Source organism: Salmo salar, chromosome ssa01, assembly GCF_905237065.1.
Source record: "Salmo salar chromosome ssa01, Ssal_v3.1, whole genome shotgun sequence".
NCBI classification, from domain to species: domain Eukaryota; kingdom Metazoa; phylum Chordata; class Actinopteri; order Salmoniformes; family Salmonidae; genus Salmo; species Salmo salar.
In genome coordinates, this window is record NC_059442.1 from 165,145,929 (window position 1) to 165,218,017 (window position 72,089).

The following is a 72,089-nucleotide window of genomic DNA, read 5'->3' on the forward strand; positions in this document are numbered from 1 at the left end:
GGTCTCTTCCGCTCTGTTTGATTGGCTGTTGGATGTGACAATGAGTCAGGCTGAATAAATCTTAGTGTAGTAGGCATACCCTTGTTCCACTCTTTCCGTTGGGTGTAAACTTCCAGGTATTTTAGCTTGTCTGCAGGAGTGTGTCTTACGATGCACGGTCTGCCCCATGGCAAGAGTCCGAACCCCCTCCAAACCTTGTTTCTCCCTCGCTCCTTGCCCTTCGTCCCTTTGAGATTTTTCGTGCCTCCTGCACTTCCACCTCCTTATGTCCACCTCACATGACCACACACTTGCCCTTGAGCTTCTCAGCGCGTTTCTGCTGCTTCGATTTCCCGTCGATCTGGAGGCTGACAGTCCTGCGTTTCTCTAGGTTGAGCAGTTCCTGGAAGAGCTCCTTGACGTTGTGGTTGGTCTTGGCCGACGTCTCCATGAAGGCGCACTTCCACTTCTTGGACGTGGCGTCGCCATCCGTGGTCTCCACCTCGCGCGCCGACGTCTCGTCGCACTTGTTGCCCACCAGCATGATGGGACACGTCTCCACTTCGCCCTTGATCTGACACACCTGCTCGTAGATGGGCTTGAGCTCCTCCAGAGACTGACGGCTGGTGACAGAGTAGACCAGGATGAAGGCGTGGCCCTTGGAGATGGACAGACGCTGCATGGCGGGGAACTGGTGGCTGCCTGTGGTGTCTGTGATCTGGAGCGTGCAGATGCTCTTGTCGCAGCTAATCACCTGTCTGTATGTGTCCTCCACGGTGGGGATGTAGCTGTCACGGAAGGTCCCCTTGACGAAGCGGAGAACCAGGGAGCTCTTCCCCACACCTCCGGCGCCGAACACCACCACGCGATAGTCGTTGCTCTGCTCCGGCATGATGACTGTTTATCTGGGGATCTGTATGGGAGCAGGCAGGGAGACAACAATTGGCAACCTCTTGTTTAAAAAAAACTATACTCTCTTGATTGATTCGAAAATATTTGCATTTCTTACAGTGCTTGGTATTAGTTGTACACAATTAATTCCTCCTTTTAGAATTGAAAAAGTGATTTAGTACGATGCGCCTGAATGGGCATTATTTTTAACAATGCACCAGAGATAGGCTGGTACACCATCTAAAGCAGCAAAATAGGGCCAGTTTGTTGCAGTATTTTTTTTGGGGGGGGGTTTACATCATGATAGGGTCTCTTGGACATTTTTGTAAACCTTACTCCAAGACCTCAAACCCTCTTAGAAAAAAACGGTGCTATCTAGAACTTAAAAGGGTTCTTTGGCTGTCACCATAGGAGAACCCTTTGGAAAAAAAAACTTTGGTTCCAGGTAGAACCCTTTTGGGTTCCACGTAACCCTGTCCAAGGAGAGGTCTATACACAAACCCAAAAGGGTTCCACTTGGAAGCAAAAACTGTTCTCCAATTTTTTTCTAAGAGTGTACAGACTACTGCACAAATTCAATTCAGGAAGGATAATCAAGATGGTCCTGTGAGAAAATATGTAGACAGGCATGTGCCGACCCGCAGGTGTTCGATTTTTGAGCCCATCAATTCCACCCATAACCGTAACGGTTTTAGATTCCCAGCAAAAATTACCCAAGTGTTATATGCTAACTCAGCATTCTCATTGGATCAAAGACAGGGAAGTCAATGACTATGCAAGACCACCACAAGAAGGAAAAACTGAAAACATTACTGTCATTATAGTCTCAAAAGCCTTTGGCTTTAATTTATTTCACTATATAAACGTGTTTGTGGCGTCAATGAGCGTAATATCTGTTCATTTCGTTCTTTATAGCCTACAAAAATCATAAGGTCAGGAATAGTCCATGTCAGTGACTGGTTGACATAGCATCTACATCTTGAATCATACCAGTGCTTAAGGTGAGTGTTATGGTGTTCCTTTTAATATCTGAATAAATAACTAGATACTACTTTTGAGCGGACTATTTTAATCTGCATGGCTTTTAACGAGAACTGCTTGGTTCAGAGTAGACGTCTATAAATTCCATCCTTTTCGCGTTCAACTGAGAAGGCAAGGAGCCGCTGACGTGCCTAAGATGCAGGCTGGATGCAGGCAATTAGATGCGGTCAAAAACTACCGCATAGTGGGAACAATGGGCTAAACGCCGCCTACCATCCGTATCCCCTCTTTTGTAACAATGTTATTTTATCGAAAATAATTACATTAAGACAGGAAAAACAATAGATAGCCTATAGACTCGCGGGTGTCAATGTGTGCGTGCATAAAGATTACATACTAATTTGGCACAGAATACTCACGTATCAACACAAACGATGAAAAGATGAAACTTTAGACTGTTGATCTCATGTTGTATCGAACGGATTGAAATATCAGATAGTGCATGTCGTTCCGTCCGCATTGAGGTCTGCCTCTAAAAATCTATCTGTGTGGACTCGGGTATTTAATGCGCAGCTTGCAGGAGAGGAGATTTGAGTCTCTGTAGATTTTGCTTCTCGTGACGTAGGGTGGAACATCGCTGCTTTGCTGCTCCCCCTGCTGCAACAGACAAACCCCTCCAAGAAAACCCGCAGCGTGGGCAGCCTTGTAAATCATGGATCGATAACATCAACACCTATTTCATACAGAACACGTGTTTTTAAACGCATTTATTACTGAACTGTTGATCATCCACAAATTGGCTGCTCAGCCTAGGTTGGTCTATATGTGTCTGGACAGTAGGACATTACTACAGTATATTGTAAAATGTGTTATTAAAAAATATAAATTGAGTCATTGAATCTTCGGATTAAATATGGCAAACTAGGCTGTTGTATAATTAACATATAACTTTAATCCACTCAATTATACATTAATGTTCTTAATTTCTATGGAGAAGACAATTCTTATTGAAAACAGGTGGTACACAACATGATATGCCGACTGCTTGTATTGCTACCTGCACATAATAGGCCACTTAATCGTTTTTTAAAAATGTGTTTTTCAGCCTTGCTCTGTATCAGTGTACATTGTCTACAGGGCCAGGCAAAAGCAACATAAGCAGTCGCTTAGGGTACCCTGCCACTAGCGGGCCATCAAGATTTGTTGGGGAACTCAGTCGGCATCTCAACTTGCTATTGAGAGTAAGAATATTACAATACACCAGTTGCAATTTCGAAATGTGGTTGTGCATCAGCAACTTTCCTCTTCTAATGTCAGTCACTCAATTAGCTGGTTAGACTAACTACCAATCAAAAAATGTACATGGCTAATTGTCAGCTATCTAAACTTGTAGTAATCATAGCCGAATACCGACCGGTCACGCACGGCACGTGCCCAGGGTCCCTGACCTCAATGGGGCCCACATTGATTTTGTTAGTCATTCTCACTCAGCTATCATATTAACATGGCAAAAGTCATGGCAAAATGTGTTGAATTGTAGGAATTTTGTTTTAAAGGCGGAATTTCTCGTTTAGGTTCCACCTCCGAAGAATGACATAGGCTGCTAATACATATTCACGAAATGTGGGTGGGAAGGTTGTGGGTATTTCCACGTGGAGTGGAGAAATAACAACTAGTAGGGCACTAACAGCTGTCAGTGTAGCTAGCTACGTAGCATGCTAACCCTCCCTAGCTAGCTAATGTTATATGTTGTTGCTAGACAGTATTCAAAACATTAGCCTACCGATTAGGCTACTGAATGGCTGGTTCTGGAGCTATATTTGTCACAAGTATTTATGGAAAACTTTGCCACAGATGGATAGGGGAAACCAGTATATTTGACTTTGACATCTATTGTTATCTCCCAAATTTGTGTCATGTTCCATGGGGCTCCTGAGTGTCGCAAGGGGCACCACTAAAGTCCCTGGTTCAAATCCAGGCTATATCACATCCGGCCTTGAATGGGAGTCCCATATGGCGGCGCACAATTGGCCCAGTGTCATCCAGGATAGGCTGTCATTGTAAATAAGAATGTGTTCTTAACTGACTTGCCTAGTTAAATAAAGGTTAAACAATACATTTCAGCTGTGAAACTACCATAGGAAGAACAAGGGGAACCTCTGGTAATATGGATTACTGAACGGTTTGAACAAGATTCTACATTGTAATGGACACTACAGCAATGCCAAGTCAGCCTGTGCTCATGTCATGGTTCTCACAGCCAGGGGAAGTGAAATGAAAGGCTACAATGACTTTGCTCATGATGCACGCCGGATGCACGCCGCAAATGATATGTAACAACACCCATCAGACACAAAACTAAACATCAATACAAATATAGCAACAGCACAAAATAGTATGTGGAATTTTATTTTGTGGGTGCCTTTTCATTATAGGATAGACACTTATGATTTCTAGTTGCACCAATCAAAGCAGTGGATCATGGTCAAAACGATTCATCTTGGGGCGATGGGGGGAGCGGGGTTCCAAAATGCAATCATATTACACGCAATTTTACAATTTTTATTTTATTTTATATAAACTAGCTACAAAATAATTGAAACTTGACAGTGATAATATGCTGGTAATCATTTTTCTTTTAAAACGTAAGTTTGCACCCCCTATTTTAACGTGGCACCCCCATGGCTCAGCCGGTTACGTGCAGGTTACAGCGAAAAGCTGTTTGGTTTACCCACAGATAATCTATTATGTTGCTCAACTCAGTGGCGATTTAGGAAAATGTTGCTGATTAACAAACAATGCCATGCTGGTGGGTGGTAACATTCAAATAAAACCCAGCCCTGAAAAGAAACGTAGACTGAAAAGTATTAAGACATCGGTATCATAGAGGAAACACACGGCATTGGCACGGAGAAAAGTGACCACTTCGGATTTCCCACTTCAAGCCCAAATAATATTATTAAATCATACTTTGACTAAAACGATGACTTACTGACCAGAAATCGTTTTGCAACTGAGAAAGCTGCAGCTGAAAAAAAGTGAATTTCTGCTCTTGTGGGTGTTTAAAACTGCAAAAAATCCTCTCCACCCCATGGAAAAATTGGTAAAATTGCAGGAAATAAGATGTAAAACGGCAAATGTTTTCTCTCTGCCTCATTGAAAAAGTAGTAGAATTTCATAAAATGTTTTATAAAATTGCTAAATGTATCTCTCTGCCCCATGGCAAAATGTGTAGAACCGCAGGATAACTTTTTATTTATTTCCGCTGTTGCAAATGTTTTGCCACGAGATGGGGAGCCCCCCCAACCCAACCAAAAGGCTAGGGCCGGCCCTGATTGTTTACACTGTAGTGCTGGAGAGTGGTTGCCAGGTGTTTGCATATATAATGAGAGGAAGTGAAATAACAGGGGGACTGACATAGACTTGCATCCCAAATGGCACCCTATTCCCTATTTAGTGCACTAGTTTGGCACCCTATTCCCTATTTAGTGCACTAGTTTTGACCAGAGCCCTATGGGAATAGGGTGCCATTTGCCATTTGGGACATTGCCATAAAAATGCCAACATTGAAAAACTGTTTTGACTCTTGTACACTCTTAGAAAAAAAGGGTTCCAAAGGGTTATTCGGCTGTCCCCATAGGAGAACAATTTTTGCTTCCAGATAAACCCTTTTTGGTTCCAGGTAGAACTCTTTTGGGTTCCATGTAGATCCCTCTGTGTAAAGTGTTCTACATGGAACTCAAAAGGGTTCTACTTGGAACTGAAAAGGATTCTTCAAAGGGTTTTCCTATGGGCACGGCTGAAGAACCCTTTTATGTTCTAGATAGCACCTTTTTTTCTAAGAGTGCACTTTTGTTGACACCTTGACTCATGTTTTATTCAGTACTTCATCCACAACTTCTACATTTTCTAATCAGGGGAGGTAAGCTTGTTGTGTTGTCAGGGGGTTATGAGAGTATGCATCACCATGGTTTGGATATTTATACGGCTATTTATTTTGGGCTGAAAATACATGCAGTACAGTTTCAATTCCCTTTTTGTAGATTGATACACCCTATGAGATTCCTTTTGTATCTGCAATTTCAAGGAATATTTTGATACAAAAAACAGAATTCAGACAAGGTTTTTCTAAGTACTCTCTCTCTCTGGAATTGGCAAATATGTGAGTAGAATATGAAGTGGTATAATGCATGCACATATACTATAATATATGAAGTTGTTGTTATATCATTATGCATTGTTACAATAGGAGTTCAGTTGTTTGAATCCATAGTAAAATGACAAAGCAGAGCAAATAAAACCAAGTGAAACACTCACATATTTATCCATATCCACCTGTGTCAGCTTTAGCTCATCCAATCTAAACCCCAAAAACCTGTAAGCCCTTGAAACCTATTTTAATTATTGTAGAATGCATGGAAGGTTTGTTCAAGATTAGAAACGATATTGTTAACACTGATAAAGGCACGCAGTGCAACATAGTGTCATATCCCACAGATCTATTAATTGTTTTACAAACACATATCAAACTACACACTGTAGGTGCGCCAATTCTCAGGGCATGTTCATTAGGCATCAAACAGAAGAAAACAGACCAAAACAGGGAGGGACTAGCAGACGTTTAGAAAATAAGAAACTCAACATGTTTTTTTCTGTTGCACATTTTGTTTTTGGTGGGGGGTGTTTTCCGTTGTGTACCCTAATGAAAACAAACCACCTCTCATCTGGAACAATGACCCATCCTCTGCTGCTTCGCTGGCATTGGAGCCTGTATTGGGTTGTGTTAGTCTGTCCCGTTGGTTATAGGAGTTAAAGGACGAAGAAATAAACATAGTGTTGAGATGGGGCTTAGGTAGAAGTTTCTCTCAATGTTACATAACAAATGCTTTGTTTCTGGGAGGTGCTCCTGAGTCAAAAACGGTCCCCCCTTATAACCTTTACATACATTTAATCCAGAAATTACAGCATTTACAGCACACCTCCCCACGCCCATGAGCAAAAGCTTATTGCAAAGGTTTGTCAGCCTAAAATAATGGATTGTGTGGTTAAATGAGGTAATATCTGGAGTAAGATGATATCAGATTGTATATAAACCATACAGTTCAAATTTAAGCCAAATCTGAGGTAAAACAATTAGCAACTAAACTTCCATAGTGTGCCTTTAACCACTGATACGAGGTCAGATTGTTTTCATCCTCCTGCTAGTAAGGATTAGGTTAGCAAGTATAGTAATCTGATCCTAGATCTGTGTTTAAGTGCATTCTATACCTAGCTTCAGATACATTAGCAATGAGAGGAAGAAATGTGCTTCGTGCACATGTTCGAGTGACATCACTTCTGGAATATGGAACCTAAAAAAAAATACTTGGTCAGTGCTCTCCTAAAATAGCTTTCAATAGCTTGCAGATGTGATAGTGTATGAGATGACACTGCCAATGCAATCTTAACCTGAAACAAAGATTTCCACTCTATGCCTTGAAAACGTTTTGAGAACATTCTGTGGTAAATCTCACCATGCTAGGCTGTAATGTCAAAAAGGTTGTGTAATATTTCGACATGTTCATGTGCTCTTGTTTTTAGGTCTTTCTGTTTAAGTTCACCTCTCTCCCACATTTCACCACATAAAAGTAATGCATTTTGAAATTAAGCTGAAATGTTTGTATTTTCTTACAGGTAAATCATGTTCAACATGTTACTGATAGTGCTGGACAAATGAAGACCAACAACCAGGTATAGGACAAAATGGAGTATGATATCCAAGTGCTCTCTGAATTGTCTTGAGAACCGATATATTACATTATGATAAAGAATGCATGTGACTCAGCTTTCCGATTCAGACCAAAAAACAGATGCTCTTGTCTCTACATCGCTGGTCTGCAAACACGGAACTGTGACACGTCACACCCTAACCAATCCTAAGATTAGATCGATGTACAGTATATTATTGTATCGCCCCCACAATACATATACCTTATGCATTGAATCAGTACGCTCCCTCCTCTGTCAATGCAATTTTCTTATTGTCATTATAATCTCAATGTGCGTTGACTGATCAACACAGGGTCAAGTTACTTTTTAATGTATTTCCGAAAACCTAAAGTCAACATCCAAGTAAAAAGTAGCACACCACCACGTCATTGCATGCTTGCGTCACCTTTGTGCGGTCAAAAGAAAATGCAATGCTTGCTAACTTTTCGACACAGTCACATTGTTTTAGACTATTATTATTTTTTACCAAGAGAAATAAACATTCAATCAGTACTGAGTGAATGAACAACAACAAAAGCTTCCTGTCATCACCAGACTCTCTATTTAAATAGAGTGTGAAGATAATGCATTCATGACAGGGTTTCTAGCGTAAGCGTTAATGTCACCGCCATGGAATCTGGCGGTGACATCTACTGCATGAAGTCCTCCTAGATAGCTAGCTAGCACACAGTATCCTTTGCTCCCACCTGCCGAACACCTGCGTTCACGGTTGTTAACAGAACTCAAATCAAATCAAATGTTATTTGTCACATGCGCAAAATACAACAGGTGTAGACAGTGAAATGCTGAATACAACAGCTTTTCAAAGCACTTCATGGCTACCGACGTGAGTGCTACGGTGCGGTAATCATTTAGACAGGTTACCTTCACTTTCTTGGGCCCAGGGTCTATGGTGGTCTGTTTGAAGCATGTAGCTATTACAGACTCGGCCAGGGAGAGGTTGAAAATAATCAGTGAAGACACTTGCCAGTTGGTCTGCGCATGCTCTGAGTACATGTCCTGGTAAACTGTCTGGCCCCGCGGCTTTGTGAATGTTGACCTGTTTAAAGGTCTTGCTCACATTGGCTACGGAGAGCATGATCGCACAGTCATCCGGAACAGCTGGTGCCCTCATCCATGCTTCAGTGTTGTTTGCCTCAAAGCGAGCATAAAAGGCATTTAGCTCATCTGGTACGCTTGCGTCACTGGGTAGCAGTTCGAGGTGAGTAATCGCTGTTCTGATGTCCAGAAGCTCTTTCCGGTCAGAAGAGACTGTAACAGCAACATTATGTACAAAATGAGTTACAAACAACAGCACAGTTGGTTAGGAGCCCATAAAACAGCAGCCATCCCCTCCTGCAGCATTATACAAACATCTGTGGGAAAGCAGTGTCTGACAGGTGGTGGCGAAGGACACTGTCTACTGGTGTCCTGGCTATCGTTAGCTAGCTAGCTACCTATCTCGCTGTGTACAGGAGTCCTAGTTAGCTAGCTAACTTGGTAGCGAGCACTCAGTGTCCTTCGCAAGCGCCTTCCAAACACCTGCCCTCGCCGTCGTTAACAGAACTGGGGAGTGCCCAACAGGCATGGGGCGAAATAAACTGTCTAGCGGTGTCCAAGTTAGCCACCCCTCCGCCTGCTGTGTACCGTAGTCTTGGTTAGCTAGCTAGATGGGAGCACTCCAGTACAGTGGGTGGTGCCTGCCGAACAACTGCCTTTCGCCGTTGTTAACAGAACTGCAGGCAAGGGTGAAGCACACTGTCAATCGTTGTTCTAGCTAGCTACAGTTGAAGTTGGAAGTTTACATACACCTTAGCCAAATACATTTCAACTCAGTTTTTCACAATTCCTGACATTTAATCCTAGTAAAAATCCCCTGTTTTAGGTCAGTTAGGATCACCACTTTATTTTAAGAATGTGAAATGTCAGAATAATAATAGAGAGAATGATTTATTTCAGCTTTTATTTCTATCATCACAATTCCTAGTGGGTCAGAAGTTTACATACACTCAATTAGTATTTGGTAGCATTGCCTTTAAATTGTTGAACTTGGGTCAAACGTTTCGGGTAGCCTTCCACAAGCTTCCCACAATAAGTTGGGTGAATTTTGGCCCATTCCTCCTGACAGAGCTGGTGTAACTGAGCCAGGTTTGTAGGCCTCCTTGCTCGCACACGCTTTTTCAGTTCTGCCCACAAATGTTCTATAGGATTGAGGTCAGGGCTTTGTGATGGCCACTCCAATACCTTGACTTTGGAAGTATGCTTGCGGTCATTGTCCATTTGGAAGCTCATTTGCAACCAAGCTTTAACTTCCTGACTGATGTCTTGAGATATTGCTTCAATATATCCACATAATTGTCCTCGCTCATGATGCCATCTATTTTGTGAAGTGCACCACTCCCTCCTGCAGCAAAGCACCCCTACAACATGATGCTGCCACCCCCGTGCTTCACGGTTGGGATGGTGTTCTTCGGCTTGCAAGCCTCCCCCTATTTCCTCCAAACATAATGATGGTCATTATGGCAAAACAGTTTTATTTTTGTTTCATCAGACCAGAGGACATTTCTCCAAAAAGTACAATCTTTGTCCCCATGTGCAGTTGCAAACCGTAGTCTGGCTTTTGTATGGCGGTTTTGGAGCAGTGGCTTCTTCCTTGCTGAGCGGCCTTTCAGGTTATGTCGATATGGGACTCGTTTTACTGTGGATATAGATACTTTTGTACCTGTTTCTTCCAGCATCTTCACAGGGTCCTATGCTGTTGTTCTTGGATTGATTTGCACTTTTCGCACCAAAGTACGCTCATCTCTAGGAGACAGAACGCGTCTCCTTCCTGAGCGGTATGACGGCTGTGTAGTCCCATGGTGTTTATACTTGCGTACTATTGTTTGTACAGATAAACGTGGTACCTTCAGGTGTTTGGAAATTGGTCCCAAGGATGAACCAGACTTGTGGAGGTCTACAATTGTTTTTCTGAGTTCTTGGCTGATTTCTTATGATTTTCCCATGATGTCAAGCAAAGAGGCACTGAGTTTGAAGGCAGGCCTTGAAATACATCCACAGGGACACCTCCAATTGACTCAAATGATGTCAATTAGCCTAGCAAAAGCTTCTAAAGCGATGACACCATTTTCTGGAATTTTCCAGGCTGTTTAAAGGCACAGTCAACTTAGTGTATGTAAACTTCTGACCCACTGGAATTGTGAATGATAAGTGAAATAATCTGTCTGTAAACAATTGTTGGAAAAATTACTTGTGTCATGCACAAAGTAGATGTCCTAACCGACTTGCCAAAACTATAGTTTGTTAACAAGAAATTTGTGGAGAGGTTGAAAAACGAGTTTTAATGACTCCAACCTAAGTGTATATAAACTTCCGACTTCAACTGTAGCTACCGGGGTGGTCGGTAACCTCTTCTGTGATGTTTAACGGCGGTTGGCATGCAATGTTGAGGTGTATTACCGCCACCCATTGTAGTGGAGTGCTCCCACCTGTTTACCTTAGTCCTAGCTTAAAAATGGACCAATAGAAGTGTAAAGAGGGGTTCCTGCAGATGCAGGAATGCCCACATGCAGGAACGCCCCAAATTCCTTGCCTTTTTGCACCCTTCTCAGTCTTGCTACTACGGAGGATAGAACTGTGGAGACTATAGAGACCAACTCTCAACTCTTAAGGAATACGTCATTGCATCTGTCAGATATACTCCATCCCTACGGTATATCCCAGGGACACACTGCTGGTGTATTTTCCAGGAGATTGCTCGATTGTCTTGTTAAAAGAGATCATAGACATTTTTTACAGTTTACTACATGTTGGCTTAAATGGGTTTCTATTTTTTCTCTTCCCTCTGGAAAATCAGCTGTTAATATTAAAATAAATACTAATAACTACATTATTTCTGTTGCCATTTGTCATTAACCAGGTCACAGTCTGACAGGTACAAGACGGCAGAGAGGCTCAGGGTCAGGGCAGAGAGGCTCAGGGTTGTGATCAGTCCACACTATGAATGGATGTTCCACCCCCTCTAACCAGTACCTCCACTCATCCAACGCCATCTTAGCGGGGTTAAGACGATGGGAAAGGAAAGTGCAGGGATGCAGCTTTTGGTCCTGGGCAAAACGCTGGGGATAGGATGGCCCCCATTCCGTCGTCCGAAGCGTCAACCTCCACCACGAACTGACGGGACGGGTCCGGATGGATTAAGATGGGAGATGTAGTGAACCAATGCTTGAGGTCCAAGAACGCCCGATCAATGAGCAGGAACTGCATAGACTCACTGTGATTACCTGACACTCTCAGGTTAATGGGAAACGTATTGTGTCAATAGAGCGCCCATCCAGCACTCTGACGTTCATGGGAATGGAGAGGGGTTGTGTGGGGATTCCCAGCTCCGACACCAGGGTAGCGTCCATAAAGCTCTCATCGGCCCCAGAGTCAATGATCACCCAGAGAGATTTGGACTGGTCACCCCATAACAGGATGGCATGGAGAGGGGTACGAGTTTTGGAAAATGGGAAACTCCCCATTTGGCCAACCAGCGTACTAGTACCTACTTGATGAGCCAGGTCTTTTAATGGACAGGTAGATATGTAATGTCCTGATGTTCCACAATACAGACAACTCTTGGTGCTCAGTCTGTGTAAGCATTCAGCAGGAGACAATCTGGCCCTGCCCAGTTGCATGGGCTCCAGAGGAAGCAAGTAGACATCCCTCTGTGATTCCCGAGGGGACTCAGGTGACATCGGCTTCTACCGGAGACTTCTGGGATTCCTCGGAGGCAAGGTGGGCGCCGTGGACGAGCGAGTGGGACCGGATCAGACCTGCCGTGAAAGCGTGGTCATGGCATTCCGCCAAGGTTTGGATTCTTTCCATACAATCTTGAAGTACTTCCTCGTGTCTACCAATGGCAACTCCTTGGACGGAGACAGCATTTGCAAAGCTGGTCCGAGTCTGCTGGGTCAGTCATGGCCAGTTCGTACTATCACGACTCAGGATATGACCCAGATGCACACACAGGATCGAGATGGTTCTGTTCTCAGACAATTTATTATAGGCAAAGGGCAGGTCGAGGACAGGCAGAAGTTCGTAACCACTTCAGAGTCCGACAGGTACAGGACGGCAGACAGACTTAGGGTCAGAGCAGGCAGAAGTTCACAAACCAGGTCAGAATCAGGTAGGTACAGAATGGCAGGCAGGCTCAGAGTCAGGGCAGGCAGAAAGGTCAGAACCGGAAAGGCTAGAAACAAAAACTAGAGAGCATGGGAAAAACAGGCAACACGCTGGGACGACCTTACAAAACAAGACGAACTGGCAACAGACCAACAGAAAACGCAGGTTTAAGTACACACGGGATAATGGAGGAAAATGGGAGACACCTGGTGGGTGATGGAGACAAGCACAAGACAGGTGAAACAGATCAGGGTGTGACATGTCAAACCCTCTCAAACAGCCTAATACATACTCTTCAGTAGAATAATGGACTTTACAGTGTCCGGCTATTAACATAATGTATACACAGTGTATACACTACCAGTCAAATGTTTGGACACACCTACTCATTCAAAGGTTTTTATTTATTTTTTACTATTTTCTACCTTGTAGAATAATAGTGAAGACATCGAAACTATGAAATAACACATATGAAATCATGTAGTAACAAAAAAGTGTTAAATAAATCAAAATATAATTTATTTGAGATTCATCAAAGTAGCCACCCTTTGCCTTGATGACAGCTTTGCACACTCTTGGCATTCTCTCAACCAGCTTCATGAGGTAGTCACCTGGAATGCATTTCAATTAACAGGTGTGCCTTCTTAAAAGTTACTTTGGAATTTCTTTCATTCTTAATGTGTTTGAGCCAATCAGTTATGTTGTGACAAGGTAGGTAAATGACCACGTCCATATTATGGCAAGAACAGCTCAAATAAACAAAGAGAAACGACAGTCCATCACTACTTTAAAGGGGAATGGAAACACTAGGAATTAAATCTAAGCAAAGAGATGTATTCAATCCACTAATACTAAACATGTGCATTTAACCTAAAAACATCTCTATATCTATCGTCGACAAGGTTTATTTGAGCTATGGTCAGCGCCATTTTAAATTGCTATATTAACAACTGATGCCAGTGCGTCACTGGCACGAATCAGCTTATTGTCTGTGGTATCGAAGAGAGTGAGGTTAGGTGCGGACAAGGAAGATGGCAACAACAAGTAGTAATTCAAACATGAACTGTATTATGCCAGGCTGTAGAAAGTGGTTCCAAAAAAATCCCTCGGTAAGCTACCATCGGCTGCCCAAGGACCCACAACTTTTGTGTGTCCTGAATGTCCTGATGAGGAAGGACGTGCCAGCTCGAGCTAGCAGGATCAGCAGCCAGCACTTTGCGGAGGAAGACTTCGAAATGAAGGGCACTTTCGATGCGGCAACCAGGAGTTTCCAAATGGAAGAGTCATAGGACTATGTTGAAGCACTTTGCTTGCCCCTCCATGTTTAAGGGTTATGGTGTAGGGGTTACCGACCGACCATCATCAACATCGCTGGCTTCAGAGTCTAGCAAAAGCCGGACTGAACGGAGGTAGCGACGGGAGTCAATGGAGCCTGAGGTAACGTTAACCGGTCATGAGTCATGACTGTTGTTGGACTAGGCTAGCATTAGACACTGGACAACTTTGTTGCAACTCTAGTTGAAGGTAACTAGCTAATTGCGTCTGAAGGGTTTTGTGTAACACCCCCAGCAACTAACGTTAGCAAGCAACTCAACAGCAACTAACGTTAGCAAGCAACTCAACAGCAACTAACGTTAGCAAGCAACTAAAATTGCAACACAGTTTCTCTGTGTAGCCCTATTATTAGGTAGTTACTGCTGTAGCTAGCTTCCACCTCAGATAGTCAAGTACTGTAATAGTTACTGTAGCTAGATTCCACCTCAGATAGTGAAGTACTGTAATAGTTACTGTAGCTAGATTCCACCTCAGATAGTCAAGTACTGTAATAGTTACTGTAGCTAGATTCCACCTCAGATAGTGAAGTACTGTAATAGTTACTGTAGCTAGATTCCACCTCAGATAGTCAAGTACTGTAATAGTTACTGTAGCTAGTTTCCACCTCAGGTAGACAAGTACTGTAATAGTTACTGTAGCTAGATTCCACCTCAGATAGTCAAGTACTGTAATAGTTACTGTAGCTAGATTCCACCTCAGATAGTCAAGTACTGTAATAGTTACTGTAGCTAGATTCCACCTCAGATAGTCAAGTACTGTAATAGTTACTGTAGCTAGATTCCACCTCAGGTAGACAAGTACTGTAATAGTTACTGTAGCTAGATTCCACCTCAGATAGTCAAGTACTGTAATAGTTACTGTAGCTAGATTCCACCTCAGATAGTGAAGTACTGTAATAGTTACTGTAGCTAGATTCCACCTCAGGTAGACAAGTACTGTAATAGTTACTGTAGCTAGATTCCACCTCAGGTAGACAAGTACTGTAATACATTTTGTTGACAGATTTGTTTTTGTAAGGTTTTGTTAGCTTCACCTCATTTAGCTAGACTGAAGTTGGCATAGCTAATGTTTGCTGAAAAATAAATGTCCCTGTATTTGCTGTGTGTGTGTGTGTGTGTGTGTGTGTGTGTGTGTGTGTGTGTGTGTGTGTGTGTGTGTGTGTGTGTGTGTGTGTGTGTGTGTGTGTGTGTGTTGACATAGCATACAAGACAGGTATCTTGTTAACACCAACTGATATATTTGGGTTCAGTTGTCTTAACAAAACATTTGTTTGTTTTCAGGATCACATCCGGCCATGATTGGAAGTCCCTTAGGGCGTTGCACAATTGGCCCAGCGTCGTTCGGGTTTGGCGGGGGTAGGCCGTCATTGTAAATAAGAATTTGTTCTTAACTGACTTGCCTAGTTAAATAAAGGTTAAGAAATGTAAAAAAAATCATCCCTGAAAAGGTTTTCATCCTGGAGGAGACTGTGCAGGGGGAGGTAAAGGAGGTACATGCTAATCCATGTTATTTCTAAGGCTGTTGTTTATTTTTCAAGACAGACTCTGTCATCCCTGAGGCCATTTTGGATATAAAATGATTCTTGATTATAACTATAGCCTAATAGATGCCTTAATTGTTTTCTACCAACGGGAAAGAACAGTTAGTACAGAATGCCAAACTGACCCCTGGGCGCCAGAGTGCTCCTGTGCTGTGGCGGAGAAGAGGTCCACCGGGACCATCACTAAAGAGTTCAGGGCCCAGCTAGACTGCGCTCACGGCCATCAGTATACAACCTTGTCCTGCCCCTATCTGCCAGAGATGGAGCTGACGGAGAGTGAGAATGAGATGAGTGAAGACCAGAGCTCACTGTATGAATTGATTGCTGTGCTGTGCTGTGCTGTGCTGTGCTGTGCTGTGTATTCACTAACTGTCTGAGTGATGTGACATTTTTATAGTATCTGTAACATATTTTGGTGTGTATTTAATCTGCAATTTAACTTCTTAAAGTGGCAATCAGCAGTATAAATAATAACAAAGTGTTCTCCCTGCTCCTCTTTCAGGTAAAATGCTTAGGGGTGGGGCTGGAGAAATGTAACCACTCTCAAATACATAGAGCGATAGATGCAAATACTGACCATCCATCCATTATAGTTTGAACCATGTTTTGAGACTGCATTGTGTTTGTTGATATCTTCTTTGGTTACAAACGTTGGAGTATAATGAACTTATATTTGGGGTATGACAGTTGATCTAAGCTCACTAGGAATTTCTAAGTTAGATTCTTCAAGAACCAATGGTTATATATCATTCATTTATAAGTGCAAAAAATGGATGTAGCTACTGCTGATTGCCCCTTTAAGGTATGCCACTGTTGTTTGTCTATTGATCTTGTGCATGAGGCAAAGACTTGCAATCACAAGCCTTTCATGTGAATCCTCTTTTGTTTCATTGAAACTTGTAAAAACACCTTAATAACCCTGTAATTTACTATGAATTTTTTGTAATCCTGTTTCTATGATCTGTTTCTACTACCATGTAGCCAGGTCGCTTTGGATAAAGGCGTCTGCTAAATGGTATATATTATTAAAGTCTCCTTTGACTCTGCCAACTAGCTAGCCAGTGTAGTTACCATTCCTTTCCAATAGATGGCAGCCAAAGCTAGTTGAAGTCACTACTCTAGCGACAGGGACAGGGGGTTAGTGCGTGTTGAAAGTAGTTTTATCTTCAAAGCAAGTTTATCTGGATTACGCTTGAACCTGTTGTTATAGGGGACAAGCTAACTAATACTATTTTTACATAAGGCGCAGGCATTAGGGCTATGTCTTGAAAAAAGTTACAGCAGGCTTGATTCACTAAATGAACTGGTTTTATTCAAACTCAAACCTTATGTAAATGCCACTTGCTTCTGGGTATGCTGCCTTATGGAAGAGACGACACACACAGGGATGACACGCCATACACCTCATCCAATTCCCCCTATGCCCATAGGGTGAACTGGCGATAAGCTGCCAGCCTGTATGCTCTGCAAACAAAATCATAAAAAAAGTTAGTCTGATAGCGAAACTAAATCACAATGTATTTATAACGAGCACGCCACATTATTGGTTAGAATGAGATTTCATTAATCATTCGGGGCGGCAGGTAGCCTGGTGGAGAAAGCGTTGGGCCAATAACCGAAAGGTTGCCAGATCGAATCCCCGAGCTGACAAGGTAAAAATCTGCCGTTCTGCCCCTGAACAAGGCAGTTAACCCACTGTTCCTCGGCCGTCATTGTAAATAAGAATTTGTTCTTAACTGACTTGCCTAGTTAAATTAGAAAAATATTTGAACTCTGGTTGTCTGATCAAAAGATGAATGCGTTACCATCGTGCCAAACAATGCTCGTGATAGACATTATCATAGGTTTAGCAATATGCTCAGCATATGTGGGACCTCCTTCAAGACTGTTGGAAAAGCATTCCTCATGAAGCTGGTTGAGAGAATGCCGAAAGTGTGCAAAGCTGTCATCAAGGTAAAGGCTAGCTACTTTAAAGAATCTAAAATAGATTTTGATTTGTTTAACACTTTTCTGGTTACTACATGATTCCATATGTGTTATTTCATAGTTTTGATGTCTTCAATATTATTCTACAGTGTAGAAAATAGTAAAAATAAAGAAAAACCCTTGAATGAGTAGGTGTGTCCAAACTTTTGACTGGTACTGTATATCATTAGCAGCGGTGTAAAGTACTTAAGTAAAAATACTTTAAAGTACTGCTTAAGTAGTATTTTTTGGGAATCTCTACTTTACTTTTTATATTTTTGCTAACTTTTGCTTTTACTTCACTACATTCCTAAAGAAAATCATATACGTTTTACTCCATACATTTTCCCTGACACCCAAAAGTACTCGTTACATTTTGACAGGAAAATGGTCCAATTAACACACTTATCAAGAGAACATCCCCGGTCATCTCTACTGCCTCTGATCTGGCGGACTACTGAACAAAAATGCTTCATTTGTAAATGATGTCTGAATGTTGGAGTGTGCCCCTGGCTATCCGTCAATAAAAAAAAAAGAAAATCTTGCCATCTGGTTTGCTTAATATAAGGAATTTGAAATGGTTTATACTTTTACCTTTACATTTGATACTTAAGTACAATTTAGCAATTCCATTTACTTTTGAAACTTAAGTATATTTAAAACAAAATACTTTTGGACTTTTACTCAAGTAGTATTTTACTGGATGACTTTCAATTTTACTTGAGTCATTTTCTGTTAAATAAAGTTAGTTAAATAAATATTAAATAAATAAAATAAAATCAAGTATGACAATTGAGTACTTCATCCACCACTGATCATTAGGCTGTAAGTATTTCTCGATATAGGCCTTTTGTAAATGTGTATTATTGTAGCGTCACCATCTTTACTGCAAAAAGGGGGGAAAAATGACGCACAACTTTAAGCTACATATTCATTTGACAGAGGTAATAAAGTGGCCATTGATCAGTACAGCATTTTGATAAAACAGGACCATGTTTTCAAAACAATATTGTACTGGTAACGGTTCCAGAAATCAGGAATGCAGACAGGCTCTATAGACCTCTATTTATGAGTGACTGTGTTCAACCCACCACCAAGCTAGTCACCACATTACTACAAGACAAAATAGCTCACTCAATCTCACATGATGGTCTTGTAAGTATAAAAGCAAAGCTTGTTTTCATATAATAACATGAAAGCTTTAAAGGCTAGTTCAATGGGATTAGTGTGGTGTGTGAAGAATATAATACGTTAACTTGTATGTGGTATAAATCACATTGTGGGAGAACAACCTCTAAGAGTATGAATGAGGCTGTGTGAGAAGGTTTGAATCCTAAGCAACCTGCCTACACATTGTTTGAAGTACAACAGACCAACATAGCTACTGTGGAGTAGGCATTGTGGTGCTCATGTGAATTTCCTTTCTTTTAAAGCTTCAGACCAATACCTACATATCACTTAAAATGTCATTTTTAGTTATTATATGTATTGTATGCACTGGTTCAGTTTTCACTTGTGATCACTTTGCAACAAATATTTCAACACTACATATTGGTTGGGTCTAAAATGGCACCCTATTCCCTATATTGTACACTAATTTTGACCAGAGCCCTTTGGGCCCATTGTTACAACCTGTTACATTTTTTGTCATTTAGCAGACGCTCTTATCCAGAGCGACTTACAGTAGTGAATGCATACATCTCATACATAGTTTTTTGTTTGTTTTTTGTACTGGCCCCCCGTGGGAATCAAACCCACAACCCTGGCGTTGCACACACCATGCTGGAATTGCAAACACCATGCTCTACCAACTGAGCCACAGTTGGTAGATGTGTTCCTGTTACATATCAAAATGACTTAGTGGGCAGATATTTACATGCACTTATTTATTTTCTTCCCCTCGTAAGATTCCATAGTATCTCTGATTGGCATACATGACTGGTTTTACACACACGCACACACACAGACACACGCACAAGCGCATGCAAGCATACAACACTTTCAGCTATTTTGTGACAACAACAGTAACAAGGTATTTTATTTAACTTTCTCCTCCTATATCTGTGTTAACTTGCAGTAGATTCCATAGTATCTCTGTGTTAAAGTGCAGTAGATTCCATAGTACCTCTGTGTTAACGTGCAGTAGATTCCATAGTATCTCTGTGTTAACGGGCAGTAGATTCCATAGTATCTCTGTGTTAATGGGCAGTAGATTCCATAGTATCTCTGTGTTAACGGGCTGTAGATTCCATAGTATCTCTGTGTTAACGGGCAGTAGATTCCATAGTATCTCTGTGTTAACGGGCAGTAGATTCCATAGTATCTCTGTGTTAACGTGCAGTAGATTCCATAGTATTTCTGTGTTAACGGGCAGTAGATTCCATAGTATTTCTGTGTTAACGGGCAGTAGATTCCATAGTATCTCTGTGTTAATGTGCAATAGATTCCATAGTATCTCTGTGTTAATGTGCAGTAGATTCCATAGTATCTCTGTGTTAAAACTTCTTCAGGATTGGTGGGTCCCCTACGGGATGGTTGAGCTAACGTAGGCTAATGCGATTAGCATGAGGTTGTAAGTAACAAGAACATTTCCCAGGACATAGACATATCTGATATTGGCAGAAAGCTTACATTTTTGTTAATCTAACTGCACTGTCAAATTTACAGTAGCTATTACAGTGAAAGAATACCATGCTATTGTTTGAGGAGAGTGCACAGTTTTGAACATGGAAAGTTATTAATAAACAAATTAGGCACATTTGACAGTCTTGATACAACATTCTTAACAGAAATGCAATGGTTCATTGGATCAGACTAAAACTTTGCACATACACTGCTGCCATCTAGTGGCCAATATCTAAATTGCACCTGGGTGGAATAAGGCAACATGGTCTTTCTCTTGCATTTCAAAGATGATGGTACAACAAAAATACAAAAAAACATTAGTTTTTTTCTTTGTATTATCTTTTACCAGATCTAATGTGTTATATTCTCCTACATTCCTTTCGCATTTCCACAAACTTCTAAGTGTTTCCTTTCAAATGGTACCAAGAAAATGCATATCCTTGCTTCAGGGCCTGAGCGACAGGCAGTTAGATTTGGGTATGTCATTTTATGCGAAAATTTAAAAAAAGGGTCCGATCCTTAGAGGCTAAAGTGCAGTAGATTACATAGTATCTCTGTGTTAACGTGCTGTAGATTCCATAGTATCTCTGTGTTAACGTGCAGTAGATTCCATAGTATCTCTGTGTTAATGTGCAGTAGATTCCATAGTATCTCTGTGTTAACGTGCAGTAGATTCCATAGTATCTCTGTGTTAACATGCAATAGATTACATAGTATCTCTGTGTTAATCTGCAATAGATTCCATAGTATCTCTGTGCTAACGGGCAGTATATTCCATAGTATCTCTGTGTTAATGTGCAGTTCATTCCATAGTATCTCTGTGTTAACGTGCAATAGATTCCATAGTATCTCTGTGTTAAAGTGCAGTAGATTCCATAGTATCTCTGTGTTAACGTGCAGTAGATTCCATAGTATCTCTGTGTTAACATGCAATAGATTCCATAGTATCTCTGTGTTAACATGCAATAGATTCCATAGTATCTCTGTGTTAAAGTGCAATAGATTCCATAGTATCTCTGTGTTCATTTACAGTTCATTCCATAGTATCTCTGTGTTAACGTGCAGTAGATTCCATTGTATCTCTGTGTTAAAGTGCAGTAGATTCCATGGTATTTCTGTTAACGTGCAGTAGATTCCATAGTATCTCTGTGTTAACGGGCAGTAGATTCCATGGTATTTCTGTTAACGTGCAGTAGACTCCATAGTATCTCTGTGTTAACGGGCAGTAGATTCCATAGTATCTCTGTGTTAACGGGCAGCAGATTCCATAGTATCTCTGTGTTAACGGGCAGTAGATTGTCTGTCATATGCTGTCATATGCTCATGCAAACTGTTATGAATGACAATGTGCAGTGCTTCTATGAGTGGGTAAGGCTTTACTTGTCAATGAGTTACAGTGCATACTCAATTAGTATATTCCCCATATAGTTAGCTTGGAATTCATGTAATGCCCACTGAACACCCTCAAAATATGTTAATACGAAAGTTCAGCAGATACATTTGTAAAAAACTGTCAACAATTACAAACATTATCACTTGCTTATATGTATAGCACCCCAGCTGTGACTTCCTAAGTTGTGCAGTCAATGTGGCTTGATTGGCATACATGACTGGTTACACACACACACACACACACACACACACACACACACACACACACACACACACACACACACACACACACACACACACACACACACACACACACACACACACACACACACACAACAGTTTAAGCTATTTTGTGACAACAACAGTAACAAGGTATGTTTGGTGGAAATATTAAAGACGTCTACTATAACTTTTGCAGCTGTCCGACTATCGAAGATTAAGTTACAGATAGTTCTTACATTTTTAACATTAAATTCCTTTCAATTACATTTTTTAATGAATTCGTTTTTTTTTTAACAACAATCAAGTACCTTCAGCATTTGACTGTCTATCACTGTGAATAAGTCTAGAACTACATAAGTATGGAGTATAAAGTGCTGTACATTAATGCATAGGTAGGGTATGACCAAAAACAAGACTGTCTTGAATCTGATTCATTTGTAAAACATATTTACCAATTGAAAAGAAAATGAAGCAACATATTGTAAAAAGCTTTTATCTAAATTGAGAGCAAATGCATTTAATTTCACTTGGCTTCAGCATCAATTCTTCACACTTTACTTTTCAACTGCTCCCATTATTGTTCACGTTAAGTCACTACATTAATAAGAAAATTCACTCTGGTCAGTGCTTCAGATTAAAAAAGGGAAGTAAAGTCATTTAGACAGGAAGTAGCAGCTAGCGATTTTTATAAAAATGAGGAAGCCTAAAAAAACACTCCCAATTCACAATATACTGTATATTATGTGCTTCACTGCAGTGTGAGAGGATATCATACATATGTATTAAAGTAGTAAACTGACTTATTATTGTGTTGTTGTAGTTGATATCTATGTATTGTGGTGTTTTGAAAAGTGTAGGCCCTCAGACGAAACGGTTTCTGGTGTTGCAACATTTGAAGTGACCTGCTCACATCCTGTTCAGCCCGCTAGCAGTCGAACATGGTCGCCTCAGCGCAGGATCACAGATAGAAGCAGTGGAGCAGAGGAGTTGTTGTTTCTTCCAAGGTAAAGTCCCATTCACCTAATACCGTACATAATGGTTTGGATAAGTTTTGATTCATATTGTGCTTGAGGTCAGAGATGGTAATACTGTAGTTGTTGTTTTTGTTAGGAAGGTCAATTGTTTAGGGTCAGGCAACAGGGTGAAGAGAGACTGGATGGATCAGCAGACTGGGCCTTGGAGTAGTCTGACGATGTACAGCACAGTAGCAGTCTTACCAAAGATTTATTAAATTCCCTCACTTTTTTTTTAACTTGAAGTAAATATGTGTGGGGGGTTTTGTCAGTGTTGTCTTGCTTTGTTGCTGCGTTCCTTTCAACACATTTTGAGGGAAAACTTCAACACATTTCAAGCCAACCATTTCGATGAGCTTGGTCACAGTGACAAAGTCTTGTGTTAACATTTCTTGAGTAAATTAAATGACAGTCTTTTAAAAAAAGATTTATAACAATAACAGTGGATAAGAATCATATGATTTGTAATATATTGAATTGTATGCTGGTGAAAAACATTTTATTTCATTTTTATCACTTTTTCCAGCACTTAATTTGAATGGGCGGTGTGATGATTTGTTTGTACTGACCTAAGATTCATCTCTGAATTGAGAATGATCTTTGTGGCAGATCTCACTTAGTAGGTATCACCCGAGAGGACTTTGGCGTTGAATTGTATTGGTCACATACACATATTTAGCAGATGTTATTGCGGGTGTAGCGAAAAGCTTGTGTTCCTAGTTCCAACAGTGCGGTAGTATCTAACAATTCACAACAATACACACACATCTAAAAGTAAAATAATGGAATTTAAGGGAACGTTAAAGTTAAGGCATTCAAGGGAAAGTTCAGTCTTGAACCTTTCCTTATTGAAATCAGTCCATGGTCAGAGTAGAACCCCCCCCCCCAGCCGCTTAGACTTTAAAGAATTAAATTGATATTTTCATATATTTCTTGATACACCGCAGCTTGTAGATGTATCATGTTGGTTCCTGGGTTTTGTTTTTATGTTTTACTCATAAAAGGCAATTGATAAGATCTTTGGTTTCACAGACTCAATGCTAGCCTTTGTTGCATTAGAAAGATACATTTTTCTAAAATAATTTCTACTTTGTGATGTACATTGGCAGACGATTGAACTTTCAAAGACTAATCAGCTTCAAAACCATTCTCATTTTGAACATGTGATGCCACTGTCTAATCTTTCATCTCTTCATTTCCACGTTTGGATACCTTTTCATAACATTTTTGGGGGTGAGATCTGATTGACTTCTTGTTGAATTCAGGTTATAAAGGAGGCCTACAATGAAATAACAAATCCATTCTCTTCTAATTCACATTGGTTTATAATTCATTTCTAGTGATAATTGTTCTATATTTATATTGTATTTTTTAATTTTTTGAATCCCAGGCCCCCGTCCCCCGCAGGAGGCCTTTTGCCTTTTGGTAGGCCGTCATTGTAAATAAGAATTTGTTCTTAACTGACTTGCCTAGTTAAATAAAGGTTAAATAAAATATAAATAAATACAGTATTAATAGATTGAGGTATTATGCAGTACAAGATACTCAGAAATCCACTCAAATATTGTTCTTAGTTGATGCACAACAGATTTTGAGTCCACCAATTCACAGTTAAATAAAACACTCCTGCTTTAATAATTGTCCCTTGTGGGATGAATGGAGTATTTGAATTGAATTCATTTTAAATATACTGTAGTGCAAATGTACAGCGTGGAAGCTGTGTTGGTACCTAGAAAACATTTCTTCATTTCAGTTACCTATTAATATATAAAAGGAACAACCAAAGAGAGATAATTGAATGGTCAAAAGTTTACAGATAAAAGCTAGACAGGAATTGAATTGATTGACTTCTTAGGTTTCCATTGACAATCAATACCCATGTAATTTCATGTGGTCCAACTTAGTTTTTTAAAGAAATGTAGAAAGAATAAATATTTGGGAGTTTAATAAAGCATAACTTGTTGCAGAAAGAGTGTTATTTTAACAGTCTGTGCTTCAATAAATTCTGCCCTTTGTATTTAGAATACAAAACGGGTAGTTCCAGTTTCACACTATTACAGTTGGTACGTTCTGGTTCTTAATTCACAGAATACAAGACATTTCTTAACTTCTTAAAAAATGGTACTCATTGGAAACAAGAAAGAGTTCCAAACTTTCTTATCATGAGATTATTGTGTAATGGCCTTTTACCATTTCTAAGTAAATACAAGGAAAAATAGCTGTAATAATTCAACTGTAAAATGCACATTAAGAAAATGTGCAACTCATTCTTTTTGTCTCCTTGTGCTGCTTTGGGGGGCATGGTTACCATAGCAATGACCTTTTTGTACCAAACAGTTGCACTGCTTTCTATTTGAATCTTTTTGTGGTACTGACTCCTTGTCCTATGTGAACACAGAGCAACTTATATATTCATCCTTCTCATTCTTCTTTTTTAGCACCTGAAGTTGTAATTTTTTTTCAGTAAAAGGCTAGTTCACACCTCTGCGTCCGTCTATCTGTCTTTGGTGGGCTGCTAGTTTTAGGCTACAACAGGATGTCTATCTTCCATTGTCTTCAGTTCATTGTAGAATGTTTGTAGAAACCCAGCAATGTTTAGTCTAAAATGTATGCATTACCAATTACAACTAAATTCGGTTAATGATTTGTAACCTCCGTTAATTCAACGTGTCTATGGTTAAGTTGGTTTAGTTATAATTGAGACCGTTTGTCAGCATTTTTTCTAGGTCACTTACAGTGCCTTAAGAAATTATTCATACCCCTTGACGTGTTCCACATTTTGTTTTGTTACAGCCTGAATTCAAAATGGATTAAAGAGATTTTTTCCCTCACCCATCTACACACAATACCTCATGATGACAAAGTGAAAACATGTTTTTAGACATTTTTGCAAATGTATTGAAAATGAAATACAGACATATCTAATTTGCATAAGTATTCACACCCCTGAGTCAATACTTTGTGGAAGGACCTTTGGCAGCGATTACAGCTGTGCATCTTTTTGGGTAAGTCTCTAAGAGCTTTCCACACTTGGATTGTGCAACATTTGCCCATTATTATAAAAATAATTCTTCAAGCTCTGTCAAATTGGTTGTTGATCATTGCTAGACAACCATTTTCAGGTCTTGCCACATTTGTTCAAGTAGATTTAAGTCAAAACTGTGACTCGGCCACTCAGGAATATTCACTGTCTTCTTGGCAAGCAACTCCAGTGTAGATTTGGCCTTCATCTCCCAGTGTCTGGTGGAAAGCAGACTGAACCTGGTTTTCCTCTAGAATTTTGCCTGTGCTTAGCGCCATTCCATTTATTTTTTATCCTGAAAAACTCCCCAGTCCTTGCCGATGACAAGCATACCCATAACATGATGTAGCCACCACTATGCTTGAAAACACGGAGAGTGGTACTTAGTAATATGTTGTATTGTATTTGCCCCAAACATAACACTTTGTATTCAGGACAAAAAGTGAATTGCTTTGACACATTTTTTGCAGTATTACTTTAGATGCCTTGTTGCAAACAGGATGCATGTTTTGATTTTTTTTTTAAATCTGTATAGGCTTCCTTATTTCCACAATTAGGATAGTATTGTGGAGTAACTACAATGTTGTTGATCCATCCTCCGTTTTCTCCTATTACAGCCATTAAACTCTGTAACTGTTTTAAAGCCACCATTGGCCTCATGATGAAATCCCTAAACAGTTTCCTATCTCTCCGGCAACTGAGTTAGGAAGGACGCCTGTATCTTTGTAGTGACTGGTTGGATTGATACACCATCCAAGTGTAATTCATAGCTTCACCATGCTCAAAAGGAAATTTCATGTCTGCTTTTTATTTTACCCATCTACCAATAGATGCCCTTCTTTGCAAGGCATTCGGAAACTTCCCTGGTCTTTGTGATTGAATCTGTGTTTGAAATTTGCTGCTTGACTGAGGGACCTTACAGATAATGAATTGTATGTGTGGGGTACAGAGATGAGGTAGTCATAAAAAAATTATGTTAAACATTATTATTGCACACAGAGTGAGTCCATGAAACTAATTATGTGACTCGTTAAGCACTTCTTTATTCCTGAACTTATTTAGGCTTAGGAGTTGAATACTTATTGACTAAAGACATTTCAAGTTTTCATTTTTTATTAATTTGTAAGCTTTTCAAATATCATAATTCCACTTTGACATTATGGGGTATTAAGTGTAGGCCAGTTTTAAACTATTTTAAATTCAGGCTGTAACACAACAAATGTGGAAAAAGTCAAGGGTTGTGAATACTTTCTGAAGGCACTGTACATGACGCAAATGTGTTATTGTGTCTGCAGTGAGTGACCACAATAAAAAGGAACTTGGGAGAGGAAAGAAATTGTTTATTGGATGGATGAGTGTCATGACTGACCATCTACTTACTGTAAATAGGACTCTCCTCTTAAGTTCCAATGAAACACCCACAGTACAGTAGTATTGAAAGTACACTTCACAGTCAGTAGGAAATGTAATGAATATAAGTAATACCTGTCTGTCCTCAGGCCAGGGCTACTACCTGTCTGTCCTCAGGCCAGGGCTACTACCTGTCTGTCCTCAGGTCAGGGCTACTACCTGTCTGTCCTCAGGTCAGGGCTACTACCTGTCTGTCCTCAGGCCAGGGCTACTACCTGTCTGTCCTCAGGCCAGGGCTACTACCTGTCTGTCCTCAGGCCAGGGTTAATACCTGTCTGTCCTCAGGCCAGGAATAATACCTGTCTGTCCTCAGGCAAGGAATAATACCTGTCTGTCCTCAGGCCAGGAATAATACCTGTCTGTCCTCAGGCCAGGAATAATACCTGTCTGTCCTCAGGCCAGGAATAATACCTGTCTATGCTCAGTCCAGGGTTAATACCTGTCTGTCCTCAGGCCAGGAATAATACCTGTCTGTCCTCAGGCCAGGGTTAATACCTGTCTGTCCTCAGGCCAGGGTTAATACCTGTCTGTCCTCAGGCCAGGGTTAATACCTGTCTGTCCTCAGGCCAGGGTTAATACCTGTCTGTCCTCAGGCCAGGGTTAATACCTGTCTGTCCTCAGGCCAGGGCTAATACCTGTCTGTCCTCAGGCCAGGGCTAATACCTGTCTATGCTCAGTCCAGGCTTACTACCTCAGACACTTTCCTCCGAAGAATTAGCATGACTCATCAGTTTCATTCCGTCACCAATTGCTAAGTTACCATTGAAAACGTTGTCAGAGATAGGAATCTAATTTGCTTCCCAGCAGTCCAATAAGTCAGAAGGCTTTTCAAGTTTTACTTGAAGATGAGAGGGAGACTGTTAAAGTTATTGTATCTTATTACTTTAAAAGCACAAACTGTAAGATTACCTGCTATTCAATGGCCATAACCAATTGATAGCAATACAAATAACTTATCATTGCCCAATTTTAGAACAACTGTCTAATCTTACCATTATCATAAATATGAACTGATCATGTTCATCTCATGGACTATCAGTCTTTGTATCCATAGATGAAAGACCTTCCCACTAAAGAGATGGCAACCAGAACAGGTTAAACACCTTCCCACTAACGAGATGGCAACCAGCACAGGTTAAACACCTTCCCACTAACGAGATGGCAACCAGCATAGGTTAAACACCTTCCCACTAACGAGATGGCAACCAGCACAGGTTAAACACCTTCCCACTAACGAGATGGCAACCAGCACAGGTTAAACACCTTCCCACTAACGAGATGGCAACCAGAACAGGTTAAACACCTTCCCACTAACGAGATGGCAACCAGCATAGGTTAAACACCTTCCCACTAACGAGATGGCAACCAGCATAGGTTAAACACCTTCCCACTAACAAGATGGCAACCAGAACAGGTTAAACACCTTCCCACTAACAAGATGGCAACCAGAACAGGTTAAACACCTTCCCACTAACGAGATGGCAACCAGCATAGGTTAAACACCTTCCCACTAACAAGATGGCAACCAGCACAGGTTAAACACCTTCCCACTAACAAGATGGCAACCAGAACAGGTTAAACACCTTCCCACTAACGAGATGGCAACCAGAACAGGTTAAACACCTTCCCACTAACGAGATGGCAACCAGCACAGGTTAAACACCTTCCCACTAACAAGATGGCAACCAGAACAGGTTAAACACCTTCCCACTAACAAGATGGCAACCAGAACAGGTTAAACACCTTCCCACTAACGAGATGGCAACCAGAACAGGTTAAACACCTTCCCACTAACGAGATGGCAACCAGAACAGGTTAAACACCTTCCCACTAACAAGATGGCAACCAGAACAGGTTAAACACCTTCCCACTAACAAGATGGCAACCAGAACAGGTTAAACACCTTCCCACTAACGAGATGGCAACCAGCATAGGTTAAACACCTTCCCACTAACAAGATGGCAACCAGCACAGGTTAAACACCTTCCCACTAACAAGATGGCAACCAGAACAGGTTAAACACCTTCCCACTAACGAGATGGCAACCAGAACAGGTTAAACACCTTCCCACTAACGAGATGGCAACCAGCACAGGTTAAACACCTTCCCACTAACAAGATGGCAACCAGAACAGGTTAAACACCTTCCCACTAACGAGATGGCAACCAGAACAGGTTAAACACCTTCCCACTAACGAGATGGCAACCAGAACAGGTTAAACACCTTCCCACTAACGAGATGGCAACCAGCACAGGTTAAACACCTTCCCACTAACGAGATGGCAACCAGAACAGGTTAAACACCTTCCCACTAACAAGATGGCAACCAGCACAGGTTAAACACCTTCCCACTAACAAGATGGCAACCAGCACAGGTTAAACACCTTCCCACTAACAAGATGGCAACCAGCACAGGTTAAACACCTTCCCACTAACAAGATGGCAACCAGCACAGGTTAAACACCTTCCCACTAACGAGATGGCAACCAGAACAGGTTAAACACCTTCCCACTAACAAGATGGCAACCAGCATAGGTTAAACACCTTCCCACTAACGAGATGGCAACCAGCATAGGTTAAACACCTTCCCACTAACGAGATGGCAACCAGCACAGGTTAAACACCTTCCCACTAACGAGATGGCAACCAGAACAGGTTAAACACCTTCCCACTAACAAGATGGCAACCAGCACAGGTTAAACACCTTCCCACTAACGAGATGGCAACCAGCACAGGTGTAACACCTTCCCACTAACGAGATGGCAACCAGCATAGGTGTAACACATACTGACTAAACGAGCTGACACCAATCGTAGCGCTCTACGTGTTAATGAGCTATAAGTGCTAAATTCCAACCTCAAAAAATAGGTGTGACCCTGGACAACACCCTGTCATTCTCTGCAAACATCAAAGCAGTGACGCGCTTCCGAAGGTTCATGCTCTACAACATCCATAGAGTACGACCTTTCCTCAAACAGGAAGCGGCGCCGGTCCTAATCCAGGCACTTGTCATCTTCCGTCTAGACTACTGCAACTTTCTGTTGGCTGGGCTAGCCGCATGTACCATCAAACCCCTGAAACGTATTCAGAATGCCACAGCCCGCCTGGTGTTCAACCTTCCTAAGTTCTCCCATGTCACCCCTCTCCTCCACTAACTTCCAGTCGAAGATCACATCATCTGCAAGACCCTAGTGCTTGCCTACGGAGCAGCAAGGGGAACTGCCCCTCCTTAACTTCAGGCTATACTCAAACCCTACCTCCTTACCCAAGTACTCCATTCTGCCACCTCTGGTCTTATCTGTCATGGAACCTCAATGGTGGAACAAGATTCCCCCTAAAGTCAGGACAACGGAGTCCTTGCCGATCTTCTGAAAATGTCTGAAACACCTACCTCTTTGAAGAGTATCTTAAAAACGCACTTATTTAAGAAACGTGTCTTTTCCCACTAGTATTGCCTTTGCAGATAAATACTTTGAGAGGAAAATGTACTTGATATGATTGTGATATGTTGTTGTCTCACCTCAACTTAAGATGACTGTACTAATTGTAAGTCGCTCTGTATAAGAGCGTCTGCCAAATAACTAGACTCTATGGTTGTGTTATCTGATTGTCATACTGTGTATGAACACGGCTCACTGAATCCTGCTCAGAGATGCAGTGAAGTGTTGCGGGTGTGTTTCACACTACATCTGTCACATAGGCCTTTACTGTAGAGTTACTGTGTGATGAGGCTGTCCTGTCTTTTGGAACTTCCTGGTATCAGTCATGTAGCACAGTAGCAATATTGATGTAGGGTTTGAAATATATTCACCTTTTATTCAACATATCGAATTAGCCATAGTCAATATGTTGATGTAAGTTCTGTCTATGGAATGAACGGTCCCTTATTGCCGCCCCATTGAACAGTAGTTACATGGCTGGCACTTGTCAGGTTCAGTGTAATAACAGTGTTGGTACAATTTGTTACATAGTACTAGCTTGTACACAATATCTGTCATCAGTAAATGCAAGTATTAGTAAAATAGGTTTTACAAAAGCTTTGAGTGGGGTTAGATGTGTGTGTGTAGTCAAACGATGGTTAGGTACTACATTCTCACAAGTCGGATACCAACAGGTGTCATGCACATTTCACTGTATCGTGATCTTTTGAATCCGTTCCCTCTCGTAGGTCTCCATTGAGAGAGTCATAGCAAAGCTTCTTTCGGGCATTTCCAGTGCAGCCAAGAACCAGCAGACAAAATGGCCGACAATGTAAATGCCTTGCCCTTCTTCTACGGCAACATCACCCGGGAGGACGCGGAGGACTACCTGCGACAGGGGGGCATGGGCGACGGCATGTACCTGCTACGGCAGAGCCGGAGCTACTTAGGAGGCTACGCCCTGTCAGTGGCCTACAGACGGGAGTGCTACCACTATACCATAGAGAGGGAGCTCAACGAGACGTATGCCATCGTTGGGGGGAAAAGCCACCGAACCCCCGTGGATGTGATTGACTACCACTCCCAGAAGTGCGAAGGGCTGGTGTGTCTGCTGAAGATGCCCTACAACAGGCCCAAGGGCATGCAGCCCAAGGTGGGGCCTTTTGAGGACCTCAAGGAGAAGCTGATCAGAGAGTATGTGAAAAAGACCTGGAACCTGCAGGTTAGTAGAAATACTTGGGTTGACTGATTCATTGGGTAGTTGGTTGGTTGGTTCATTCATTTATTCATTGGTTCATTGATTTATTCCTTCATTAATGTATTTATTTTACACCTGACTTTACCTGAAGTGAACCTTAATGCCATGTTGTTACTCTATACCAACTTTAGTGACCAAAATAAAGGTAAATGAAATAGTGATTGATTGTTAGGGAAATGACCCAATGCTGTCTCAAATGTGTTACTATTGTAGTAGGCCTAAAGTTACCTTGTATTTACATGCAATAACACCATCCAACAACTCAAAATTACAAATAACTACATATCTGTGTGAAGTGTGACTAAAAGACACTTTGGTCAGTTTTGCCATGAAGGATGTTTTGTTACTGTTGATATAATGTGTTGTGTCACAGCTAAACACGCTTTGTTATCAACAGGTAATTAAACTTTATTTAAAGTGCATTTAGAATCGCAACATACTTGACATTAAAACAAAAATACAAGAGCATAGAAAGTACAGGATGTCTAAAACAATCACTTATTAATAAAAGCCTGGCTAAAAAGGTGGGTTTTGAAAAGTGATTTAAAAATCTCCATGGTGTCAGACCCTCATACACGGCGAGCTGTTACACCACAGAGATGCTTTAATAGACAACGTTTCTAGCCAAATGGCACTGTACAAACCTCTCTTTAACCAATTTACAGCATTGCAAAATGTTCTGCTTACTTCAAAAGTGGTATTTATTTAGTAAACCTAGAAAACATCTAGCAACTTTAGCATAGTCACGATGATCACTTTAGCATAGTCACTGCCTTTCAAAGCTAGTCATAAACAATACGAAAAACACCATTCACATGCTTACATTTTCAAACCTACTTCCGTATATCACCAGAGCCGGACCCAGGCGCTAAGCAAAATAAGTGGTGGGGGGCGGGGGCTCAGACTGGGCCTCAACTTACTGTTGATTTGATTTTATTAGGATTCATTTTAATTTGAGTAACAATAGGACAGTTCATAAAGTGCAATTTCTGAATGTAGTTGTGCATCAGCAGTTTTAATATTCTTTCTCAATATGTCAGCAAAAACCTTTTATTTTGGTAAGTTACCAACCGGCCACAGGGGGGGGGTGATTTTGTTAGTCACGCTCACTCAGATATCATATTAACATTACATTAGTCAGTGCAAAATGTGTAGAAATTCAGGAAATTTGGTTTAAAACTGCAAAAAAATTCGCTCCACCCTATGCCAAAATGTGCAGAATAGCAGGAAATGAGTTGTAAAACCGTAGATTTTTCTCTCCACACCATGGCAAAATGAGTAGAATTGCATGAAATTAGTTAGAAAATGTAAAAATCTTCTCTACGCCTCATGGCAAAATGAATAAAATTGCCGGAAATTATCGGTCAAATGTCATTTTTGGTCTCCCAAAAATGTTTAGCCAAATTTTTGCTTAGGGCCCCCAAAAGGCTAGGGTCAGCTATTTCTATCATTATGGTATACCTTCCCTGTTGCTTGAAGCAGCCATAAAGTGGTTGGGGACAGGTCAGATGTCATTGTGTTTTGTCCTCAGGGTGCGGCCCTGGAGCAGGCCATCATCAGCCAGAGACCTCAGCTGGAGAAGCTGGTCGCCACCACCGCCCATGAGAAGATGCCCTGGTTCCATCACACCATCACACGCGAGGACTCTGAATCACGGCTCCAGATGGGCTCTCGCACCAATGGCAAATTTCTGTAAGGGACCACTTAACATTACAATGGCTGTCTATCGTAACATCCCATGGTTTGCTTTGAATGGCCACGGGTAAAACTGTAAGGTGTAAAATTGTATGAACCTGTCATAAGGTGTAACACCAGTCAACAAGGTTACTTAAAAAACTATGTGTCATGGCTGTGTGAAGTCCTTTTAGTAGCTATGATCTACTCTTCACTTAAACTTTGTAATTCTATTTGAGATCCTAACAAAAATCATGTGAGGATATGACATAGCAGAAAATTCTATATGATAAAAACCTTTGTAGGTACTTTTTCCAAGCCAATTCTGACATGTTCATGTCAGCTCTTATAGCTTGTAAAAAAAAAAAGAAATGTTTAAAAGCAAAGTGGTGTAGATTTGCTACGCTGAAAAGAAGATAGAAGACATACAGGAGAGGTCTGTAGTCTAGACTATTTATAGTAAGAAAAGTTTGTGCTGCGAGGCGCCAGCAGTGGCCTAGGCTGTAGAGAGAGAAGCAGGCTGCGGTTTCCGTTGTGACAGTTTGCAGAGGACTTCCTGGAGTGACCAAAGAGCAGGGGGGGGGAGTGAGAGGAGGGGGAGGGGTTTGACTGCTCTACTTTATCTCATGAGAACATTCTAGAAGGGGCTTTTTGCAGTATTTTCCTCAAAGCTACTTCTCAGCGTTCAACGTATTCAAAATTGTGTCCTATTTTATTATTTTGAATGAATTTATATATTTTTTTATTCATATCCTGAATTGAATTGATAACATTTGAATGACCTCAACCTTGGTGTGTAAAACAAGAGCCTTTCCCTCCAAAATTTCCATTACTTCAGTGTGTTTCAACAAATTTGGATTTATTTTTAATTAAATATGCATTTTCATATTGAAATATGCATTTTCATATTTAAATATGCATTTTCATATTTCATTTACTGTTAGGATTCTCAAATGCATAGCAATCATAAGGAATTCTGTAATTATATTTCAAAAAGGAAATCCATGAAACAACAGCTTTTATTTGTGAATGTCAATTCATCAATGTTGTCATCTAGTGTAGTAATGTATTTCATCAGACATTCTTATCCAGTGCGACTTAGAGTAGTGAAAGGATACATTTTCATACTAGCCCTACTGTGGGAATCGAACCGACCACCCTGGTGTTGCAAGCACTGTGCTCTACCAACTGAGCTACGCAGGACCCATATTCAATACCCTAGCTCAGTTTCCTGTGTTGTGGGGTTCCTTTTCATCAAATTATCACCTACACAGTCACGTACCAATAGGAATGATTGTTTCGGAGTTTACAGTAGTCATGCACCATATCTACTGAAGAATATTACCCCATCCAAGCACTGTACTAACCTTGATAAAAGTTAGTTTATTGTAACTCTAGCACTCTTTCATGTACATATGTTAGTCATTTAGCAGATGCTCTTATCCAGAGAGACTTACAGTAGTGAGTGCATACATTTTTATACTTTTTCGTACTGGTCCTCCGTGGGAATCAAGCCCACAACCATGCTCTACCAACTCTACCACACAGGACCTATATTCAGTGCCATAGCTCAGTTTCCTATGTTCATTTTAGTCATTTAGCAGACATTATCACACTTACATTTTAGTCATTTAGCAGACGCTCTTATCCAGAGCGACTTACAGTAGTGAATGCATACATTTAATTTCATTCCTTTTTTTATATATATATATATATATTTTTTTTGTACTGGCCCCCTGTGGGAATCGAACCCACAACCCTGGCGTTGCACACACCATGCTGACGTTGCAAACACCATGCTCTACCAACTGAGCCACAGGGAAGGCCTACAGATGGTAGTGCTACCACTATAGAGTGCCTTACAAGTAATGCGTTCATCTTAGAAGATAGCTAGGTGTGAAAACCACATATCACAGTCGTAGCTTCCCTGACGTTAGTGGGAAGTTTGTTTCCACCTCCTTATGTTCATCTGTGTCTCTTCCATATGTCTCCCTCCAGGATCAGACAGCGGGACCTGAATGGTTCCTACGCTCTGTGTCTCCTACATGGGTCACAAGTCATGCATTATCGCATCGATAAGGACAAGGCTGGCAAGCTCTCCATTCCTGATGGGAAGAAGTTTGACACACTGTGGCAGGTAATATCGCAGACTGTAGAATTATTTAAGGTCCCACTTTAAACAAACAATTTCAATTTATAGGGCCAGTTTCCCGGACACAGATTAAGCCTAGTCCTGGATTCAAAAGTTTTACTCTCAATTGAAAATGCTTAGTCCAGGATTAGGCTTGATCTGTCTCCAGGAAACCTCCCAATAAAGGATATAATACAGACCTGATAGACAGGTTTATGCCGTGTAGGGCTAGATTCAATCAGATTGACAGCGCGCACAGCATTGTTTTGTTGGAGGTAGAACTGCGTAAAGCCTATCGCATGCTTCCCAGTCGAAACAGTTTGTGCATATATTATATTTAAGCAATTAAGTCTCGAGGAGGTGTGGTATATGGCCAAAATCTCCTGGTACATGACTAAAGTTCATGATACCGTTGACCTAAACAAGAACCCCAGGACCAGTGTAATCAAAGTGCCTCAATAGATCAAAGGTCCACCACCATATTTTTACAGTAGGTATGGGGTTCTTTTCTGCTCATGCAGTCACATATCAACGCCAAACCCATCACTGGTGTGTGTGGTCATCTGACCAAACCACCGGTTCTAATCCAAGTGCCAATGCCGTTTAGGAAACTCCAGGCGTTTACATTGATTGGATGACATGAAAATAGAGCTCTTTGGGCTACGTGAATATTTTGATGCGTCGTTAAGTACCTATTATAAATTGTGTGGTTCGAGCCCTGAATGCTGATTGGCTGACAGCCGTGGTATATGAGACCGTATACCATGGGTATGAAAAAAACCAACGTTATTTTTACTTCTCTAATTATGTTGGTAACCAGTTTATAATAGCAATAAGGCACCTTCGGGGGTTTGTGTTGTGACCAAGAACAACCCTTAGCCGTGGTATATTAACCATATACCACATCCCCTCAGGCCTTGTTGCTTAATGAAACACTAAGGAGAAAAGACAGCACGTTAACACATAGGCACAAGCTTCACCTGTTTTTGATTACCTGAAAGAGACATACCCTGACAGCTGCTTTCTCTCGTAGCTGGTGGAGCATTACTCCTACAAGCCAGACGGGCTGCTCCGCGTACTGACTGACGCCTGTCCACGACCTGAGGGCGAACACTTTGGTACACACTCCTTCACAAGTAATAAAAACAGACAGAGCTGTTATGTGGAAATATGGACGGAGAGAGAAATACTGTAGATAGAGTCCAATAGAGAAACATTGACAGACATACAGGCAGACATACAGGCAGACAGACAAGCAGACAGACAAGCAGACAGACAAGAAGACAGACAAGAAGACAGACAGACAGACAGACAAGCAGACAGACAGACAAGCAGACAGACAAGAAGACAGACAAGAAGACAGACAAGCAGACAGACAGACAAGCAGACAGACAGACAAGCAGACAGACAGACAGACAAGCACACAGACAAGCAGACAGACAGACAAGCAGACAGACAGATGTTTAATAGTTGATACATAAATCGATGCAATAATAGATGTATACTAGACAGATTAATAGACAGCATATAGAGCAATCATTATACTGTGTATATGTTTACATGACTATGGGAGTGAACGTGTCCGACTGTTTTCATTGTGCAGGTGGTATTGGACGAGCAGGCTATAATAATGTAAGTGTTCCTCCACTTTACTTGTGTTTACTGTACTGCTCTCTCTTGCTGTGTGTGTGTGTGTGTGTGTGTGTGTGTGTGTGTGTGTGTGTGTGTGTGTGTGTATAATCATTGACAAATCAAGAGAAACAGATATCATTTGGCACTTTACACATTGTCATAAACTACACCAACCAGGTTGACATCCAGTCTTATGAGAAATAGTATTTTACTTCTTTTTTTTTTGAATCCCCAGTATGAAGAGCAAACACAGAAACAGTATTTTTCAATAAGCAATGTCAATTTAAAAGATGCCTGCAAAACACACAGTTTATACAGTGTATACTTGTTGATAGCACTGGCATATTGACATAAATAACATGAACCCTGTTAGGCGCGTATATGGGAGGCCAAGTCAAGTGCAGGAGAGCGGAGTATATTTAACAGGCGCACTTTAATACCGGTCAACAACGACAGCACATAAAACATACTAGTGCCACAAACACGGTCTATAACAAATGTGCAGCGCCTGACAAAAATAATCACGTAACAAAAAACAATTACACACAAAGACATGATGGGGAACAGAGGACTAAATACATGTAGATTGATTGGGGAATGAAAACCAGATGTGTATGGAACAAGACAAAACAAATGGACATATGAGAAATGGAGCGGCGATGGCTAGAAAGCCGGTGACGTCGATCGCCGAACGCCGCCCGAACAAGGAGAGGAGCCGACTTCGGCGGAAGTCGTGACAAACCCTCTACTTCACTATATAATACATCGCTTACAGTACTTGACTTTTTCCACATTTTGTGTTGTCAAGTTTTTTGTAAAAAATCTACACAAAATACTCCAATGTCAAAGTGGAAGAAAAATTCTATACTTTGTTATTTTTTATTAGTGGAAAATTAAACACCCTTTGAGTCAATACATTTGGCAGCAATTACAGCTGTGTGTATTTCTGGGTGAGTCTTTAATCGCTTTGCACACCTGGATTGTGCAATATTTGCCCATTATTCTTTAAAACATTCCTCAAGCACTGTTTGAAGAGTTGGTTGATCATTGCTAGACAGACATATGCAAGTCTTGCCATAGATTTTCAAGCCGATTTAAGCCAAAACTGTAACTAGGCCACTCAGTTCAATCAATTGAAAATTCAGGCTGTAACACAACAAAATGTGGAAAAAGTCAAGGGGTGTGAATACTTTAGGCAAGCCTATGAGCTTTTTCATGCATCAATCTGGTGTTTGGTCTAGTCTTCAATAATACAGAAAGTGTTGTTTTTTTATAAACTTTATTGCCCTTTACTTTATCAAACAAGCACTCATCCTATCAATCAAGTTCTCATATTTTCACACTGTACTGTACTTCATGATAAAATACTGAGAAGGAATTTCCCAAATGCTTACCTTCCCTCATCTTTGTGAAATACTTTATTAAAAGGGGAAGTTCAGGGTTTTTACAACTTGATGTTAGATGGTTCCTCACTCTGAAAGTAGTCTACGGGCCATGAGAAACTGTAATCCCTGGTTCGGTTTATCTTTAAACAGCCCAAAATCCCCAGTAGGAAGTTTTATCTGGGCAAATAGTCATCCATGCCTTTTTTCTTACATGAGAACATTTTCATTAAAAAAAATCTAACGAGTTTTGTTTGGTAACAATGCTTTTCCCCCGACAGTGCAGGTTTTCACTTTGCAGATTTGATTGAATTCCAACCCAGTCGTTAAATGATCAAATGTTACAGGAATACATGGAAAATGGAGAGGGAAAAAAATGCATTGTTTGCAGAGATTTCCGATGAGGGAAAAAGTGTTTCAGCGTTGCACCTTTTGTTCAGAATATGTGAGCTAACATTTTCCCCTTCAACTAAACAGACTATAAATAACCATTTCCCTTAATAACATTACCCTCTCTGAAACTGTGGTTTCTAGCTATTGGAAGCGGCAGGTGGAATGCTCACCAGAATCAAATCCTACTCCATACCCATACCTGGTCGAAAAAAGGTGCCCTAACACACCTCCTCTCCCCTCTTAACCCCTACAGTGGTACAGTAGACCTCGTGCATCCCCCAACCCTTAACACTCAAAAGTGTGATTTTTGCAAAAGTGTGGATTGCTACATACTAACACCCCTTTCTGAAACTTACCTGCACTCTTTCCTCCATTCATATCCCCCTCACATTCCCCCAAGAAATTAAAAGTGTGAATAGATGATCTTAGAAATGTAATCAATTGAATGTAGCCGACTGACTCAGGCTCGATTACATCCGTATCGTGGAAGTTCTGTGCTATAGAGCTATTTAAATCTAAAGGAGGACATTTCCGATTGAGTTCGGCATATGCAGCGTTTACCGTAAACGTTATAGCGCTGAACTTCCGCGATACGGAGTTAATCGAGCCCTTAGAGACAGTCTGCATGACTGACATCAACATACACTACAGAACTTACTACTTACAAACTAACATCTTGCCAATGTGGAAATGGGAGAGCGCAAATTGTGAAGGCCCATTAATGGCAGTCTAGTCAGAGTTGAATTGTGATTATGTTGTTGTCTGTAAGTAGGAAGTCACCTTGGTGTGAATGATGTCATCTTGGTGAGTGTACCTTTAATATAGTATCACTGTGCTACATGATTTTGAGAAAGGCCCATGATAATAAATCAACTGATTACTCAAAAACGCAATAGGTTCAGACAACATTTGGAATTTCACGGTTATGATTTTTAAAGTGAATTAAAAATTACCAATGACTTGTAGAATTACTTCTGGTTGATGTTCATGTTTATTCATCATGATCTCCAACTGTGAGAATTATTTGTCTTTCTTGACAAGAACTTCATATAATTTCTTGGAAATTCACAGTTTATAAAGTGATACAATCTTCCTTTTCCCAAGGATCTTTACTCTTTTTAAATTTTGTTTTAACATTTAATAATTGAGGACTGACCTGAGTCAAACAGACATCATTACAGTCTATTAGAACTTTTACTCCACCTAGAGATCACTTTGGGTAATTACAAAACCCCTATGAAAACAGTAAAGTCTCATAGTACTCCGTAGTGTAGACAGTTGTTTATCATTGGGAAAAAAATTGATGTTGTTTCCATAGAGATGAAGTTGTGAGGAAGTGAACCAGTTCAGTTCTTGGTGTTCAGTCCCATGGGATTACATTTCTCAAGTGGTAGTTAAACTAATGAACGCTTCCTAATTTAGGCATGCCATGCCTTAAAGCAGGGGTAAGGGACAAAATGGTCAGTGAGCTGGCTCTTGGTTACATTTGTTCCCTAGCCCTCCTTCAAATGCATGTGTTTAAAGTTCCTGACATCTACCCTTGGTTTGACCTTTTACCTTCTGCGTGAATCATTCATTCCATTTACTTTGTTTTTGTTGATGCAGTCTCTTCTCCTTCATGGATTCCCTTGTAATTGCAGTGACCCGGGACACTGAGACACAAATCAATGTAAAAAAAAAAAAAAAAAATGTATTCAGTTGTATATCTACATTGTAGACCTACATTGATATAACAAGCCTGGCTACCCAAACTCCTTGCTCTGGCCAAACACTATTCCATGTCCACGGACGTTAGTTTCTTCTCCGCAATGAGTCTGGATCTGAGTACCTCCCCAACGATTTCTAGAACGCAAACACATTCTAACCAATCTGATTGGTCCCAGAAACCGATGGGTTGGGCCAGAGCCATAACACACGTAAATAAGACAGCTTTTTGAAATTTAGTCATTGGCTTTGATACTCTGATTGGTTAGAGATGATCCAATCACTGACTTTGTTTTGTACAACAGCCCTCATTTTGACGTCACCACAAACGACTTTGACGATGGTCACAGGTATTTAGCCGACATGGAGCAGCAGAAAGGATTCAGTTTGAGTCGTCAGGCAACGTGATACGATGTACCTTAAGAATACTTTGTGACAGTAGTAAGCTTTTCTCCACATTCACAACATAGTACTGGAGTCAAGGATGTCACTAGGAGAAACATGTCTAATTTAGAGTACACACATTGGAATTAGAGTTTAACTCCATTTGGCAAACCACATTGAAATGAGAGAAAATTGTTTGTATTTTTACTCGATAGTAATCTCCGGTGACCCACCCCACCTTTCACCTTTAATCAATCACCTGATGACATCATCTACAGTGAGATGTGTGAATTTGGAGAAGAAAAAAAATATATGTCTTTCATGCACAACCAATAGAAAAGGTATTCAAAGTATTCTGAAGGTGACAAACAACATACCAAACTATGTGAAGCTCCCATTTAAAAAAACACACAAATGTCAACCACATCGACAGTGGTGTATTTTGATCACTGTAATAAGTGTTCCATGAAGGAGACAGAGATTGGTGTGCTGCTTGAAAAGGTCAAGGGGCGTTTATGCTTCTGTGTGTCAATCAACCAACCAATCAAACCATTTCAGGTTACATTCCGGCAGTGCTCTCTCCAAATTATCTATGTACCATCGATATTATTTGTACCTTGACCCCTCTCTTATTGTATCCTGTAATAGGGCAGAGGTGCCTCTCACAGCAAAACCACAGATAATCTCAACCCTTATGACACCAGGGCTCCAAATATGGTCAGCAAAGGTGAGTGATGCGAGTGGTCATAACTTTTGAGACAAATCCTGTTTGGAGTGGCCCACTCTTGTATTCGTGAGATATATATTTTGATGTACTGCTGCAGCCCAAAGTTGTATTGAATTGAATCGAAATTGATGTTATCACACTGTATGGGGTGTGTGTCCTGTCTCAGAGTCCATGCCAATGGACACAGAGGTGTACGAGAGTCCTTACGCTGACCCAGACGAGCTGAGGACCTCCACTGTGGACCGCAAACAGCTCTTCCTGGAAGATGGAGAGTTGGGCTCTGGGAACTTTGGGACAGTCATGAAGGGCATCTACAAAATGAGGAAGTACGTAACCTTCACAGCTTAAAAGGAAAATATGAATAGCTGTTTCCAATTACATATTCTTAAAACAAATGTAAGGGATAGTCCAATACAAATACAACCTAATATGACTATGATTCATAATATTTGCCATAGTTAGAATAGACACCACTGTCAACCCGCCGATACCATTAAACCAGCTGTCATAGTTCAGTGACAACAAGTATATCATGTCTTCATGCAGGTGATGTAACTGCATAAGGCTAAGCTAGATACGGTTAGCTGACCTCTGCTGCATAAGCATCTGGTAGCTAATTTAACATTAATAAGAGTTTAAAATGACCCGTTTTTCTGTGTTCATATTTCAGAACAACATATGTATTCTTTTGACATTAAGAATGGTGAAATACATGTATGATGAGGGCAATTACAGAAACAGTTATCACTAACACAAACAGGTTTATAATAGATTTAAAAAATATATATATAGTATACACAGTACCAGTCAAAAGTTTGGACGCACTTACTCATTCAAGGGTTTTTCTTTATTTTAGAATAATAGTGAAGACAACAAAACTATGAAATAACATATATGGAATCATGTAGTAACCAATCAAAATATATTTTATATTTGAGATTCTTCAAAGTAGCCATCCTTTGCCTTGATGACAGCTTTTCACACACTTGGCATTCTCTCAACCAGCTTCACCTGGAATGCTTTTCCAACAGTCTTGAAGGAGTTCCCACATATGCTGAGCACTTGTTGGCTGCTTTTCCTTCACTCTGCGGTCCAACTAATCCCAAACCATCTCAATTGGGTTGAGGTCGGGTGATTGAGGGGGCCAGGTCATCTGATGCAGCACTCCATAACTCTCCTTCTTGGTCAAATAGCCCTTACACAGTCTGGAGGTGTGTTGGGTCATTGTCCTGTTGAAAAACAAATGATAGACCCACTAAGCGCAAATCAGATGGGATGGCGTATCGCTGCAGAATGCTGTGGTATCCATGCTGGTTAAGTGTGCCTTGAATTCTAAATAAATCACAGACAGTGTCACTAGCAAAGCACCCCCACACCACCTCCTCCATGCTTCACGGTGGGAACCATACATGCCGAGATCATCTGTTCACCTACTCTGCGTAGGCAATTTGGACTCATCAGACCAAAGGACAGATTTCCACCGGTCTAATGTCCATTGCTCGTGTTTCTTGGCCCAAGCAAGTCTCTACTTCTTATTGGTGTCCTTTAGTAGTGGTTTCTTTGCAGCAATTCGACCATGAAGGCCTGATTCACGAAGTCTCATCTGAACAGTTGATGTTGAGATGTGTCTGTTTTTGTCTGAGGCTGGTAACTCTAATGAACTTATCCTCTGCAGCAGAGGTAACTTTGGGTCTTTCTTTCTTGTGACGTTCCTCATGAGAGCCAGTTTCATCATAGAGCTTGATGGTTTTTACAACTGCACTTGAAGAAACGTTCAAAGTTCTTGAAAATGTCTGGATTGACTGACCTTCATGTCTTAAAGAAATTATGGACTGTCATTTCTCTTTGCTTATTTGAGTTGGTCTTGCCATAATATGGACTTGGTCTTTTACCAAATAGGGCTATTTTCTGTATACCACCCCTACCTTGTCACAACACAACTGATTGGCTCAAATGCATTAAGAAGGAAAGAAATGTCACAAATGTACTTTTAACAAGGCACACCTGTTAATTGAAATGCATTCCAGGTGACTACCTCATGAAACTGGTTGAGAGAATGCCAAGAGTGTGCAAAGCTGTCATCAAGGCAAAGGGTGGCTACTTTGTAGAAAATATATTTTTTTAAATGAAGAAAACCCATTGAATGAGTAGGTGTGTCCAAACCTTTCACTGGTACTGTATATGTTACAACTTCCTCCAGTCTCCCCTTACGAATAGTGAGCACCCAACTTTCAAACAATTTCCCCAACAGCAAATCAAGGAAATTCTGACGAGAGCGACAAGTTTGAGAATATTTTTCAATTAAAGAAAAGGACAGTAATGTAACCAGTAAAGTAGGAAGCCAAGGTTTCAATAGGCAATAAGATATTAATTTATCATCAAAGGAGTGTGGGTATTTGGCCAGGCGAAGCAATTTTATGGTCTGACTGACTCCGCTGGTTTTGGCTGGTCTCGGAAAATAATGAGTCCTCATTGTTCCAGGCCGAGTTAAGACCAGGTAAATATGTATCCGACACCAAGACAAGACCAAGACACTCAATTTGTGGTCTTGAGAACGACTGTAGACTGGCCTACAACACTGCTAGCTAGGATGCTGCAGCAGAGTTCAGACAACTAGCTAGCCTCACACATTGGGTAAATAACCTGAAATTATTGATGTCACTAATAGCATCCCTCCCTGTCAAAATAAAGGTAAAGAAAAAAAATACAACTATAACTGCTAAACTTGTATGTAACAGCATTTCAGTTAGCTATAAAGTAGCTGGCTTCAAATTCAAGTTTCAACTTTTTTATCCCAGAGGGAAATTGGTTTTGCATCAAGGAGCACATGAGATGTAAAAAAACATATTTAAAAAAAAATACATGAATCACAATGATAGTGAGGTACTACACACAAAGGTACTGCATACAATGCTAGTGCTTCAGGCATGGCAGCCATCAAAATACTGTAAATATTCCAATACTGATTATCAACATTAGCAGCAACAATAGTACAAAGTTACAAAGAAGGTAAGTAAAGTGCACATTCTCAAAAACATCACGTCAACATCATCATAAAAAATATGCTGGCCATTAGCTTTGCACTAAGCAGTGATGTCATCTCTCCATCTCCCCAGGACAGAGAAGCCGGTGGCAGTGAAGATCCTGAAGAATGACGACAACAACCCAGCAGTGAAGGAGGAGATGCTGCGGGAAGCCAACGTCATGCAGCAGCTGGACAACCCCTACATCGTCCGCATGATCGGAATCTGCGAGGCCGAGAGCCTCATGCTGGTCATGGAGCTGGCTGAACTGGGGCCGCTCCACAAGTACCTCCAGAGGCACAAGTAAGTTCCCCAGTCAGTCTCACTCTTCGGTAGTACTGTACTTCCATCAGTCTGACAATTATGGTGTAAGGCCAAATCCCGAACCTGCGTTTTAAAACATCCAAACCGAATTTGTTCTAGAATATTTGTCTGTTGGCATTCATACTTTTCGAGTTCTCACCGCGGCTCAAGCTATTTATCCGTCATCACATTTAAGTAGTTGAATGGCAGCCGCCTACGCAGAATTTTTGGGAGGTGCATGGTCAGGCTGTTCAACAGAGCCACGTACAGTGAGGGAAAAAAGTATTTGATCCCCTGCTGATTTTGTACGTTTGCCCACTGATAAAGAAATGATCAGTCTATAATTTTAATGGTAGGTTTATTTGAACAGTGAGAGACAGAATAACAACAAAAAAATCCAGATAAACACATGTAAAAAATTTTATAAAATGATTTGCATTTTAATGAGGGAAATAAGTATTTGACCCCTCTGCAAAACATGACTTAGTACTTGGTGGCAAAACCCTTGTTGGCAATCACAGAGGTCAGACGTTTCTTGTAGTTGGCCACCAGGTTTGCACACATCTCAGGAAGGATTTTGTCCCACTCCTCTTTGCAGATCTTCTCCAAGTCATTAAAGTTTCGAGGCTGACGTTTGGCAACTCAAACCTTCAGCTCCCTCCACAGATTTTCTATGGGATTAAGGTCTGGAGACTGGCTAGGCCACTCCAGGACCTTAATGTGCTTCTTCTTGAGCCACTCCTTTGTTGCATTGGCTGTGTGTTTTGGGTCATTGTCATGCTGGAATACCCATCCACGACCCATTTTCAATGCCCTGGCTGAGGGAAGGAGGTTCTCTTTCCACCTCCATGTTTGACGGTGGGGATGGTGTTCTTGGGGTCATAGGCAGCATTCCTCCTCCTCCAACACGGCGAGTTGAGTTGATGCCAAAGAGCTCCATTTTGGTCTCATCTGACCACAACACTTTCACCCAGTTGTCCTCTGAATCATTCAGATGTTCATTGGCAAACTTCAGACGGGCATGTATATGTGCTTTCTTGAGCAGGGGGACCTTGCAGGCGCTGCATGATTTCAGTCCTTCACGGCGAAGTGTGTTACCAATTGTTTTCTTGGTGACTATGGTCCCAGCTGCCTTGAGATCATTGACAAGATCCTCCCGTGTAGTTCTGGGCTGATTGGTGAGGGGAGTTCCTAACTCATCAATTAAGACCTAGACAACCAGGTGAGGGGAGTTCCTAACTCATCAATTAAGACCTAGACAACCAGGTGAGGGGAGTTCCTAACTCATCAATTAAGACCTAGACAACCAGGTGAGGGGAGTTCCTAACTCATCAATTAAGACCTAGACAACCAGGTGAGGGGAGTTCCTAACTCATCAATTAAGACCTAGACAACCAGGTGAGGGGAGTTCCTAACTCATCAATTAAGACCTAGACAACCAGGTGAGGGGAGTTCCTAACTCATCAATTAAGACCTAGACAACCAGGTGAGGGGAGTTCCTAACTCATCAATTAAGACCTAGACAACCAGGTGAGGGGAGTTCCTAACTCATCAATTAAGACCTAGACAACCAGGTGAGGGGAGTTCCTAACTCATCAATTAAGACCTAGACAACCAGGTGAGGGGAGTTCCTAACTCATCAATTAATACCTAGACAACCAGGTGAGGGGAGTTCCTAACTCATCAGGGACCTTAATTGATCAATCAAGTAGAAGGGAGGAGCGAAAACCTGCAGACACTCAGTCCTCGAGGACTGGAGTTTTACACCTGAGATACAGTATAATGCAGTGTTCAGTGTCACTTACAGCCATTGTTCCTGTCCACAGACAGATCTCCATTAAGAACATCACAGAGCTGGTGCACCAGGTTTCTATGGGCATGAAGTACCTGGAGGAGCACAACTTTGTGCACAGGGACCTTGCAGCCAGGAACGTGCTGCTGGTCACCCAGCACTATGCCAAGATCAGCGACTTTGGTCTGTCCAAGGCTCTCACAGAGGAGGAGAACTACTATAAGGTATTCAATTCAGATATAATTATTGTTGTGCACTTACCCCCTGGCGAAGTTCAGACTGTCTGTGCCTCATCTTCTAAAGTCTATCCCCGATTTTACTTCTAATTGTCCTGTCAGATCGATCAAATACAGAATGAAAGGAGTTTGGAACTCCTAAAAAGTTATCCTAAAAGAGGAAATTATTAGCACATCAATTGTGTTTTGACCTTAGTGAACTCTAGGAAAACTCTACTGGACCTTTATTTATCCAGATAAAAGAATTTTTCAAGAGAGACTCTGTCCACAATGACAGTAGGGTGAACAGTTCTACAGTAATTTCAATATAAAATAATTTCTGAGTAACAAGTAGATACCTTACTGTGATTTTTATTCAAAATTGTCAAAAATAACAAACAAAAATAGCTTCTTAGCAAAGAGCAATTTCTCAAGCAAGAATTTAGTTAGGACTGCCAGGCAGTGGTCTGAGTGAGAAGGGGAAACTGAAATCCATTCCCTGATGTTTGTGTTGACCCTGCTCTCTAGGGTTAGGATTAATCCATTCCCTGGTGTTTGTGTTGACCCTGCTCTCTAGGGTTAAGATGAATCCATTCCCTGGTGTTTGTGTTGACCCTGATCTCTAGGGTTAGGATTAATCCATTCCCTGGTGTTTGTGTTGACCCTGATCTCTAGGGTTAGGATTAATCCATTCCCTGGTGTTTGTGTTGACCCTGATCTCTAGGGTTAGGATTAATCCATTCCCTGGTGTTTGTGTTGACCCTGCTCTCTAGGGTTAGGATTAATCCATTCCCTGGTGTTTGTGTTGACCCTGCTCTCTAGGGTTAGGATTAATCCATTCCCTGATGTTTGTGTTGACCCTGATCTCTAGGGTTAGGATTAATCCATTCCCTGATGTTTGTGTTGACCCTGCTCTCTAGGGTTAGGATTAATCCATTCCCTGATGTTTGATTCGACCCTGCTCTCTAGGGTTAGGATTAATCCATTCCCTGATGTTTGTGTTGACCCTGCTCTCTAGGGTTAGGATTAATCCATTCCCTGATGTTTGATTCGACCCTGCTCTCTAGGGTTAGGATTAATCCATTCCCTGATGTTTGATTCGACCCTGCTCTCTAGGCAAAAGGCCATGGGAAGTGGCCAGTGAAATGGTACGCCCCAGAGTGTATGAACTATTTCAAGTTCTCCTGTAAGAGTGACGTGTGGAGCTTTGGGGTCCTGATGTGGGAGGCGTACACGCTAGGGATGAAACCATACAAGGTAAAGTATGTCCCCATACAAGACACATTACGTCCCCATACAAGGTACAGTACGTCCCCATACAAGGTACATTATGTCACCATACAAAGTACAGTACAGTACATTGGTTGTTACTTTGATATTTAAATCATTTTCATAAAGGGTTATTTTATAATCATGCTTTGACAATCATCTAACCCCAGATTAGTAGAGGCAGGCATGTTAGTAGACCTACTGTCATCTAACCCCAGATTAGTAGAGGCAGACATGCTAGTAGACCTACTGTCGTCTAACCCCAGATTAGTAGAGGCAGGCATGCTAGTAGACCTATTGTCGTCTAACCCCAGATTAGTAGAGGCAGGCATGCTAGTAGACCTACTGTCGTCTAACCCCAGATTAGTAGAGGCAGGCATGCTAGTAGACCTACTGTCGTCTAACCCCAGATTAGTAGAGGCAGGCATGCTAGTAGACCTACTGTCGTCTAACCCCAGATTAGTAGAGGCAGGCATGTTAGTAGACCTACTGTCGTCTAACCCCAGATTAGTAGAGGCAGGCATGTTAGTAGACCTACTATCGTCTAACCCCAGATTAGTAGAGGCAGACATGCTAGTAGACCTACTGTCGTCTAACCCCAGATTAGTAGAGGCAGGCATGTTAGTAGACCTACTGTCATCTAACCCCAGATTAGTAGAGGCAGACATGCTAGTAGACCTACTGTCGTCTAACCCCAGATTAGTAGAGGCAGGCATGCTAGTAGACCTACTGTGTTGGAACAAAAGCCTGCCCCCCTTGTGAGTCTCCAGGTCTAGGATGAAATAATTCAATTTTTATACTGAGTGTACAAAACATTAAGAACTGCTCTTTCCATGACATAGATTGACCAGGTGAATCCAGGTGAAAGCTATGATCCCTCATTGATTTCACTTGTTAAATCCACTTCAATCAGTGTAGATGAAGGGGAGGAGGCAACCTCTTACATCTAGGCGTTCCACTAGCGGGTTCCGCCAGCGGAACCCCTAGCCAACAGCCAATGGGATCGCATAGCGCAAAATACAAAAATAACTAAAATACCACAATTCAATTCTCAAACATACGACTATTTTACACCATTTGAAAGATAAACCTCTCCTGAATCCAACCACGTTGTCCGATTTCAAAAAGGCTTTAGAGCGAAAGCAAAACATTAGATTATGTTAGGAGAGTACATAGACCAAAATAACCACACAGCCATTTTCCAAGCAAGCATATATGTCAATAAAACCCAAAACACAGCTAAATGAAGCACTAACCTTTGATGATCTTCATCAGATGACACTCCTAGGACATTGTTATACAATACATGTATATGTTTTGTTCAATCAAGTTCATATTTAAATCCAAAAACAGCTTTTTACATTGGCGCGTGATGTTCAGAAAATGTATTCCCACCAAAAACTTCAGGTGAATTTACAAAAATACTCATCATAAACATTGACAAAATACATAATTATTTTAAGAATTATAGATACAGAACTCCTTTATGCAATCGCTGTGTCAGATTTTAAAATAGCTTTTCGGCGAAACACATTTTTCAATATTCTGAGTACATAGCTCGCCATCACGGCGAGCTATTCAGACACCTGCCAAGTTCGGGGCAACCTAAACTCAGAATTAGTATTAGAAATATTGTATTACCTTTGCTGATCTTCGTCAGAATGCACTCCCAGGACTGCTACTTCCACAAGAAATGTTGTTTTTGTTCCAAATAATCCATAGTTATGTCCAAATACCTCCGTTTTGTTCGTGCGTTCAGGTCACAATCCAAAGGGTAACGCGCGAGCGCAATTCGAGACACAAAAAGTAAAAATGTTCCATTAACGTACTTAGAAGCATGTCAAACGCTGTTTAAAATCAATTTTTATGGTATTTTTAACGGAAAATTGCAATAATATTCCAACCGGACAATAGTGTATTCATTCAAAGAGGAAAAGAAAAAACAGCGTGCTCGCGGGAACGCACATATCCAACCTCTTTGTCCTCAGGCAGACCACTCAGTAACTGAGCTACTATACTCTGCCCAGAGACAGGAGAAGGCTCAATACACTTTCTGAAGGCTTTAGACAGCCAATGGAAGCCTTAGAAAGTGCAACGTAACAGCACAGATAGTGTAGTTTCGAAAGGGACTAGAAAGAAGAACTACATTTCTCAGATCCTACACTTCCTGGTTGACTTTTTCTCAGGTTTTTGCCTGCCATATGAGTTCTGTTACTCACAGACACCATTCAAACAGTTTTAGAAACTTCAGAGTGTTTTCTATCCAAATCTACTAATAATATGCATATTCTCGTTTCTGGGCAAGAGTAGTAACCTGTTTAAATCGGGTATGTTTTTTCATCCGGCCCTGAAAATACTGCCCCCTATCCATATCAGGTTAAAGAAAGATTGTTACGCCTTGAGACAATTGAGAGATGGATTGTGTATGTGTGCCAGTCAGAGGGTGAATGGGCACGTGGCTTTGAACGGGGTATGGTAATGGTGACGCACCGGTTTGTATCAAGAATTGCAACACTGCTGGGTTTTTCATGCTCAACAGTTTCCTGTGTGTATCAAGAATGGTCATCCACCCAAAGGACATCCAGCTAAGTTGACACAACAGTGTTGGAGTCAACATGGGCCAGTATCCCTTTGGAAAGCTTTCAACGCTTTGTAGAGTCCATGTCCCGATGAATTCAGGCTGTTCTGCAACTCAATATTAAGAAGGTGTTCTTAATGTTTTGTACACTCAGTGTATACAGGGAAAACAACACATCATTTGGCCTTTATTTGACATAATGACACATTAAGTGATGGCTTATCTAATAGTCTGAGTCCCCTGTTGTGTAGTAGCAGTCAGTCAAAGTGTCTCAAAATTGCCCCCTATTCACTACATAGTGCACTACTTTTAAACTACAGCCGTGGGCAAAAGTAGTGCACTACTTTTAAACTAGAGCCCTGGTCAAAAGTAGTGCACTACTTTTAAACTAGAGACATGGTCAAAAGTAGTGCACTACGTAGGGAAAAGGGGGGCCATTTGGGACTGCCTCTGTCTGGTATGCCATCAGTGTGTGAGTGGTGTCATCATGTCACCCTTTGTTCCCCCCAGGGCATGAAAGGAAATGAGGTGATCCAGATGATCGAGAATGGTGAGCGCATGGAAATCCCCCCCAACTGTCCCCCGGAGATGTATGACCTCATGAAGAAGTGCTGGACATACAAGTGAGTGAGGAAGGGAGCCCGACTTACAGATCTAGAATCAGAAGGGAATTGTAACTATGAGGAGTATGAATAATATCTGACCCTGGTTCAGTAGTTAAGTCGTCTAATCTAACACTGACCTTAGAACAGGGTTTTAGAAGAAACTGTAGCCTGTCTGTGGGAAGAAAATATAATCCAAAACCTTGTTACAGTTTCCATACAGTAGGACAATGGAGAAAGGGAGATAGCAGAACTATCCCATAACTTACAAGCAATATTGTGTTCTGAGGCAGTGGTGGGAAAAACTACTCAATTGTCATACTTAAGTAAAAACAAAGATACCTTAACAGAAAATGACTCAAGTAAAAGTGAAAGTTACCAAGTAAAATACTACTTGAGTAAAAGTATCTGGTTTTAATTGTACGTAAGTTCAGTGGTAGAAAAAGTACATCATTTTCATACAAAGTAAAAGCTATACATCAAATTCCTTATATTAAGCAAACCAGACAATTTGTGTATTATTTTTAATCACGGACAGACAGGGGCACACTCCAACACAGACATCATTTACAAACACAGAATTTGTGTTACTTGAGTCTGCCAGATCAGAGGCAGTAGGGATGACAAAGTGTTATATTGACAGGTGCCATAATTCTGTCCTGCTTTAGCATTCTAAATGTAATGATTACTTTTGGGTATCAGGGAAAGTCTATGGAGTAAAAAGTACATTCTTTTCTTTAAGAATATAGTGGAGTAAAAGTCTAAAGTTGTCAAAAATATAAATAGTAAAGTACAGATACCAAAACAACTTAAGTATAAATACTTTTAAATACTACTTATGTAATTTACACCACTGTTCTGAGGCAAAAGTGGAAATGACTATCTGGATATTATTGTTGCTTATCTGGCATCTTGTTGATGCTATGGCTCTGGTATAGTACACTATACTGTGTACTTATCGTTTGTTTATCTCCTACAGGGCGGATGAAAGGCCTGGATTTGCGGTTGTTGAGCCGAGACTGAGGGATTACTACTATGACATATCGTCACAATGATCGGTCACCTCAATCAGCAACCAGTGGAGTGTATAGAGCACTCTGGACCTCAGGAGATTCTGTCTGCTGTGGGGTGCTAGTGTTGTGCTCCTGGCACCGGTGGGTTCTTGGGAGTTCCTCTCATTAAAAAGTGTTATGAAAACCGAGAAACCTGATCAGTATAGATTTAAAGATTGAACATATTGTAAATTGATTACAAATATCAGTTTTAAACAATGTTGGAAAGTAAAGAAAAATATATTTAAAAGCACTTGATTGAAACACATTTTAGTTATTTAGCAGACGTTCTTATCCAGAGCGACTTACATATCTTAAGACATGTAGTTGTCCCACATAGCTATCACTGTCATAGTAAGTTAATTTTTCATTAATAAAGTAGCTATCAGCAAAGTCAGAGCTTGTAAGGGGGAAAAGCTATTGTGGTGGGTGGGGGGGATGTTGTGTGATTATTTAAGGTACTCTTTGAAGAGATGGGTTTTCAGGAAGTTGGGCAGGAACTCTTGCTGTCCTAGCTTCAGGAGGATGCTGGTTCCACAATGGGGGTGCCAGGACATAGAAGAGCTTTGAAGATTTTTTTGGTTCTGTTTAATTGACTGGAATTCTTTTTTTCTTCTCAATCAATATTGAATTTACAATAAAACAAGGAGTCAGGTGATTGTATTTCTTTTGACATTTTTTGATATTTTTTTTCCCATGATTCTACTGGAGTTATCAAAATGCTTCCACATTTTCCTCAGGATGTTCTGTTGTCTTCATCCTGGCACATATTGTATAATCCAACAGGTGAAGATATATCTGATGTAAATTATCACATTCTGGTTAAATACATTCACTGACTGAACAAAATAAAAAGCACTGCTCTATTAATATGCATTGCTGTACTTGTTTTATACATGGCAATTAAATTCTAAAATATATTGTCATATACTGTAGAATGGTGTTATGGGACCACCTGCAACATGTGGGCTGGAGTTTTACTGTACATCAGCCATCATAGAAATAGAGGCTCTATTGCACGTTTGTCACTTACCTTAGAACAATCCCACTAAAACAGGTAACTTTGTTGGTTTTACATGTGTTAGGTTCAACCTGACTGCTCTGTCCACACAGGAATGAGTTCAGCTGAATGGGTTTAAACCCCTTTTGATGGCTAAAGCATAGCTATGCTAACAATACATTTACATGTTAGTCGTTTAGCAGATGCTCTTATCCAGAGCAATTTACAGTTAGTGTATTCATCTTAAGATAGCAAGGTGAGACAACTACATGTCAAAGTAAGTAAATTTTTCCTCAATAAAGAAGTCAGTGCTAGTAGGTAAAGACAAACGCATTTCATTTGTATTTTGGGGGGAGATAACACAGATATCTTATTTAAGTTGCTCCATAGGCAAGCACCATGGTCTTGTAGTGGATGCGAGCGTCGTCCTGCAGGCAATGGAGTGTACGGAGGAGCGGGGTGACATGGGAGAACTTGGGAAGGTTGAATGCCAGATGGGCTGCGGTGGTCTGGATAAGTTGCAGAGGTTTTTCACTCGGTTAAAACTCCCCTTCAAACATCAAACTCACAGACTGTAGTTAACCATGTTATGTCAATATTTTGAGAATCATATTGGACATTACATACCTGAATTAACATGGAACATGATGACACTGAGAAAAGTTCATGTTCAGTACACGGCCTTCTCCAAGATTGAAGAAGCATCCAAAATCTCACAATCCCACTAACGCCCACCATTGACGTTACAGCTCCCTCTAGCGGCAGTAGTCCAGACGGGATATGACAAGTGCCTGGATTAAGACCGGCGTCTCTTCCTGTGTGAGAAAAGGTTGTACTCTACAAATGTTGCACAGAATGAACCTGCAGGAGCGAGTCACTGTTTTGATGTTTGCAGAGAATGATAGGGTATTGTCCAGGGTCACGACAAGGTTCTTTGCACTCTGTGAAGGGGACACAGTGTTGTCGACTGTGATGGAGAGGTGTTGGAGTGGGCAGGCCTTCCCCGGGAGTCAGAGCAGCTCCATGTTGCGATTGAGCTTGAATTAGTGGGCCAACATCCAATCTGAGATATCTGGCAGGCACGCAGAGATGCGTGTCGCCACCTGGGTGTCAGAAGGGGGAATGACAAAAGTAGTTGAGTGTCATCCGCATAGCAATGATAGGAGAGACTGTAGATATGATGGAGAAAAGGGGAGAGGGCCTAGAACCATGCCCTGGGGGACACCAGTAGTGAGAGCACGTGGTGCAGACAGAGATCCTCTCCAAGTCACCTGATAGGAGCGGCCTGCCAGGTAGGATGCAATCCAAGAATGTGCAGAGCCTTAGACGCTCAGCCCTGAGAGGCTGGAGGAGGAGCTGATAGTTCACGGCAGCGGATAGAAATAGGAGGATGAGAACAGAGGAGAGCGAGTCAGCATTGGCAGCGCGGGGAGCATCTGTGACAGAGAAGAGCAGTCTCAGTTGAGTGACCCGTCTTGAAGCCTGACTGGTTAATGTCAAGAATATCGTTCAGAGATAGCGAGCGGTCAGAAACAGCATTTAAGCGTTTTGGAAAGAAAAGGATACTGGTCTGTAGTTGGAATCAGAGGGGTCGAGTGTTAGTTTACTGAGGGGATGCAGCCAGTGGTCAGGGATGAGTTGATGAGGGAAGTGATAGTCTAGAGAAGGGAAGAGGTGATTGGGTCAAGTGGGCAGGTTGTCGAGCAGCTGGACATCATTAGTCACAGGATGTTCAGCACAATGCACAAAGTTGCCTCCTGGAAGTATTCAAACCCCTTTTTCCACATTTTGTTATGTTACAGGGTTATGATAACATGGATAAAATGTTAACAAATCTCAGAAATCTACACACAATACCCCATAATGACAAGGCAAAATGTTTGCAATTTTTGCTAATAAAAAAATAACAGAAATACCTTAGTAAAGGGTCTGAATACTTATGCAACTATGAGACTTGCAATTGAGATCAGGTGCATCCTGTTTCCATTGATCACCCTTGACATGTTTGTACAACTTGGAGTCCACCTGTGGTAACTTCAATTGATTGGACATGATTTGGAAAGACACCTGTCTATATAAGGTCCCACAGTTGACAGTGCATGTCAGAGCAAAACCCAAGCCAAGAGGTTGAAGGAATTGTCCGTAGAGCTCCGAGACAGGATTGTGTCGAGCCACAGCTCTAGGGAAGGGTACCAAACATTTCTGCAGCATTGAAGGTCCCCAAGAACACAGTTGCCTTCATCATTCTTATTAAATGGAAGAAGTTTGGCACCACCAAGACTCTTCCTAGAGCTGGCCGCCCGGCCAGACTGAGCAATCTGGGGAAAAGGGCCTTGGTCAGGTAGGTGACCAAGAACCCGATGCTCACTCAGACAGAGCTCTAGAGTTCCTCTGTGGAGATGGTTGTCCTTCTGGAAAGTTCTCCCATCTCTGCACCACTCCACCAATCAGGCCATTATAGTAGAGTGGTCAGACAGCAGCCACTCAGTAAAAGGCACAGGACAGCCCGCTTCGAGTTTGCCAAAAGGCACCTAAAGCACCTCTGGTCTGATGAAACCAAGATTTCTTTGGCGTAAATACCAAGCGTCACATCTGGAGGAAACCTGGCATGCCTACAGTGAAGCATGGTGGTGGCAGCATCATGCTGTGGGGATGTTTTTCAGCGGCAGGGACTGAGACTAGTCAGGGTCAAGGCAAAGATGAACGGAGAAAAGTACAGAGAGATCCTTGTTGAAAATCTGCTCTAGAGCGCTCAGGACCTCAGACTGGGGTGAAGGTTTACCTTCCAACAGGACAACCCTAAGCACACAGCCAAGACAAGGGAGGAGTGGCTTTGGGACAAGACTAAATATCCTTGAGGGGCCCAGCCATGGCCCGGACTGGAACCTGATCGAACATCTCTGGAAAGACATGAAAATAGCTGAGCAGCAACGCTGCCCATCCAACCTGACAGAGCTTGAGAGGATCTGCAGAGAAGAATGGGAGAAACTCACCAAATACAGGTGTGCCAAACTTGTAGCGTCATACCCAAGAAGACTTGATGCTGTAGTCGCTGACAAAGGTATGTAAATGTATACTCACACACACAAATTTAAACTTACTTTGCCTTTGGAAAGTACTTGGATTACGTAGTTTTTTTCCCCCCTCATCGATCTACACACATTACCCCATAATGACAAAGCAAAAAAATTTTTTTATTACCAAAACAGAAAAAAAATGTTTTTGCCTTGTCATTATGGGGTAATGCGTGTAGATCGATGAGGGGGGAAAAAAACTATGTAATCCATTTTAGAATAAGGCTGTAACATAAAATGTGGAAAAAGTCAAGGGGTCCGAATACTTTCCAAAGGAATTGTATGTCAGCTCAATAGGAAACTATTAAATCTCAATTGCGCTGAACTTGCGCGATACGGATTTAATACAGCCTTAAGGCAAAGCTGACCTGGACAACCGTAGATCTAGAGCATGTGTATGCATTTCACTGTAAGGCCTACACTTGTTGTATTCAGCGCATGTGACATAACATTTAATTTGATGTGTCGAAAACACCGCCTGGGGCAGCAGGTAGCCTAGTGGTTAGAGCATTGGGCCAGTAACCCAAAGGTTACTAGATTGAATCCCCGAGCTGACAAGGTAAAAATCTGTAATTTTGCCCCTGAACAAGGCAGTTAACCCACTGTTCCTAGGCCATCATTGTAAGTAAGAATTTGTTAAGACTTGCCTAGTTAAAGAAACAAGGCCCGCGGGCTCTGACATATCTATCCAGCCTGCGCAATGATTTGGGTTGTCAATTCATTTTGACCTGCTTCAAAACAGCCCCCTATGCGCTGCACTATAAGTCACAGCAATGCACTGCCAACGTGCTGCACGCCAAACGACAGTGCATCGCCACACAGACACCTCTCATCCCAGACCCACTCCCACACATGAGCCAGCCAGTTCCCTGTATCATATCATAACTGATGGCAATGACTGAGTCTTCTACCGGACCGAAAGTTTAAAAGTGTTCTAGGTAGGGCCAGGGGCACCGCAGGCCACACCAACCCTGCGCAATTGCTGTAACCCCACACCTCCAGAACCCAATCGACCCATTCAAAGCTTTAAATAACTCTACCGTTGCAGGCTTGTAACTCTTGTAGTCCAATATTTACTGACAGTGAGCTGTGAAAATATAACACTGTGCAGACGTGCATGTAACATTCTGCATACAGTGGAATTCACTATTTGATGCAAGACTGATATCCTCTATAAGAAATGTGCTAAAGGCCATCTTTTACAGTCTAAATGTCAATTTAATGGTAAAATTCTTGAAGGGAAAATTCTCTTCACATTAAAGTTTAAATTTAACTTAAATATACATTAACCTCTTCAATTAAAATAAATTAACATTATCTATAGAATTATATAAAAAAAATATATAAAAAAATAAAAATCAGCAGCAGAACTAAGTATACATACCAACTAGAAAATCAGCAGCTGTAAAAGTGGAAATGGAAAACAAAATGGAAATGAAAAGGCCTGATGGTGGCGCTAGAGGAAAGGTCAAGTGGTCACCAAATGACTAGGTTTCTTCCACTTGGGGTCTTGATCGTGCACAAATTTTATGGCAATCCAGCCATTACTTTGAGATATCTTGTTCTCAGCCTGTGGGCATCATGTGTGTAGTGATCCAATAGCCATAGCCATGCCATTTAACAGTTATCACTGGCCCTTGCTCAGCCTTACTCACCAAGAGCCCAGCGCCGAGCCTTCTTGCTAGAAAAGTCACTGATCAAGTCTTTGAAGTCCAGCTTTCTAGCTAACTAACTTTCAATGGACAGCATGGCAAGACTGCAAAGCCTGTCCTGGGACATAGTGGACCTCATAGTTTTTTTTATCAGTTTTAGCTTACTGAAAACTCACCACCAGCAACAGGCAGTGTGCAAAACATGCATAAAGCAATGTATCTTACAAATTGCATTCAGGAGACCAGGAGGGGACAAGTGGCAGCATATACAGTGTCCAGGTGTCTTACTTCATTTGAAACTCAGGTGTAAGATCTCTAGAACACTTCATGATCAGTAGTTGGCACACAGAAGGGACTTTATCCTCACTAATCTGCCAGAACAGCAGAAGATAATTCAATGTTTGGCAGTGGTGTCAAACCTAGTGTCCAAGTCACTTATGTTGTCCATAGCAGTAAAAAAATAAAATTATAATTCCAAAACACCTTTGTTGCACTGTCCTGAGCTGTCTCCTCGAGGTTTCATCATGGAATCTCTTCCTTCTCTGGCGGCTGTGTTCCTTGCTAAATTGAGGTGCAACACCTCATTTGCATAGCAATCAGTGTTGCCTCAGACAGGAGAGACTCTCCCATCTCTAAGAGCCTGCATCTCTTCCTTTAAAGCTCTGATATAGGCTGCCTCTGTCTCAAGGGAGATTTTTCCTAACTAGAGAATCACATTCCTGTCCTCAATGCATTGCAGTACCTGCAATTATGCCAACTGACATGTCATTCAACACAATGCTGGTCCAGGGGGAGACGGGGCTGGTCCAGGGGGAGACGGGGCTGGTCCAGGGGGAGACGGGGCTGGTCCAGGGGGAGACGGGGCTGGTTCAGGGGGGACGGGGGAGACAGGGATGGTTCAGGGGGACGGGGAGACAGGGATGGTTCAGGGGGGACGGGGAGACAGGGATGGTTCAGGGGGGACGGGGAGACAGGGATGGTTCAGGGGGGACGGGGAGACAGGGATGGTTCAGGGGGGACGGGGAGACAGGGATGGTTCAGGGGGGACGGGGAGACAGGGATGGTTCAGGGGGTATGGGGATTTGGAGACAGGGCTGCTGAGCCTGTCGCTGCATCTGTTGGGCCTGGCACCAGGCAGGGACAACTGATTCAGTATGAATAGCTTTCTAAAAGTTTGCCTACATTGATTAAATGTCTGCTAAAGGAGTGTATTATACACTCAGTATTTTCTGTGAAGATATGTAACTAATGTTAATAGAGCAAAAGTAGCCCATTTCACTATGGACTAAGCTAACAGGTTCATTTCCACCACTCATGGACTACACCACCTTTGTGAAAAATTGGGTGACAGTTTCTTTTCTCTCGTCTGTCTTTCTTTTAGTTTATGGAAGACAGATTTTCTTTAGGAAGCTGAGACATGATGCTCTACCGCACTCCTCACTCGCAATTGATTGCAAGTACCGTTCCCGCCTGGTTTGGGGGCAGGACCGAACCATTTCATGTAAATAGAGGGGGGGGGGCAATAGAGAGGCCCCAACAAGAAAAGAAACCGTTAGTTTTATTAGTACATTGTAAATAAGATATTATATTAAAGATGATAGGTAAAAATAATCTATTAAATCATGAACTAATGTTCTAATAATCCTTTAGGGCCCCTGTCAGTCACAGGCCCTTAGAATCGTCCTAACTACAGGTCTAAAGCAACATGATATGACGAAAATACAGTATATTTCAGAAGAACAGAATAGCGTACTCTGAGTTGTACTTAGGTCCTGATCTGGCTATGCCATATGGCTGTGGGCTACACTAGTTCATTTAGCAGACACAATTTGCTTAGAATTCCGTGGCATTATTTTATAGTATGAAGAATACAATTGAATAAAGCTGAATAAATAAAGAAATATATATTTTCTCCAAACGAAAATATCTAAATATCTACTTCAAGTTTAGGTTCCAACAGCTCATTGCTGTAGCCTACAGAAAACGTAATATTGGTTGTCAAAAAGTTATAAGTTAAAGGAAGGACGATAGGACACGCAAGCGAGTATGAATGAGTCTGCAGTTGAGTGTCTACTTTATGAAATTATAGCCTGATGTGCTCACATTGAATGAAACTTCAATTGCGCTGCTTTCGTTCGTCCCTCTTACTGGGAAAGATTAGACGGACACAGGCTACTAAAATGTTATAGTCTGGCTTCGGTTTTTAATGCTTGACTAACCAAAAAACCATGCAAAGGAGACACATGTAGGGCTAGTTCAGTGACATTTGAGTAGTTGCCTAGGCTGTCTACTCAACGACAATACATTTTGAGTGCACCATAAAGCAATGCTGCATTCAACCGTAGGGATGATTCCATGCAGTGCAAAAAAATAAAAAAATAACATGTTTTACATTTAAATAGTACAATAATCTAGCTACGTTTTTGGTATTTGGAGTTAAATACTTTTTGATTAGGATCGCAGCATATTATGCACATCTGCAAGAATAGCAGCAAGGGCTAGACAAATATTGGTCTATTTTGTTTTAAATGTTATTACGGCTATATGCATTATAAAGGGGGATATTTTTCCTATGTAAAACAATCACACCATAACAGTCTATGTATGCCCCGGTAAACCCTTGTGTCTATTCAATAAGGCCTGCAAATCCCTTGTTGTTTTTCAATGTGGCCTTTGCACTGATTGAGTTTGATGCCCCTGATCTAGAGTATAGGGCCAGGATTCAAAGGCCTGTTGTCTACAAAAGTACAGTGTTTCACATTTAAATGTAATTTCAGCTTGAGCCGACAACTGCAGCGTTTACTCAGCCTAGATATTCCACTCTATAAATATAGATGGACTAGACATCCAACTCCACTATAGACCTAGACAGACTAGATATTGTACTCCACTATAGAACTCATTTCATAGACTAGACAGCCAACTCGATTACAGACAGACCGTGTAGACATTGAACTCCATTATAGTCCTAAACCAACTAGAATAGACTTTAAACCCGTCGATAAACACTAGATGGCAGTATTGATTCATTTCGATATCAGCTCAATGCAAACAGAGGCACGTCTCGTCAAGTGACCCACTTATGATAAAAGACCACCACTAGGTTTGCTAATTTCACAATAATGTATATATATTTTTTTAGATCGAACCAGATAGTGTTAAGCATGCAGTCCACTATATTGGCACAAGTAAAACAGAAACATTTGTATTTATCAAGGCCAGGTAGCACAGGCAAAAATTGTGATTTTGCTTCCATCTGTCAATTCAGATTTTGGGATATTTTGCAACTATATAACATACTTTTATAAAATGTACAAAAATACTTTATTTGTATAATTGTATTCCAACTCGGTCAACTACACCTAACATAAATGTCGTTCTTGAGAGCATGTTTCATGTAGAACTTCAACAACCATTTTAAAATAGATTCATATATCGTATCATATATCATTCAAAAGCTTGTTTTCCGGAGCATCTCGTTAGCTAGTCCATATATGGCTATATCCTTTGTAGACGTGGTGCCTCGTCCTGAAAGATTAGTAATTACCTGACATCCGATTGGTTACTGGCATTTAAAGGCCCTTTCCGGCAACCCGATTGGTTAAAATGCCTCACATGACACAAAGCGCTTCCTTGTTTGAAAATATCTCCCGCGAATAATCAAATGTAAAGAGAGACGAAATGAGAAAATGTTAAAGAGTATACCTACAATATGTGAATAAAAATAGGCGAGAAAAGCAGTGAAAGAAAATCATTTGCCTGATCCGCCGATCGAGGCAGTAGAGGACGAAAAGGAGGTAGCCCGCAGCAGCGCGTTGCCTGGTCCGTCACTTTTGGTCCCTCTCTTGGCAGGTTGGTTGTGGTGCCATTTATTTCCATTTTTTAATAATGGGATGTTCAAAGTTGAAGATATTTTTTTATAACCCAACCCTGATCTGTACTTCTCTACAACTGTGTCCCTGACCTGTTTTTCGAGCTCCTTGGTCTTCATGGTGGTGTTGCAGACTCTGGGGCCTTTCAGAACAGGTGTATATATATACTGAGATCATGTGACACTTAGATTGCACACAGGTGAACTTTATTTAACTAACTATGTGACTTCTGAAGGTAATTGGTTGCACCAGATCTTATTTAGAGGCTTCATAGCAAACGGGTGTATACATATGCACGCACCACCTTTCCATTATTTATTTTTTTGAATTTTTTTAAACAAGTCATTTTTTTCATTTCCATTCACCAATTTGGACTATTCTGTGTATGTCCGTTACATGAAATCCAAATAAAAATCTACTTAAATTACAGGTTGTAATGCAACAAAATAGGAAAAACACCAAGGGGGATGAATACTTTTGCAAGGCACTGTAATAAGTACTTTTCCCCCCCACTTTAGTTGCAGAGATTCAGAGAGGGCTACAGTCAGTGGAGACTGCTGCAAAGATAATTAGAAGAGCAGATATAGACCCAGACATAGCAGAGATGCTGATGGAGGATGAGGATGACATCATAGACATTCATGTATCCTTCGATGGCACAAGAGAGGATTCACTTCCAACTACGAAATAGGTATGTGCATTGGTTCTGGTACCAGCGAGCCATAGAAAATGGTGAAGATCCAGTCTGTCACAAAAACCTTGGAGGCCATAAATTTTTAATAGAGAGGTTGTACAGAAAATGGTAGCTGTATATCATAGGATGTCAAATGATAACGTCCTCCAAAGAATGTAGCACGGAGGTACCCAGAATGCAAATGAATGTCTGAACTCTGTAATATAGTCGCAATGCCACAAAACTGTCTTCGTGGGCAAAAGCCACATTGACGGAGCAGCCAGTATGGCAGTAGCCACGTTCAATGAGGGAGAACCTACATTTTTTACATTTTAGTCATTTAGCAGACGCTCTTATCCAGAGCGACTTACAGTATGTAGTAAATGCATACATTTAATAAAACTTTTTTTGTTGTACTGGCCCCCGTGGGATTTGAACCCACAACCCTGGTGTTGCAAACACCACGCTCTACCAATTGAGCCACACTACTATAACAAATGTGATGAACAAATTATGGCTTGACAGCACTTTGGTGACACTGGAGCAATCAGAGAGGAGTTGTGAGAGTTGATGCTTCTTCAATGGAGTGTGCCAAGCGTAGGCGCAGGTCCCATGAAACAGTCAAGAAAGTAAAGCGTCACCAGCAACAACTCAAAGAGGGCCTTACATATGGGGCAGGCATAGCTGATTAATGTTCTGCACATTTCAACAGCCATACAAAATCCTTATATGTGACAAATTGAGCAAAGTGATATGAGAATTTGCCCAAAACTGCATATTTGCCCAACAGACCAGTATTCAAAGCATATGCTCTATTGCTAGAAAATGTTTTATTAAACGTGCTAATGCATATGTAAAAGGTATATTTGATGTTTATTTGTCAGTTTAGAAGTGATATATAAATAAGAGTTTAATTAATGTGACATAAATTGTCATATTTATGGAAAGTACATTTTAATTGCATTAGCCTATCTTTATTGCCCATTTTCTCAAAATGACATGTTCCCGGTGCGCCAATTCATTTTTCTCAGTCTTCAAAGGACATACAGTGAGGGGGAAAAGTATTTGATCCCCAGCTGATTTTGTACATTTGCCCACTGACAAAGAAATGATCAGTCTATCATTTTAATGGTAGGTTTATTTGAACAGTGAGAGACAGAATAACAACAAAAAAATCCAGAAAAACACATGTCAAAAATGTTATAAATTGATTTGCATTTTAATGAGGGAAATAAGTATTTGACCCCTCTGCAAAACATGACTTAGTACTTGGTGGCAAAACCCTTGTTGGCAATCACAGAGGTCAGACGTTTCTTGTAGTTGGCCACCAGGTTTGCACACATCTCAGGAGGGATTTTGTCCCACTCCTCTTTGCAGATCTTCTCCAAGTCATTAAGGTTTCGAGGCTGACTTTTGGCAACTCGAACCTTCAGCTCCCTCCACAGATTTTCTATGGGATTAAGGTCTGGAGACTGGCTAGGCCACTCCAGGACCTTAATGTGCTTCTTCTTGAGCCACTCCTTTGTTGCCTTGGCCATGTGTTTTGGGTCATTGTCATGCTGGAATACCCATCCACGACCCATTTTCAATGCCCTGGCTGAGGGAAGGAGGTTCTCACCCAAGATTTGACGGTACATGGCCCCGTCCATCGTCCCTTTGATGCGGTGAAGTTGTCCTGTCCCCTTAGCAGTAAAACACCCCCACAGCATAATGTTTCCACCATGTTGGACGGTGGGTATGGTGTTCTTGGGGTCATAGGCAGCATTCCTCCTCCTCCAAACACGGCGAGTTGAGTTGATGCCAAAGAGCTCCATTTTGGTCTCATCTGACCACAACACTTTCACCCAGTTGTCCTCTGAATCATTCAGATGTTCATTGGCAAACTTCAGACGGGCATGTATATGTGCTTTCTTGAGCAGGGGGACCTTGCGGGCGCTGCAGGATTTCAGTCCTTCACGGCGTAGTGTGTTACCAATTGTTTTCTTGGTGACTATGGTCCCAGCTGCCTTGAGATCATTGACAAGATCCTCCCGTGTAGTTCTGGGCTGATTCCTTACCGTTCTCATGATCATTGCAACTCCCCGAGGTGAGATCTTGCATGGAGCCCCAGGCCGAGGGAGATTGACAGTTCTTTTGTGCTTCTTCCATTTGCGAATAATCGCACCAACTGTTGTCACCTTCTCACCAAGCTGCTTGGCGATGGTCTTGTAGCCCATTCCAGCCTTGTGTAGGTCTACAATCTTGTCCCTGACATCCTTGGAGAGCTCTTTGGTCTTGGCCATGGTGGAGAGTTTGGAATCTGATTGATTGATCGCTTCTGTGGACAGGTGTCTTTTATACAGGTAACAAGCTGAGATTAGGAGCACTCCCTTTAAGAGTGTGCTCCTAATCTCAGCTCGTTACCTGTATAAAAGACACCTGGGAGCCAGAAATCTTTCTGATTGAGAGGGGGTCAAATACTTATTTCCCTCATTAAAATGCAAATCAATTTATAACATTTTTGACATGCGTTTTTCTGGATGTTTTTGTTGTTATTCTGGCTCTCACTGTTCAAATAAACCTACCATTAAAATTATAGACTGATCCTTTGATCATTTCTTTGTCACTGGGCAAATGTACAAAATCAGCAGGGGATCAAATACTTTTTTCCCTCACTGTACATTCCCTTTATTCCACACACAGGTTTTTAGGTCTTATAGTCAGACTTTTACAGAGGCTTTTTTTAATATCTTGTGTCGTTTTGATTTTAAGTGTCATTTTATGTGTAAATATATGCTAAACATGCATCCGTCGTACATGTGAATAGTGGAATAATTCCATGAAATGACAATATTTTGATGATCTGATCTGTAAAAGTCTGACCATTGAGTGTCTTATCACAATAAAAAAAAAAATACATTCTGCATTGAAGCAATGTGTTAAAAAACAGATTCTTGTAATATGCAAATTAGCGCATATTTAAGGATGGGTTGCCTAATTTGCGTATTTTAATTTATAAATAAATAAAACTTGTAATGTATACTTTCAACTGGTAAAGTTTCAGTCTGATGAGAGTAAAGAAGAAGAAAAAAAATCCATGTTAGCCTATGGTGCCTGGTCTTAAGGATCCCCATTAGTTCCTGCCAAGGCAGCAGCTACTCTTCCTGGGGTCCAGCAAAATACATGTTTTTAAAACATTACAAAACATTTCACAACAGATTTCAAAACACTGTGTTCTCTCATGCCACTCCTCTACTACCACATATCTATAACACAAAACGAATGTGTTTGTGTGTGTATAGTGCGTATGTTATCATGTGTGTGTGTATAGTGCGTATGTTATCATGTGTGTGTCTCTTCACAGTTTCTGCTGTTCCATAATGTTTATTATTTTATTTTATTATATATTACTCCTCATATAATAACAATAATTTCCATATTTTAAGTGAAATTAAAATGTTCTCATTATCTTATACCACGTATGCTGCTGCCGTACTGTTTACTATTATTATAATTATTCATCCTGCTACCAGTCACTTCCTCCTAATCCCTGCCTACATGTACACATCTACCTCAAACTACTCCAGTAATTTGTAAATTTGGTATTGCCACACTACATGCCCTTTAAAGAATATGCGTAGTCTTTAATAGATTTTTAATTTCAGGTTAATATTCCACTGCTTTAACTGTTTAAAATCATGGAGATGAGAATCAGTTGCTAATTAACATAACGGTTAAGTTTGGCTTTCCTTTAAAGCCGGAATCCGTAAAGGTGAAACTGCCTCGTCCGTTTGCGATATTACAACAACAAAGACGTTAATTGAAACAACAAATACTGTTTTATACCCTCTGACATAATTGCCAGTGCGATAGAACATCAGACTATGTAGTATTATTTTGGTTTTACCACGGTGCAGAATAATCAGACTATGTAGTATTATTTTGGTTTTACCACGGTGCAGAATGATCAGACTATGTAGTATTATTTTGGTTTTACCACGGTGCAGAATGATCAGACTATGTAGTATTATTTTGGTTTTACCACGGTGCAGAATGATCAGACTATGTAGTATTATTTTGGTTTTACCACGGTGCAGAATGATCAGACTATGTAGTATTATTTTGGTTTTACCACGGTGCAGAATGATCCTCTGCTCCATGTCATAAACCAAACAACAACAAAATGCGCCTGGGGCGACCAGTGGCGGACGCAGTTTCCCCTCGTGCATTAACTGTCAACCTAACATGACATAAGATTGTTGCATTTTATTAATACAGTGGAAGTGGTGTACTGTGCACTACAGGCATCTGAGCTTGTGAATGACAAACTCTTGACCCTCAGTTGATACAGGCCCTTGAGTTGACACAACTAGGAGTCTGACAGAACTGGGAGTCTGACAGAACTGGGAGTCTGACAGAACTGGGAGTCTGACAGAACTGGGAGTCTGACAGAACAGGGAGTCTGACAGAACAGGGAGTCTGACAGAACTGGGAGTCTGACAGAACAGGGAGTCTGACAGAACAGGGAGTCTGACAGAACAGGGAGTCTGACAGAACTAGGAGTCTGACAGAACAGGGAGTCTGACAGAACAGGGAGTCTGACAGAACTGGGAGTCTGACAGAACAGGGAGTCTGACAGAACTAGGAGTCTGACAGAACTAGGACACACTACCAGCCGTTCCACATGCACATACAGTACATATAAGTTAATGCAGTCTATTGATATAATACCAACATGACTCTGACGTGGAGTACATGTTTTACACTATGAATAAACAACTGAGACACTGTTATCTCCTAAAGAATGTGCTAATGCTACAATATATATATTGAAATGGTGTGGTGCTGAAGAACGCTCCAGATGAACCACAGCCTCCAGCTTTGTTTAGACGTACAGTAGAAGAGAAACGGTTACTCGAAATGAGGAGGAAGACAAATCCGTTACACTGGTTGGGCTGCGGTGACAACTCAACAAAAAAAGGTTGACTTTCTCGAACATCTGCTCGGAGTGGATGTCGACCACAGTGCACCTAGGGTGTCTCCCACGAGCCCGGCCAGCGGAAAGAGTCAGGTTGAAGGAGGGAGCCTCTCTTCTTTTAAAAAAATATATATTTTATTCTTTTTTTACGCAACCTTCACTTTGTGGTGGGATCCCCCTCGGCTCAGTGCTGGGGCATCTGCCGGAAACAGGGCAGCCACAGTGGGGATGTGCATGCAGCCTTGTCTCAGGCTTCACAGGCCTGAAACAGCAGCTCTGGTCAGGGCCCTAACAGTCTGTCTGCCTGTCTGCATGGGTGTGATAGATAGCCAGAGGCCCCCTGAAGACTTCTAACACACACACACACACACACACACACACACACACACACACACACACACACACACACACACACACACACACACACACACAATGACATGAGAAACACTGGTCTGGTAAACCAGATATTATTTCTGACAAAATTAAGAATAGTTCTGAGAGGCATTGTGTCTGCTTGTGGTAGACTGGGTTCTAGTGGAAAGTGGCACCTGTTACTCCTGGTTCTGAGGTATTTTAGTCTTTGGAGCGGTTCAACTGTCAATTTGAGTTAAAGGCACAGTTTGCAATACTAAACGCAAGCGGACTTGCAGAACTCCGCTAAATTCACCCCTATGCTCTCTGTTCATTTTCACCTGTTCATTTTCACCTGTTATTATTCTACAATAATATCATGTCGGGTCCTGACAAAGACCTAGTTGTACTTTTCTTCTTAAACACTTTGGGAGCAGCATAACAATGTGCAGATTTATATTCTTCTACTCTATATTATTTTACAACAAGGCAATTAGTTAAATTCAAAGAGCAAAGCAGGACTGAAATCCATTCTTCCTCGCCACAAGGGAAGAAAATGAGTGTTTACATCAACTGAAAATTGGCCTTCTCTGATTATCGCCAAGTGTCTGTGTCCTGGTTAACACCAAGTAACAAAAAATATCTTAGAAAGTCAACCATCTGCAAACTACTAGCGTAGTAAAAAAGTAAATAGCTGGTATATTGTCAAAGGACTACATCCATTCATTCACAGCATTTGTGAACTTCTGCGACAGTGCTTCTAACCCCTTCCATCTACAATACATATGTATTACACCTACAGTGAGCTCCAAAAGCTTTGGGATTGTACATTTTATGTTGTTGTTTTGGCTCTGTACTCCAGCACTTTTGATTTGACCATTAATTTCTTTCTATTGGCCATAAAATTATCTGAAACACAACCAAAACGAACAGCAAATGCATCCAACAAATTTGTAGAGTCACAAGCTTGATGTAGTCATTGAGTGCTAAGAATATGGGACCAAATACTTAACTTTTTACTACTTTAATACACAGTAAAATGGGGGGGACTATGTACAAAAGTGCTGTAATTTCTAAACGGTTCACCCGACATGGATGAAAGTACCCTCAAATGAAAACTGACAGTCTCCACTTTAACCTCATAGTCCTTGTATCATTTCAAATCCAAGGTGTTGGATCACAGAGCCAAAACAACAAAGAATGTGTCGCTGTCCCAATACTTTTGGAGCTCACTGTACATATTGTGTCAATAAAACTGTGCCCTCTCTAAAGTCAACGAAGAGGGAACTAAACAAATATAATCACAGTCGACTAACAATATCTCTAATCCCAACAGTCACTTGCAGCCTCATCCTGACATGTAATTATGAGGTCCTCAACTACAGTATTGAATAACCCCTGTATGAGGGGACAGTGATGAAGGTCCTATGTGGTGTGAAGTTTAATTTATTACGCTGTGTGCAGTGGAAGCGCCTGCCAGTTTCAAACCACCGGATATCCATTAGAAGTCTATACAGTCAGACTGAATCTTCCCTGGGTCCTGTGTGGTTGACCTGCGGTAGACCTTTGTCAGTCACTGTATTGCAGAGCCACTAGCTGGGAGCTAATGCTAAGCTAATGCCCAGAGGCTATCTAACTACAGCAACTACTAGATCAACAGACTACACACCGAGCAGAACTGTCCATAGGTGATTGGGTTGGCTATAGTTGGAGAGGTGTGTAGAATCCTTAACAACCCTGTGACTAAAGTAGGATAGATGTGTAGAATCCTTAACAACCCTGTGACTAAAGTAGGATAGATGTGTAGAATCCTTAACAACCCTGTGACTAAAGTAGGATAGATGTGTAGAATCCTTAACAACCCTGTGACTAAAGTAGGATAGATGTGTAGAATCCTTAACAACCCTGTGACTAAAGTAGGATAGATGTGTAGAATCCTTAACAACCCTGTGACTAAAGTAGGATATATGTGTAGAATCCATAACAACCCTGTGACTAAAGTAGGATAGATGTGTAGAATCCTTAACAACCCTGTGACTAAAGTAGGATAGATGTGTAGAATCCTTAACAACCCTGTGACTAAAGTAGGATAGATGTGTAGAATCCATAACAACCCTGTGACTAAAGTAGGATAGATGTGTAGAATCCTTAACAACCCTGTGACTAAAGTAGGATAGATGTGTAGAATCCATAACAACCCTGTGACTAAAGTAGGATAGATGTGTAGAATCCTTAACAACCCTGTGACTAAAGTAGGATAGATGTGTAGAATCCATAACAACCCTGTGACTAAAGTAGGATAGATGTGTAGAATCCATAACAACCCTGAGAGACCCAAGCATAGATCTAAATGAGGAAACATTTTCACTACTCCTCAGAAATACTTGTAATAAGCCTCTGTTTATAATTATTTATTTTTTCTTCAGGAAATGTGCAAAAATGCTACGTTGGGCTTCATTGGTTGGAAACTTTTGTGGTAAGAAAACTGTGAAATTCTATAAAAATCACATAAAAGTGGATGAAAAGCATTGATGTGTGATGGAACATATTGTATAAAGGTATAAAAATCTGAAATTAAGTTATATTTAGTCAGAAATTGCCAAATGTATCAACTTGACCAATTCAATTTTTTTTGTATTTTGCTATCAAAAACATATATTTTTGAAAATGTTCAATATTTTGTGGGTTTTCTTTGTATAGAGAATATGTAACTTACTTTGAATCATATTTGGTTGTCCTTTCTGGTCTGTAAAGCAGGTATCTTTGAGCCTGATCCTGGGGAACCACAGTCTAACTAAACTAATCAAATCATCATAAAGCTTTGGGGGAATCAGGTGTGTTAGTGCAGGGCTGGAACAAATGCCTGCACACCCTTTGTGTCCCCAAGACCAGAATTGTGTTTTACATCTAAAGCAATCTTCTTACTTAACTTAGGTTCCTTTAGGTTCCTGTGGGCTCCTGTAGGTTCTTGTAGGTTCCTTTAGGTTCCTGTGGGCTTCTGTAGGATCATGTAGGTTCATTTATGTTCCTGTGGGTTCCTGTAGGTTCTTGTAGGTTCCTTTATGTTCCTGTGGGCTCCTGTAGGTTCTTGTAGGTTCCTTTAGGTTCCTGTGGGCTCCTGTAGGTTCATGTAGGTTCCTGTGGGCTCCTGTAGGTTCTTGTAGGTTCCTGTGGGCTCCTGTAGGTTCTTGTAGGTTCCTTTATGTTCCTGTGGGCTCCTGTAGGTTCTTGTAGGTTCCTTTATGTTCCTGTGGGCTCCTGTAGGTTCTTGTAGGTTCCTTTATGTTCCTGTGGGCTCCTGTAGGTTCCTGTGGGCTCCTGTAGGTTCATCTGTGGGCTCCTGTAGGTTCTTGTAGGTTCCTTTAGGTTCATGTGGGCTCCTGTAGGTTCCTTTAGCACACAGGCGTTTTTGGTCCAATAATCTACATCGATATGATGGGGGGGGTTCATAGATATTGTTGTATTTATTTAATCACTCAAATATCACATGAATACACATTACACACATTAGGCAAAATGTATAGAATTGGAGCTTTAAAACTGCAAAATGTTCTCTGCACCCCATGACAAAATGTGTAGAATTGAAGGAAATATGCTTTAAACCTGCAACAAGATGGGTGTGAAGTGTTTGTGTCGTGAACAATGCTTGTGCCCATATAAATAGACGTGGCACGTGCAGGGGTG

The 72,089-nt window shown here is 41.1% G+C and overlaps 2 protein-coding genes across 5 annotated transcripts in view; one reads left to right on the plus strand and one right to left on the minus strand.

Annotated features, from left to right (window-relative positions):
- Positions 1-2,372, minus strand: part of diras2 (DIRAS family GTPase 2) — a 4,490-nt gene extending 2,118 nt beyond the window's left edge. The window contains 2 exon segments of the mRNA NM_001173657.1: positions 1-892; positions 2,271-2,372. The exon segment at positions 1-892 is cut by the window's left edge and continues 2,118 nt beyond it. Coding sequence (NP_001167128.1) covers positions 275-871 — 597 coding nt within the window. The 5' untranslated portion in view covers positions 872-892; positions 2,271-2,372 and the 3' untranslated portion in view covers positions 1-274.
- Positions 2,373-22,553: 20,181 nt separating this feature from the next.
- syk (spleen tyrosine kinase) lies at positions 22,554-53,696 on the plus strand. Of its 4 annotated transcripts, none has more exons than XM_014145127.2 (14): positions 22,554-22,848; positions 31,457-31,929; positions 33,497-33,657; positions 35,638-35,776; positions 36,804-36,888; positions 37,374-37,402; positions 39,319-39,390; positions 41,914-41,992; positions 42,159-42,318; positions 45,109-45,318; positions 47,145-47,334; positions 48,442-48,582; positions 51,683-51,795; positions 52,754-53,696. In XM_014145127.2, exons 2-14 carry the CDS (start codon positions 31,528-31,530, stop codon positions 52,827-52,829), a joined length of 1,857 nt encoding a protein of 618 aa, XP_014000602.1. In that variant the 5' UTR covers positions 22,554-22,848; positions 31,457-31,527; the 3' UTR covers positions 52,830-53,696.
- Positions 53,697-72,089: the final 18,393 nt, after the last annotated feature.

Bases quoted from the DNA above. Each gene is read 5' to 3' on its own strand.
- syk (XM_014145127.2), top strand. From the start codon at position 31,528: ATGGCCGACAATGTAAATGCCTTGCCCTTCTTCTACGGCAACATCACC. The intron at 36,889-37,373 runs GTACACACTCCT...TTCATTGTGCAG, and splicing joins ACCTGAGGGCGAACACTTTG to GTGGTATTGGACGAGCAGGC. The intron at 45,319-47,144 runs GTAAGTTCCCCA...TCCTGTCCACAG, and splicing joins AAGTACCTCCAGAGGCACAA to ACAGATCTCCATTAAGAACA.